The sequence below is a fragment of the Coenobita brevimanus genome, chromosome 117 (genome assembly GCF_032717465.1).
Source record: "Coenobita brevimanus isolate Jiangsu-jjx chromosome 117, ASM3271746v2, whole genome shotgun sequence".
Lineage (NCBI taxonomy): Eukaryota > Metazoa > Arthropoda > Malacostraca > Decapoda > Coenobitidae > Coenobita > Coenobita brevimanus.
The window spans coordinates 4,725,998-4,798,086 of record NC_137070.1 but is presented as its reverse complement, the minus strand read 5'-3'; positions in this window follow the sequence as shown (position 1 = coordinate 4,798,086).

The window sequence follows — 72,089 nt, the reverse complement described above, 5'->3', positions numbered from 1 at the left end:
AACCAAGGAGACTCATAGCATTTGTTCAGGACTAGCGTCAAATTTGAGTTGTAAATTGGAATAGTAACCAAGGAGACTCATTGCACTTGTTCAGGACTAGCGTCAAATTTGAGTTGTAAATTGGAATAGTAACCAAGGAGACTCATAGCACTTGTTCAGGACTAGCATCAAATTGGAGTTGTAAATTGGAATAGTAACCAAGGAGACTCACAGCACTTGTTCAGGACTAGCATCAAATTGGATGTACCCCTTAACTCTACCCTCAACACTCACACCTCTCACCCGCTGCATCCAGTTGCCATCCTTCATTCTCTCCACATGGCCAATGCAATGCACAGTTACTGTTCCAATTACCCCATCAGTACATAGCCCCAGAGCTGCAACAGAAGCCAGCCTTGCAACAGAAGCCATATAGCCATTATTACCCCATCAGTACATAGCCCCAGAGCTGCAACAGAAGCCAGCCTTGCAACAGAAGCCATATAGCCATTATTACCCCATCAGTACATAGCCCCAGAGCTGCAACAGAAGCCAGCCTTGCAACAGAAGCCATATAGCCATTATTACCCCATCAGTACATAGCCCCAGAGCTGCAACAGAAGCCAGCCTTGCAACAGAAGCCATATAGCCATTATTACCCCATCAGTACATAGCCCCAGAGCTGCAACAGAAGCCAGCCTTGCAACAGAAGCCATATAGCCATTATTACCCCATCAGTACATAGCCCCAGAGCTGCAACAGAAGCCAGCCTTGCAACAGAAGCCATATAGCCATTATTACCCCATCAGTACATAGCCCCAGAGCTGCAACAGAAGCCAGCCTTGCAACAGAAGCCATATAGCCATTATTACCCCATCAGTACATAGCCCCAGAGCTGCAACAGAAGCCAGCCTTGCAACAGAAGCCATATAGCCATTATTACCCCATCAGTACATAGCCCCAGAGCTGCAACAGAAGCCAGCCTTGCAACAGAAGCCATATAGCCATTATTACCCCATCAGTACATAGCCCCAGAGCTGCAACAGAAGCCAGACTTGCAACAGAAGCCATATAGCCATTATTACCCCATCAGTACATAGCCCCAGAGCTGATCAAACCATTGGCTGTGGCAGCAGTGAATTAACACACAACAGGAAGCTCCCTGACACCTCTCCTGTAGTGATTTATTTTAGCGGTTAAACCTAAGTCAGTTGCAGACCCCTGCAGTCAAAAGGAAGCTCCCTAACTCCTCTTCCTTAGCTATTTATCCAGGGAAATCAGTGGTGTGATAGTAAAGCCTTGTCATATATGCAGATTTCTTCCCTAACACCTCTTCCTTAGCTATTTATCCAGGGAAATCAGTGGTGTGATAGTAAAGCCTTGTCATATATGCAGATTTCTTCCCTAACACCTCTTCCTTAGCTATTTATCTCGAGAGTAACAGTTGGGTGTGGAAGGTGATAAGTGGCAAGGGTGAGGGTAGGGGTGAGAGGCAGACTGAGAATGACCTGGGAAGAGGCCATAGGGTGTGACCTCAGGGCTAGGACTGAATAGGGAGGCTGCCAGAGATTGAGCAGTGTGGAGAGCTGCTATTAAGCTATGAAAGCCGACGCATTCAAGCATGTTGGAGCATGTATAAACGATATGATAGCAATATTTCCAGTCTATATAAACGATATGATAGCAGTATTTCCAGTGTATATAAACGATATGATAGCTGTATTTCCAGTCTATATAAACGATATGATAGCAGTATTTCCAGTCTATATAAACGATATGATAGCTGTATTTCCAGTCTATATAAACGATATGATAGCAGTATTTCCAGTGTATATAAACGATATGATAGCTGTATTTCCAGTGTATATAAACGATATGATAGCTGTATTTCCAGTCTATATAAACGATATGATAGCAGTATTTCCAGAGTGTATATAAACGATACGATAGCTGTATTTCCAGTCTATATAAACGATATGATAGCTGTATTTCCAGTCTATATAAACGATATGATAGCTGTATTTCCAGTCTATTAATCCTGTATTATTTGAACTGAAGATGTAGCCTTATTAACCCCATCAGAGCTGTAAGTCCTCCCTGAGTTTTAAAATGCCTGGTGGTGGCAAGAATAAAACAATAAATCAACAAGGAAGAGGTGTTAGGGGAGGTGCTTCAAGAGTACCAGCCCCTGAGTTGTAAAAATTGCCAAGTAACAGCAAGAATAAAACCAAAAATAAATCACTAAGGAAGAGGTGTTGGGGGAGTCAGGGAATTGGAAGTACTGTGTAATCTGTCTTTCTCCTTCTGCCTGTGTCTTTCTCCTTCTGCCTGCGTCTTTCTCCTTCTGCCTGTGTCTTTCTCCTTCTGCCTGTGTCTTTCTCCTTCTGCCTGTGTCTTTCTCCTTCTGCCTGTGTCTTTCTCCTTCTGCCTGTGTCTTTCTCCTTCTGCCTGTGTCTTTCTCCTTCTGCCTGTGTCTTTCTCCTTCTGCCTGTGTCTTTCTCCTTCTGCCTGTGTCTTTCTCCTTCTGCCTGTGTCTTTCTCCTTCTGCCTGTGTCTTTCTCCTTCTGCCTGTGTCTTTCTCCTTCTGCCTGTGTCTTTCTCCTTCTGCCTGTGTCTTTCTCCTTCTGCCTGTGTCTTTCTCCTTCTGCCTGTGTCTTTCTCCTTCTGCCTGTGTCTTTCTCCTTCTGCCTGTGTCTTTCTCCTTCTGCCTGTGTCTTTCTCCTTCTGCCTGTGTCTTTCTCCTTCTGCCTGTGTCTTTCTCCTTCTGCCTGTGTCTTTCTCCTTCTGCCTGTGTCTTTCTCCTTCTGCCTGTGTCTTTCTCCTTCTGCCTGTGTCTTTCTCCTTCTGCCTGTGTCTTTCTCCTTCTGCCTGTGTCTTTCTCCTTCTGCCTGTGTCTTTCTCCTTCTGCCTGTGTCTTTCTCCTTCTGCCTGTGTCTTTCTCCTTCTGCCTGTGTCTTTCTCCTTCTGCCTGTGTCTTTCTCCTTCTGCCTGTGTCTTTCTCCTTCTGCCTGTGTCTTTCTCCTTCTGCCTGTGTCTTTCTCCTTCTGCCTGTGTCTTTCTCCTTCTGCCTGTGTCTTTCTCCTTCTGCCTGTGTCTTTCTCCTTCTGCCTGTGTCTTTCTCCTTCTGCCTGTGTCTTTCTCCTTCTGCCTGTGTCTTTCTCCTTCTGCCTGTGTCTTTCTCCTTCTGCCTGTGTCTTTCTCCTTCTGCCTGTGTCTTTCTCCTTCTGCCTGTGTCTTTCTCCTTCTGCCTGTGTCTTTCTCCTTCTGCCTGTGTCTTTCTCCTTCTGCCTGTGTCTTTCTCCTTCTGCCTGTGTCTTTCTCCTTCTGCCTGTGTCTTTCTCCTTCTGCCTGTGTCTTTCTCCTTCTGCCTGTGTCTTTCTCCTTCTGCCTGTGTCTTTCTCCTCCTGCCTGTGTCTTTCTCCTCCTGCCTGTGTCTTTGTCTTTCTCCTTCTGCCTGTGTCTTTGTCTTTCTCCTTCTGCCTGTGTCTTTCTCCTTCTGCCTGTGTCTTTCTCCTTCTGCCTGTGTCTTTCTCCTTCTGCCTGTGTCTTTCTCCTTCTGCCTGTGTCTTTCTCCTTCTGCCTGTGTCTTTCTCCTTCTGCCTGTGTCTTTCTCCTTCTGCCTGTGTCTTTCTCCTTCTGCCTGTGTCTTTCTCCTTCTGCCTGTGTCTTTCTCCTTCTGCCTGTGTCTTTCTCCTTCTGCCTGTGTCTTTCTCCTTCTGCCTGTGTCTTTCTCCTTCTGCCTGTGTCTTTCTCCTTCTGCCTGTGTCTTTCTCCTTCTGCCTGTGTCTTTCTCCTTCTGCCTGTGTCTTTCTCCTTCTGCCTGTGTCTTTCTCCTTCTGCCTGTGTCTTTCTCCTTCTGCCTGTGTCTTTCTCCTTCTGCCTGTGTCTTTCTCCTTCTGCCTGTGTCTTTCTCCTTCTGCCTGTGTCTTTCTCCTTCTGCCTGTGTCTTTCTCCTTCTGCCTGTGTCTTTCTCCTTCTGCCTGTGTCTTTCTCCTTCTGCCTGTGTCTTTCTCCTTCTGCCTGTGTCTTTCTCCTTCTGCCTGTGTCTTTCTCCTTCTGCCTGTGTCTTTCTCCTTCTGCCTGTGTCTTTCTCCTTCTGCCTGTGTCTTTCTCCTTCTGCCTGTGTCTTTCTCCTTCTGCCTGTGTCTTTCTCCTTCTGCCTGTGTCTTTCTCCTTCTGCCTGTGTCTTTCTCCTTCTGCCTGTGTCTTTCTCCTTCTGCCTGTGTCTTTCTCCTTCTGCCTGTGTCTTTCTCCTTCTGCCTGTGTCTTTCTCCTTCTGCCTGTGTCTTTCTCCTTCTGCCTGTGTCTTTCTCCTTCTGCCTGTGTCTTTCTCCTTCTGCCTGTGTCTTTCTCCTTCTGCCTGTGTCTTTCTCCTTCTGCCTGTGTCTTTCTCCTTCTGCCTGTGTCTTTCTCCTTCTGCCTGTGTCTTTCTCCTTCTGCCTGTGTCTTTCTCCTTCTGCCTGTGTCTTTCTCCTTCTGCCTGTGTCTTTCTCCTTCTGCCTGTGTCTTTCTCCTTCTGCCTGTGTCTTTCTCCTTCTGCCTGTGTCTTTCTCCTTCTGCCTGTTTCTTTCTCCTTCTGCCTGTTTCTTTCTCCTTCTGCCTGTGTCTTTCTCCTTCTGCCTGTGTCTTTCTCCTTCTGCCTGTGTCTTTCTCCTTCTGCCTGTGTCTTTCTCCTTCTGCCTGTGTCTTTCTCCTTCTGCCTGTGTCTTTCTCCTTCTGCCTGTGTCTTTCTCCTTCTGCCTGTGTCTTTCTCCTTCTGCCTGTGTCTTTCTCCTTCTGCCTGTGTCTTTCTCCTTCTGCCTGTGTCTTTCTCCTTCTGCCTGTGTCTTTCTCCTTCTGCCTGTGTCTTTCTCCTTCTGCCTGTGTCTTTCTCCTTCTGCCTGTGTCTTTCTCCTTCTGCCTGTGTCTTTCTCCTTCTGCCTGTGTCTTTCTCCTTCTGCCTGTGTCTTTCTCCTTCTGCCTGTGTCTTTCTCCTTCTGCCTGTGTCTTTCTCCTTCTGCCTGTGTCTTTCTCCTTCTGCCTGTGTCTTTCTCCTTCTGCCTGTGTCTTTCTCCTTCTGCCTGTGTCTTTCTCCTTCTGCCTGTGTCTTTCTCCTTCTGCCTGTGTCTTTCTCCTTCTGCCTGTGTCTTTCTCCTTCTGCCTGTGTCTTTCTCCTTCTGCCTGTGTCTTTCTCCTTCTGCCTGTGTCTTTCTCCTTCTGCCTGTGTCTTTCTCCTTCTGCCTGTGTCTTTCTCCTTCTGCCTGTGTCTTTCTCCTTCTGCCTGTGTCTTTCTCCTTCTGCCTGTGTCTTTCTCCTTCTGCCTGTGTCTTTCTCCTTCTGCCTGTGTCTTTCTCCTTCTGCCTGTGTCTTTCTCCTTCTGCCTGTGTCTTTCTCCTTCTGCCTGTGTCTTTCTCCTTCTGCCTGTGTCTTTCTCCTTCTGCCTGTGTCTTTCTCCTTCTGCCTGTGTCTTTCTCCTTCTGCCTGTGTCTTTCTCCTTCTGCCTGTGTCTTTCTCCTTCTGCCTGTGTCTTTCTCCTTCTGCCTGTGTCTTTCTCCTTCTGCCTGTGTCTTTCTCCTTCTGCCTGTGTCTTTCTCCTTCTGCCTGCGTCTTTCTCCTTCTGCCTGCGTCTTTCTCCTTCTGCCTGTGTCTTTCTCCTTCTGCCTGCGTCTTTCTCCTTCTGCCTGCGTCTTTCTCCTTCTGCCTGCGTCTTTCTCCTTCTGCCTGCGTCTTTCTCCTTCTGCCTGCGTCTTTCTCCTTCTGCCTGCGTCTTTCTCCTTCTGCCTGCGTCTTTCTCCTTCTGCCTGCGTCTTTCTCCTTCTGCCTGCGTCTTTCTCCTTCTGCCTGCGTCTTTCTCCTTCTGCCTGTGTCTTTCTCCTTCTGCCTGTGTCTTTCTCCTTCTGCCTGTGTCTTTCTCCTTCTGCCTGCGTCTTTCTCCTTCTGCCTGCGTCTTTCTCCTTCTGCCTGCGTCTTTCTCCTTCTGCCTGCGTCTTTCTCCTTCTGCCTGCGTCTTTCTCCTTCTGCCTGCGTCTTTCTCCTTCTGCCTGCGTCTTTCTCCTTCTGCCTGCGTCTTTCTCCTTCTGCCTGCGTCTTTCTCCTTCTGCCTGCGTCTTTCTCCTTCTGCCTGCGTCTTTCTCCTTCTGCCTGTGTCTTTCTCCTTCTGCCTGTGTCTTTCTCCTTCTGCCTGTGTCTTTCTCCTTCTGCCTGTGTCTTTCTCCTTCTGCCTGTGTCTTTCTCCTTCTGCCTGTGTCTTTCTCCTTCTGCCTGTGTCTTTCTCCTTCTGCCTGTGTCTTTCTCCTTCTGCCTGTGTCTTTCTCCTTCTGCCTGTGTCTTTCTCCTTCTGCCTGTGTCTTTCTCCTTCTGCCTGTGTCTTTCTCCTTCTGCCTGTGTCTTTCTCCTTCTGCCTGTGTCTTTCTCCTTCTGCCTGTGTCTTTCTCCTTCTGCCTGTGTCTTTCTCCTTCTGCCTGTGTCTTTCTCCTTCTGCCTGTGTCTTTCTCCTTCTGCCTGTGTCTTTCTCCTTCTGCCTGTGTCTTTCTCCTTCTGCCTGTGTCTTTCTCCTTCTGCCTGTGTCTTTCTCCTTCTGCCTGTGTCTTTCTCCTTCTGCCTGTGTCTTTCTCCTTCTGCCTGTGTCTTTCTCCTTCTGCCTGTGTCTTTCTCCTTCTGCCTGTGTCTTTCTCCTTCTGCCTGTGTCTTTCTCCTTCTGCCTGTGTCTTTCTCCTTCTGCCTGTGTCTTTCTCCTTCTGCCTGTGTCTTTCTCCTTCTGCCTGTGTCTTTCTCCTTCTGCCTGTGTCTTTCTCCTTCTGCCTGTGTCTTTCTCCTTCTGCCTGTGTCTTTCTCCTTCTGCCTGTGTCTTTCTCCTTCTGCCTGTGTCTTTCTCCTTCTGCCTGTGTCTTTCTCCTTCTGCCTGTGTCTTTCTCCTTCTGCCTGTGTCTTTCTCCTTCTGCCTGTGTCTTTCTCCTTCTGCCTGTGTCTTTCTCCTTCTGCCTGTGTCTTTCTCCTTCTGCCTGTGTCTTTCTCCTTCTGCCTGTGTCTTTCTCCTTCTGCCTGTGTCTTTCTCCTTCTGCCTGTGTCTTTCTCCTTCTGCCTGTGTCTTTCTCCTTCTGCCTGTGTCTTTCTCCTTCTGCCTGCGTCTTTCTCCTTCTGCCTGCGTCTTTCTCCTTCTGCCTGCGTCTTTCTCCTTCTGCCTGTCTCTTTCTCCTTCTGCCTGTCTCTTTCTCCTTCTGCCTGTCTCTTTCTCCTTCTGCCTGTGTCTTTCTCCTTCTGCCTGCGTCTTTCTCCTTCTGCCTGCGTCTTTCTCCTTCTGCCTGCGTCTTTCTCCTTCTGCCTGCGTCTTTCTCCTTCTGCCTGCGTCTTTCTCCTTCTGCCTGCGTCTTTCTCCTTCTGCCTGCGTCTTTCTCCTTCTGCCTGCGTCTTTCTCCTTCTGCCTGCGTCTTTCTCCTTCTGCCTGCGTCTTTCTCCTTCTGCCTGCGTCTTTCTCCTTCTGCCTGTGTCTTTCTCCTTCTGCCTGTGTCTTTCTCCTTCTGCCTGTGTCTTTCTCCTTCTGCCTGTGTCTTTCTCCTTCTGCCTGTGTCTTTCTCCTTCTGCCTGTGTCTTTCTCCTTCTGCCTGTGTCTTTCTCCTTCTGCCTGTGTCTTTCTCCTTCTGCCTGTGTCTTTCTCCTCCTGCCTGTGTCTTTCTCCTCCTGCCTGTGTCTTTCTCCTCCTGCCTGTGTCTTTCTCCTCCTGCCTGTGTCTTTCTCCTCCTGCCTGTGTCTTTCTCCTCCTGCCTGTGTCTTTCTCCTTCTGCCTGTGTCTTTCTCCTTCTGCCTGTGTCTTTCTCCTTCTGCCAGTGTCTTTCTCCTTCTGCCTGTGTCTTTCTCCTTCTGCCTGTGTCTTTCTCCTTCTGCCTGTGTCTTTCTCCTTCTGCCTGTGTCTTTCTCCTTCTGCCTGTGTCTTTCTCCTTCTGCCTGTGTCTTTCTCCTTCTGCCTGTGTCTTTCTCCTTCTGCCTGTGTCTTTCTCCTTCTGCCTGTGTCTTTCTCCTTCTGCCTGTGTCTTTCTCCTTCTGCCTGTGTCTTTCTCCTTCTGCCTGTGTCTTTCTCCTTCTGCCTGTGTCTTTCTCCTTCTGCCTGTGTCTTTCTCCTTCTGCCTGTGTCTTTCTCCTTCTGCCTGTGTCTTTCTCCTTCTGCCTGTGTCTTTCTCCTTCTGCCTGTGTCTTTCTCCTTCTGCCTGTGTCTTTCTCCTTCTGCCTGTGTCTTTCTCCTTCTGCCTGTGTCTTTCTCCTTCTGCCTGTGTCTTTCTCCCTCTGCCTGTGTCTTTCTCCTTCTGCCTGTGTCTTTCTCCTTCTGCCTGTGTCTTTCTCCTCCTGCCTGTGTCTTTCTCCTCCTGCCTGTGTCTTTCTCCTCCTGCCTGTGTCTTTCTCCTCCTGCCTGTGTCTTTCTCCTCCTGCCTGTGTCTTTCTCCTTCTGCCTGTGTCTTTCTCCTTCTGCCTGTGTCTTTCTCCTTCTGCCTGTGTCTTTCTCCTTCTGCCAGTGTCTTTCTCCTTCTGCCTGTGTCTTTCTCCTTCTGCCTGTGTCTTTCTCCTTCTGCCTGTGTCTTTCTCCTTCTGCCTGTGTCTTTCTCCTTCTGCCTGTGTCTTTCTCCTTCTGCCTGTGTCTTTCTCCTTCTGCCTGTGTCTTTCTCCTTCTGCCTGTGTCTTTCTCCTTCTGCCTGTGTCTTTCTCCTTCTGCCTGTGTCTTTCTCCTTCTGCCTGTGTCTTTCTCCTTCTGCCTGTGTCTTTCTCCTTCTGCCTGTGTCTTTCTCCTTCTGCCTGTGTCTTTCTCCTTCTGCCTGTGTCTTTCTCCTTCTGCCTGTGTCTTTCTCCTTCTGCCTGTGTCTTTCTCCTTCTGCCTGTGTCTTTCTCCTTCTGCCTGTGTCTTTCTCCTTCTGCCTGTGTCTTTCTCCTTCTGCCTGTGTCTTTCTCCTTCTGCCTGTGTCTTTCTCCTTCTGCCTGTGTCTTTCTCCTTCTGCCTGTGTCTTTCTCCTTCTGCCTGTGTCTTTCTCCTTCTGCCTGTGTCTTTCTCCTTCTGCCTGTGTCTTTCTCCTTCTGCCTGTGTCTTTCTCCTTCTGCCTGTGTCTTTCTCCTTCTGCCTGTGTCTTTCTCCTTCTGCCTGTGTCTTTCTCCTTCTGCCTGTGTCTTTCTCCTTCTGCCTGTGTCTTTCTCCTTCTGCCTGTGTCTTTCTCCTTCTGCCTGTGTCTTTCTCCTTCTGCCTGTGTCTTTCTCCTTCTGCCTGTGTCTTTCTCCTTCTGCCTGTGTCTTTCTCCTTCTGCCTGTGTCTTTCTCCTTCTGCCTGTGTCTTTCTCCTTCTGCCTGTGTCTTTCTCCTTCTGCCTGTGTCTTTCTCCTTCTGCCTGTGTCTTTCTCCTTCTGCCTGTGTCTTTCTCCTTCTGCCTGTGTCTTTCTCCTTCTGCCTGTGTCTTTCTCCTTCTGCCTGTGTCTTTCTCCTTCTGCCTGTGTCTTTCTCCTTCTGCCTGTGTCTTTCTCCTTCTGCCTGTGTCTTTCTCCTTCTGCCTGTGTCTTTCTCCTTCTGCCTGTGTCTTTCTCCTTCTGCCTGTGTCTTTCTCCTTCTGCCTGTGTCTTTCTCCTTCTGCCTGTGTCTTTCTCCTTCTGCCTGTGTCTTTCTCCTTCTGCCTGTGTCTTTCTCCTTCTGCCTGTGTCTTTCTCCTTCTGCCTGTGTCTTTCTCCTTCTGCCTGTGTCTTTCTCCTTCTGCCTGTGTCTTTCTCCTTCTGCCTGTGTCTTTCTCCTTCTGCCTGTGTCTTTCTCCTTCTGCCTGTGTCTTTCTCCTTCTGCCTGTGTCTTTCTCCTTCTGCCTGTGTCTTTCTCCTTCTGCCTGTGTCTTTCTCCTTCTGCCTGTGTCTTTCTGCTTCTGCCTGTCTTTCTCCTTCTGCCTGTGTCTTTCTCCTTCTGCCTGTGTCTTTCTCCTCCTGCCTGTGTCTTTCTCCTTCTGCCTGTGTCTTTCTCCTTCTGCCTGTGTCTTTCTCCTTCTGCCTGTGTCTTTCTCCTTCTGCCTGTGTCTTTCTCCTTCTGCCTGTGTCTTTCTCCTTCTGCCTGTGTCTTTCTCCTTCTGCCTGTGTCTTTCTCCTTCTGCCTGTGTCTTTCTCCTTCTGCCTGTGTCTTTCTGCCTGTGTCTTTCTGCCTGTGTCTTTCTCCTTCTGCCTGTGTCTTTCTCCTTCTGCCTGTGTCTTTCTCCTTCTGCCTGTGTCTTTCTCCTTCTGCCTGTGTCTTTCTCCTTCTGCCTGTGTCTTTCTCCTTCTGCCTGTGTCTTTCTCCTTCTGCCTGTGTCTTTCTCCTTCTGCCTGTGTCTTTCTCCTTCTGCCTGTGTCTTTCTGCCTGTGTCTTTCTCCTTCTGCCTGTGTCTTTCTCCTTCTGCCTGTCTTTCTCCTTCTGCCTGTGTTGTTTAGGTACAGAATTGAAACTTGTGATCTTGTGTTTAGGTGATCCAGTTGGCTGTGTGTGTGTGTGTGTGTGTGTGTGTGTGTGTGTGTGTGTGTGTGTGTGTGTGTGATTAGGTCAGTGGGTGTAGGTGTAGAGTCTGTTAGTGGGTGTTGTAGGTTAGGTCAGTGGGTGTAGGTGAAGAGTAGGTCAGTGGGTGTTGTAGGTTAGGTCAGTGGGTGTAGGTGTAGAGCAGGTTAGTGGGTGTTGTAGGTTAGGTCAGTGGGTGTAGGTGTAGAGCAGGTCAGTGGGTGTTGTAGGTTAGGTCAGTGGGTGTAGGTGTAGAGCAGGTTAGTGGGTGTTGTAGGTTAGGTCAGTGGGTGTAGGTGAAGAGTAGGTCAGTGGGTGTTGTAGGTTAGGTCAGTGGGTGTAGGTGTAGAGCAGGTTAGTGGGTGTTGTAGGTTAGGTCAGTGGGTGTAGGTGTAGAGTAGGTCAGTGGGTGTTGTAGGTTAGGTCAGTGGGTGTAGGTGTAGGTTAGGTCAGTGGGTGTTGTAGGTTAGGTCAGTGGGTGTAGGTGTAGGTTAGGTCAGTGGGTGTGGGTGTACATTAGGTCAGTGGGTGTAGGTGTAGAGTAGGTCAGTGGGTGTTGTAGGTTAGGTCAGTGGGTGTTGGTGTAGAGTAGGTCAGTGGGTGTTGTAGGTTAGGTCAGTGGGTGTAGGTGTAGGTTAGGTCAGTGGGTGTGGGTGTACATTAGGTTAGTGGGTGTTGTAGGTTAGGTCAGTGGGTGTGGGTGTACATTAGGTCAGTGGGTGTAGGTGTAGAGTAGGTCAGTGGGTGTTGTAGGTTAGGTCAGTGGGTGTAGGTGTAGAGTCAGTGGGTGTTGTAGGTTAGGTCAGTGGGTGTTGGTGTAGAGTCAGTGGGTGTTGTAGGTTAGGTCAGTGGGTGTAGGTGTAGAGTAGGTTAGTGGGTGTTGTAGGTTAGGTCAGTGGGTGTTGGTGTAGAGTCAGTGGGTGTTGTAGGTTAGGTCAGTGGGTGTAGGTGTAGAGTAGGTTAGTGGGTGTTGTAGGTTAGGTCAGTGGGTGTAGGTGTAGAGTCAGTGGGTGTTGTAGGTTAGGTCAGTGGGTGTAGGTGTAGAGTAGGTTAGTGGGTGTTGTAGGTTAGGTCAGTGGGTGTAGGTGTAGAGTAAGTTAGTGGGTGTTGTAGGTTAGGTCAGTGGGTGTAGGTGTAGAGTAGGTTAGTGGGTGTTGTAGGTTAGGTCAGTGGGTGTAGGTGTAGAGTAAGTTAGTGGGTGTTGTAGGTTAGGTCAGTGGGTGTAGGTGTAGAGTAAGTTAGTGGGTGTTGTAGGTTAGGTCAGTGGGTGTGGGTGTAGATAAAAGCACAGCTAATGTGTTGTTGTATTTGCAGGAAACAGATGGCGTCCAACAAGATCTATGAAGATATCCAGATGGCAAGATGAAGCCAGCTGGGTAAAGAGGCCAGCTGGGTAGTGGAATATGCTATTGGTAATGTGTTAATACTGCATCTCAATCATTTTACTTTAACTTGGCCTTAAAATACCTTGCTAGTCACGAAGAAGTGCTGTGGAAAGGTGTCAAAGACCTAAAATTACCATCTTTGAATCGTGTTTAGCTATACTGTATTAGATCAAAGTTAGTGATCTTAGTCATGCAGTGGTAGAACCAGGGATTGTGTCTTTGGTACTTAACTAAAGGTTGTACAGCCAGTCATTGTGTCTGCTACTTAACTAAAGGTTGTAGAACCAGGGATTGTGTCTTTGGTACTGAACTAAGTCATCCAAATTAGTGATGTTAGTCATGCAGTGGTAGAACCAGGGATTGTGTCGTTGCTACTGAACTAAGTTAAGTCAGCTGTCAGAGGATATGTCTTGGCCAAGTTGAAGTGAAAGAACTGTAGTTGTGTGTACAGCAAGTCCTCATTTATGCTAGTCATGAAGAAGTGCTGTTTTCCTGTACGTTAAATGCAAGTAAGTGTCATTGTGTTCCCTGGCTGGTGTATATGGTAGTGCTGAAGTGATGTATTTTGTGCCAGGCTTATGCTAGTCATGAAGAAGTGCTGTTGGTCTGCTGGCTGTATTGGCTGGTGTATATGGTAGTGCTGAAGTGATGTATTTTGTAGCCAGGCTTATGCTAGTCATGAAGAAGTGCTGTTGGTCTGCTGGCTGCATTGGCCCTAATCCTGTAGTTCACCATTTTCCTGTATGGGATGATAGGGAGGTATTAGAGTAGTAACCAAGGAGACTCGTGTACTCCACCATCCATGGAGGATATGGGAGGGCATTGGGGCATGTGTTGTTTGATGGCATTGTGAATTGAATATCAACCCCAGTCTGCCTGGCCAAGCAGACCCATCAACCACAGGCAAGCAACAGCCTTGCCACCTCATTTAGTGAATCAGTGTTCCCCTGTGGCAGACAGAGCCCTGCAACAGCAAGGTGCATTGAATAGTGTGGAGGTTTGGTTCCTGGATGGATGCTGCATTTGCATAATCCAGTTAACGTGAGCACCATAGCAGGCCCCACCTCACCCCATTATTTGGTGATATGGTTACCACCCAACATTGTAAATGGTTTCCTGGGCTGCAGGAAGAATAGGTAGTACTACAGTGACCCTCAAAAGTTGTCAAACCTCTAAAGTTCAATTACCATAATTTATGAAAAACGTCAGAAATAACCCGAGACTATTAAAAAAAATAATTCATACCTGATAGTTAAGGCCCATCAAACAATGCAACCCCTGTCCCGCCCCTCTCCAATTATCTTTATAAATCAGTGCAACCCATCTATCTATCTATTTATTTGTTCAAACAATGCAACCCCTGTCCCGCCCCTCTCCAATTATCTTTATAAATCAGTGCAACCCATCTATCTATTGATTCAATTTTTCAAACAATGCAACCCCTATCCCTCCCTATTTCTTCCATTCTGTCAGTTGATAAGTGTTTGTGTAAAGCTTAGTCCTGGTGCATAATATTCCCTTACCAGTTGTATGGTGGGAATACTGTTAGTTTAGGCCAGACCTGTGGCTGAACGAGGACATCTGTATATGCAGTGGACAGTATTTGTGGATGTGGGAGCATCTCTTGGCCACTCAGTCAGACCAGAGGATTTGTCAGCCGATCTTCACTCGTGTAGATGTTGATATATTGCAGCCCTTCCTGATCCCACATCCATTACTTATATATTTATATGTGTTGACCCTATTTCCTTTATTGCAATAAATGCATCTTTAATGTAAATGCTTCTTTATTATAAATGTTGTAATATTTTGTGTAGTGGAGTAGAGTTTATCGCCTTTTAAGACTAAGGAAAAACACCTGGATTTGGACAAGACAGTCTTATAATTTCCAATATTTGAGAGGTAGTCAAATTAATTGTGCTTTTTAAATCTAACGTCAGTTGCTTTGCCAATGAGTGAAATATTGCTGCAGCTTTTAAACCAAATATTAAACACACAACGAAAGAACTGCAGCTAAAAAATAAATCAATGCATGCTGCTGGTGTAGGCCCAAAATTATTTGAAACATCTGGACATATTGCATCAGTGGCACATAGTGATGCAGCGGCAGTTTGTATTCCCTCTGACTACAACTGTTGCATGTTTATCTCATTTGTACTGCTGTGTCAATGGTCACTGCCCCGCCCAAACGTCTGCTTGCATCCCTGCACCACCCTGGCGGGTGCGTAGCACCTGTCTAGCAGCAAACTCTCATCCCTTTTCTGTCCAGCTATCAAATGCAGGAGTTAACCTTCATGTATGCAATAGGTCAACTCTGGAACTGCTTTTCACTCTTCCTACTGCCTATGACCCTCCAGTCTTTTTAATGCTGTGTCCAGGCATCTCAAGATGAACGATCTTGAATTTGGCAATTAAGTTAGTTTTTTGTTGGAGGGAACAGTCGTTCAGGTTTTCTAGCCTTTGGTTCCTTCTTCCCTGCATAAAATAGATTTAAATTGTTGTGTGAAGAACATTGGCACAAAATTACCTGCTGTAGTGTTCATCTGTCATGTTGGACTAAAAGACCTGTTGCCTGGGTCTGAATGGCTTGGTAGGCCAGGAGCAGCAGTACTGATGTTATACATACAGTACTTTATTAGTTGCCTACTTGCACCAGACCATGAGCAATAGATTTAAACTTCAACCAGTCTTGGTTAAGATGTGTGTCTGTTTATGACCAAGAAATTAACAAGGGTTATATCAACTGTAGCAGCCAGTTCATAAGTAACCTTGTAATTTTTTAGAAGTGCTATTCCAAGGTTTTTTAAGGGAATGAAGTCTTAAAAGGCGAGAAATATTACTTCATTACCTTGAAAAATAAGGTGGCCATATCACTTTTTTTTTTTTTTTTTCAAAGATCTGTTATTGGTAGGTAGGTTATGGCAACATTCCACGAGTTTAGTAAGAAATCATATGTCATTTGGTTGTCTATGCTCCATGAATTAGATATGGGAGACTGAGGGATGGAGTGGAGTGGGAGAGAATTAACTAGGAGTGTATGTGAGTGAGGTAGGAGGGGAGACCAAGGATGAGATGGAGGGCTGGAGTGAGAGACTAACGGCCAATTCACACTATACGGTTCGTCTGCGTAGGGTTATGGTTCATTTGCTATGTCACTGTTCACACTATATGTCCATGATCTCGTCAGTCTGCGTGCAGCTGTGGCTCCGACAAGAAGCCTCGGAAATTAGTGTAAAGCAGCTGCTGGAACATTCATTTTTGCACAACTACTGAGGTGACAATGCCACTGATGTTACAACCATGAATGTCACGAACAATGCAAGGTCTTTAGTAGAGATAACTAGACAGGGAGGAAATGCTCCACAAGGTGCATTCCTTGTGAAAGAAATTTAAAAGATTCTTGAAGTGCCACTGGTTGTCTTCCATGGGCGTAAAGAAGGTCGAGAGAGAACCCGCCAGTGGTTATGAACAGGATGTTGGGAGAACCTGCGAATGGTAATGGATGGGGTGTTAAGAGATACCCTATGAATGTTAATGGATGGGGTGTTAAGAGATACCCTATGAATGGTAATGAATAGGGTGTTAAGAGATACCCTATGAATGGTAATGGATAGGGTGTTAAGAGATACCCTATGAATGGTAATGGATAGGGTGTTAAGAGATACCCTATGAATGGTAATGAATAGGATGTTGGCAGAACCTGTGAATGGTAATGGATAGGGTGTTAAGAGATACCCTATGAATGGTAATGGATAGGGTGTTAAGAGATACCCTATGAATGGTAATGGATAGGGTGTTAAGAGATACCCTATGAATGGTAATGGATAGGGTGTTAAGAGATACCCTATGAATGGTAATGAATAGGATGTTGGCAGAACCTGTGAATGGTAATGGATAGGGTGTTAAGAGATACCCTATGAATGGTAATGGATAGGGTGTTACGAGATACCCTATGAATGGTAATGGATGGGGTGTTAAGAGATACCCTATGAATGGTAATGAATAGGATGAAGGATAAAATGCTATTTGTCACACTGTTATAATAAAATAGTGAAATATTTAAATATCTTACCCAATATTTCCAATCCCTCTCCTATTAATTTCCATATTTTCTCTTTCATATGGTTATCGTTGTATTTTCTGTTGCCCCTGTCATATAGTTCCTCGTAGCCTCTGACCAGTTCTAATAACTTCTCGTCACTCATGACTGCTTATAGTACTGTTCACGGCCAAAAGCATTGACAGGCTAAAGTTGTCCTCTGTTGTCTGTAAACCCACCGTGACTGATACGTATTGATGTTCACACTGATCAGTGGAGGTACGGAGCGTTTCCATACATATACGTTTCGTTCGTTAGAGATTTCTTCCAAACGTAGGCGATCCGTACGATTGAAAGCCGCACGAAAGATGAACAATAAACAGAAAATATAGTGTGAACGGCCCCGTTGATTTCGATAAAATAATTAACGTACGAAAGCCGTACGGAGACGAACCATGTAGTGTGAATCGGCCCTAATGTGTGAGGGAAACAGGGATTGAGTAGAGGATGTTGTAAATTGAAATGGGAAGGAGAGGGAAACTAACTAGGAGTGTATGTGAGTAAGGTGGATGTGGGGTAAGAGCGAGGGGGAGACTGAGGATGAGATGGAGGGATGAGTGGAGGTATATAGGAGAGGAGGGTGTAAGTTGGGGGTGGAGTATGAGAGTGAGGTGGAAGGATGGAATAGAGGTATGAGAGGGAGGTGTAAGTGGGGGGGATGGAGAGAGAGACTAAGTAGGGGTTTGTGTGAGTGAGGTGGAGGTGGGGAAAGTGGCAGGGGGAGACTGAGGATGAGATGGAGGGATGGAGTGGAGAGGTGCATGAGAGAGGAGGGTGTAGGAAGATTCTGAGAGTGGATGTGAGTGAGGTGGAGACTGAGGATGAGATGGAGGGATGGAGTGGAGAGGTGCATGAGAGAGGAGGGTGTAGGAAGATTCTGAGAGTGGATGTGAGTGAGGTGGAGACTGAGGATGAGATGGAGTGGAGAGATATATGAGAGGGGGGTGTAAGTTGAGGGAGTGGAGAGTAGGAAACATAATCAGGAGGGTGTATGTGAGTGAGGTGGAGGGAGAGGCAGGGGGTGTAATCTGGGGGGAGGGCAGGTAGATGGCAGTGGACAGGGAGGAGATATGTACCCTCACAGGATCAAGGTGTCAGGCTATAGGTAGATATAGCATGTCCACACCTTCACATTGTTATAGTAATATGGCCATTATAGTTTGTTTTATTTGTTTGCTGGAGATTATACTCTGAACTTTAGCTTGGCCTAAAATGTTAAATCTTTCCAGCCTGAATTGAGTTGTAACTTTCTTAAAAGAGGATAGTAGGCACAGTGTGAAAAGGATTATGAGTAATAGCATTGCCTTTCTGTGCCTCGAGTTACTCTTATGTGACACAGCTGGAAAAGACTGAGAAATTGGGCCAAGTTAGTGAAGAGTAAATATTGTTCAGTGGAATGTGATTTTGTTGATATTTAACCTGCATCACAACCAGTCCATGTTGGTATTTTTGAACCTCTTCAGTACTGTTACATCTTTCCTCAGTGTATTGTTGCTGTGTCCCAGATGATTGTATTCTTGCTGCTGCCAGACGATTTTACTCAGCTTAGGAAGGGGGTCTGATACTGAAGGGAGGCTATGTCTCCTCCAGTATGAGATGGCACTCCAAGCTGAATAAAATCGTGTGGCATCAGCAGGAGTAAAATGTCCTCATACTGAAGGGGTTAATTGGCTTATGTCTTTGGTATGCTGTATGTCATGTTGATTAATGGTCCAATTGCTTCCGGTTTAACATGCCTTAGCAATCACAACGTTGCGTGGTGCACACCGTGTTTAGCAATGCATGTTAAGTAGCCCTTTTGATCACTGTGTTGTATGCCATGTGTTCTTGTAGAGCTCTGCCTGGCATTAGCTGGGCAGAGCAATACAAGACATGGCATCTACACAGTGATTTGAAGGGCACGCTCTTGGAAGCATCTTGGGGTAGGGCGCAGAACCTATCTCGATAAATCGGCCACGAAAATACGGACTGGCAACCCTCACCCCTTGGGGTTGCCAGTCCGTATTTCTCTGGCGGATTTATCGAGATAGTTTTTTTTTCACCTTCTTCACTTGAATGTATCTTAGTGGAAATAAAACCAATGTATTTACCTTGTCTTTATTATATACATAGACCTTTTTTGTATAGTACTTATATATGTATAGTACTTATATATGTATAGTACTTATATATGTATAGTACTTATATATGTATAGTACTTATATATGTATAGTACTTATATATGTATAGTACTTATATATGTATAGTACTTATATATGTATAGTACTTATATATGTATAGTACTTTGAAAAATATCAGAAAGAGAATACCAATAGACATGAATAGTATGAAGTGATGTCTCCTTCATACTATTTCATGTCTATTGGTATTCTCTCTCTGATATTTTTCAAAGTACTATACACATATAAGTACTATACATATATAAGTACTATACATATATAAGTAACTTATAACATATTCAAACTTTAGCACTTAGAACTGAAAAGGACAATATAAAAAGACATTAAAGAATTAAAAACATATATTAAAAACAAACAAAACAAGACACATGGAGCAGGACAGAGGAAGGACAGCAGGACATAGCAGATGACAGGGAAGGACACAGCAGGACATGGCAGATGACAGGGAAGGACACAGCAGGACATGGCAGATGACAGGGAAGGACACAGCATAGATGACAGGGCAAGAACAGCAGGACAGGGCAAGAACAGCAGGACATGACACACATGATGGAAGGACAGAGCATAGATGATGCAAGGGCAAGACAAGCAGGGCACAGCAAGAGATGGAAGAGAAGGGCAGGACACAGCAAGAGTGCAGATGACAGTGCATGGGTGTAGGGCAGGACAGGCCAAGGATGGCAGGACACAGCAAGAGTGCAGATGACAGTGCATGGGTGAAGGGCAGGACAGGGGTGGCAGGCCACAAAGCACGACATAAGCACAGATGATGGAAGGGCACAACAGAGCAGGTCATAGCAAGGTAAGACAAGCAGGATACAGCAAGAGATGGAAGGGCAGGACACACAAAGGAAAAAATAGCAGATATGGAAGGGCTGGACACCATAGGCAAGAACAGCAGGACACAGGGTAAGAATAGCAAGGAGGGGAGGACAGGCCAAGGATGACAGTGCATGGCAAGAGTGCAGATGACAGTGCATGGGTGTAGGGCAGGACAGGGGTGGCAAGGCAAGGCAAGGCAGGACAGGGGTGGCAAGGCAAGGCAAGGCAGGACAGGGGTGGCAAGGCAAGGCAAGGCAGGACAGGGGTGGCAAGGCAAGGCAGGGCAGGACAGGGGTGGCAAGGCAGGACAGGGGTGGCAAGGCAAGGCAGGGCATGGCTGCATATTGCAAGGGTGTAGGGGAGGGCATGGCTGCATATTACAAGGGTGTAGGGGAGGGAAGGAAAGTGCAAGGGTGCAGGGCAGGTAAGTGATGGCAAGGCAGGTAAGTGATGGCAGGACAGGACATGGTTGACAGAACAGGGATGGAAGGAAAGGACATGGCTGACAGAACAGGGATGGAACGACAGGACAAGGATGACAGGAACAGCAAGGGTGGGGGTGGTAGGGTGGGTTGCAGGGTGGTAAGGTTAGGAAGAGGAAGAAAGAGGGGAGGAAGAGGAAAGAAGAAAAGGGAGAGAAGAACGAGGAGAAGAGGAGGCCTAATACAATAAGAGGAGAAGAGGAGGCCTAATACAATAAGAGGAGGAGAGGAAGCCTAATACAAAAAGGGGAGGAGGAGGAAGGAAGAAAAGAATGAGGAGGAGGAGGAGGAAGGAAGAAAAGAATGAGGAGGAGGAGGAAGGAAGAAAAGAATGAGGGATGAGGAGGAGGAAGGAAGAAAAGAATGAGGGATGAGGAGGAGGAAGGAAGAAAAGAATGAGGAGGAGGAGGAGGAAGGAAGAAAAGAATGAGGAGGAGGAGGAAGGAAGAAAAGAATGAGGAGGAGGAGGAGGAAGGAAGAAAAGAATGAGGAGGAGGAGGAGGAAGGAAGAAAAGAATGAGGAGGAGGAGGAAGGAAGAAAAGAATGAGGGAGGAGGAGGAAGGAAGAAAAGAATGAGGAGGAGGAGGAGGAAGGAAGAAAAGAATGAGGAGGAGGAGGAGGAAGGAAGAAGAGGAGGGGAAGAAGAAGGAAGAAGAAGGAAGAAGAGGAAAAGACCAACGAGGAGGAGAAGAGGAAACCTAATCCAATACTTAACTATATGAAGTACTAAAACACACACAGAGAATAAACACTCAACTTTGTTTTCCTTTGTAATATTAATGCCAGCAACGGCTATCATTAGTTTAGCCTTCAAAAACTGCTGGTGGCTCAAATAATAATAATAATAATAATAATAATAATTTACTGGCAAACCCCTATCAGTAATTCCTCATTTAAGATACTTTCACTAAGCACAGTCTCTCTCTTAATGTCACTCAAAAATACACTTTTCACAAACTTCTTAATCTCAAAGGTGTGCTGGGAAAGATAAATGTTAATTCATCTAAAAATATAATTTCTTTAAATTTAACACAAATAAATCTTGCTACTTACTTCTGTCTTGCATATGATCCTTAAATACTGGAATAAAAGTCCCTCTTGCTGGGACCCGACCCTACCTTCACGCCATCAGCAATTTACGGGAATATATATCAATTATTAAATGAGGAATTACTTACTGCTGGCATTATACACAAACAAAACTCACAATTTACACATATTCTGTTTTAAACTGTGTGGAGAATGTGCCACTAGATCTCAGATGATGTGTTTATATATACAGTATTTCAAAGCTATGCCTCTATATACTGAGGTGTACATGATGGCTCTGTAGAAACAGTTCAGTATTTTTATAGCATTTGTATCGTACCATTCATGAAGGCTCCAACATGCATTCATTGGCCATAGTCACCTAATGATGGCTGTCTATGCTGCTCAATCTCTGGCAGCCACCCTATGACCCTGTCTCGTATTTTCTTTTCCAGTCTGCCTCACAACCCTACCCCCGAAATTCACACTTCTCACCTTACGCACCCAATTGTTATAAAATGGCGGTGCAGGGCAGACACCTTCAGGTGGTGGCACTGATATAACCAGGCCATGTCCAGTGAAAAGGGCCAGATGCTCACTCACTGACCATTTAAGCCCCTGGAATCCTGACTACCTTACATATTTCTCCCTACATAAGTGCTTCAAAATTATCAACTCCAGGACTTTCCTATTCCAGACCAACACCACTACAATACCAGCTGGTGTTCTCAGTGCCAAAAATCCCTCGTGGCTAAACACACAGACATAGGACAACAAGGGGACTCTCAATGCAGAAAAACACGAACACATAAACCACCACCACAACCCAACAAGACCTCCACACAGAGTTATAAGGCTGCCTCCTCCCCCCAGCCTCACTGTGTACCTCTTCATAATAACTAATCCCATGAAACAGTGAAATTTTTAGTACTGAGACAGGAATGAGTCTCCTTGATTACTAGTTCAACTGACCCTCCAGTCTGGCCCCACTTTGTCAGAGGAACATAAAAGCATTACAGCCATTCAACCCACCAAGGAAGTTGTACTAGACCTATTACTTGACCACTGACCCAAATTAATTATAAAGTGACCTTCATCCACATAAAACAAGCAGCCATTTTAGTTTAACTTCTCCTATTTATTCCTGTACACACCACCTAGCCATTACAACCATTCAAAGCCTATAACACTACATGCACTGCCTCAACAACATCCCTCTTCCTCCTCCACCCAGCACTACACTTCCCTCTTCCTCCTCTACCCAGCACTACACTTCCCTCTTCCTCCTCTACCCAGCACTACACTTCTCTCTTCTTCCTCTACCCAGCACTACACTTCCCTCTTCCTCCTCTACCCAGCACTACACTTCTCTCTTCTTCCTCTACCCAGCACTACACTTCTCTCTGCCTCCTCTACCCAGCACTACACTTCCCTCTTCCTCCTCTACCCAGCACTACACTTCCCTCTTCCCCCTCTACCCAGCACTACACTTCTCTCTTCTTCCTCTACCCAGCACTACACTTCCCTCTTCCTCCTCTACCCAGCACTACACTTCCCTCTTCCCCCTCTACCCAGCACTACACTTCTCTCTTCTTCCTCTACCCAGCACTACACTTCCCTCTTCCCCCTCTACCCAGCACTACACTTCTCTCTTCTTCCTCTACCCAGCACTACACTTCTCTCTTCTTCCTCTACCCAGCACTACACTTCTCTCTTCTTCCTCTACCCAGCACTACACTTCCCTCTTCTTCCTCTACCCAGCACTACACTTCCCTCTTCTTCCTCTACCCAGCACTACACTTCCCTCTTCTTCCTATACCCGGCACTACACTTCCCTCTTCTTCCTCTACCCAGCACTACACTTCCCTCTTCCTCCTATACCCAGCACTACACTTCCCTCTTCCTCCTATACCCAGCACTACACTTCCCTCTTCTTCCTATACCCAGCACTACACTTCCCTCTTCCTCCTCTACCCAGCACTACACTTCCCTCTTCCTCCTATACCCAGCACTACACTTCCCTCTTCTTCCTATACCCAGCACTACACTTCCCTCTTCTTCCTCTACCCAGCACTACACTTCCCTCTTCCTCCTCTACCCAGCACTACACTTCCCTCTTCCTCCTATACCCAGCACTACACTTCCCTCTTCTTCCTATACCCAGCACTACACTTCTCTCTTCTACCTATACCCAGGACTACACTTCCCTCTTCTTCCTCTACCCACCACTACACTTCTCTCTTCTTCCTCCACTTAACACCTCACACAATGTTCTTCCCCTACCTAAACGACCTCCATCCTGAAGGAACTGTTCTGAAAAGCTTAATTTTTCCATACTGCTGAGTGGCTAAAACAAGTAGCTTTGCATACTACATAAGGAATTTATTTTAAGTGCAAAGAAGAAGGAACAGAAGCCTGCATGACTGCTCCTTAAAAAAAACAAAAAAGATCTGTTCATTTTGAGTTGCTATGGTGATAATATCCAGGGTATAAAGCTTGTAAGAGTGTAAACAGCTTTATGACGTTATTCCCACTAATACATTTTAGGATGCAATAATCTCGTAAACGCCTGCCCTTCCATTTGTGTAGGAGCATATATCTTCGAGTAAATATTAGCCTCTCTCTCTAAACAGTATATAATTTCCCTCTGTATTGATAGGCATCTGACATGGCATCCTAAATTAAGTGTTATTACTGTGGAGGGTGAGAGACTGACGAAGAGTGTGTATGTGAGTGAGGTGGAGAGGGGCAGAGGGAGGGGGAGGCCAAGGATGAGATGGAGGGATGGGGTGGAGAGGTATATGAGAGAGGGGGGTGTGAGCTGGGAGCAGGGCAATGAATTTGCAGGGGACAGGGTGACAGGAAGGCGATTTGTTTGTGGCCACCCCTTACGGGATTAAGGCGTCTGGCGATAGATAGATAGATAGATAGATGGTCCTGGCAGAGCTATGGCAGTGGGATGTTTTATAAATCAGGTTCCTGAATAATAAACTTAATCTTATGGTTCAGTTATCATGTGACATTCAGTGTCAAGGCAGTTTGTATGCATTAACTCCAGGGCTATATAAATCCATTCTGTCACTTTTCATTACTTCTCTTTCTTTTCAGGTGGCTTTACACTGAGTGACAAGCCTAAAGGTTTCCTGTTAGCCAGGAAACTATTTACAACACTGAGTGGTAACCATATAACCCAACCATATGTGTTCCCTGCGTGTGGACAAGTTCTTGGCAGGGGGTTAGTGCCTCTCCCTGTAAAATAACCAACTCAAACACAAATGACCACCCCTTATGGGATCATGGTGCCTGATTACAGACAGATGGACTATGTACACCAAATATTATCTGTGATAAAAACTGTCTCCCTATACTGAGAGACAGTAATCAAATGTAATACGATTCTTGTACGGTAACACTAAAGAGAGGTGGGTGACATCATGTATATCAACCCTCCTGAGATATCACTTGTTACATTCAGATTTATGGGCACACTGACCCCCTCCTGCACAGATACTTGTTTTAGCTACTGTATACACTCACTACCCAGCAACTACACCCATTTAAAACCTACACTGGTGCTTCAAAAACATCTGTTCTCATCCAACACCCAGCACTACATTTTACAAAGATATAGTTGATACATTTCTTTTTCTTGCCCCTAAAATGGCCCCCATTCAGAAGGAACTGTGCTGTAACAATATATGCAATTTCCCAGCACAGGTCATCGGCTCCAACATATACTTTATTATTTCAGACTGTACATAGCTACTACCTACACACACAAGGCCACTACAGCCATCCAAAAGTCTTCAGCCAAACACGAACCTTCACAAACCATCACCAGACACCCACCCTTCAGACTCAACCATACCCTGAGAAACATAAACACACCTATTTTCTCTCCTTCTCTTTACTTTAACTTTGTCTAAAAATGCCTTGTGCTCTCTGACAGATGCTGAGTTGTAAGCATAGTATATATGTACTAAAATATGATGCTTGTAATGAAAAAATGCTACAGAAAGCATGTCATCAAACCTTACACTACACACAGTGCTTCAAAAACATCTGTTCTCATCCTATACCCAACACTATTTTTCAGAAGGATACATATTTTTTCCTACCCCCTTAAAACAGCCCCCATTCCAAAGGAACTGTGCTGTGAAAAGCATAGGGAATTTCACAGTACAGGTCACTGGCTCCGACCACCTGCAATACCAGTAGCCCAAGTGCAGTCCAGTAGCCCAAGTGCAGTCCAGTAGCCCAAGTGCAGTCCAGTAGCCCAAGTGCAGTCCAGTAGCCCAAGTGCAGTCCAGTAGCCCAAGTGCAGTCCAGTAGCCCAAGTGCAGTCCAGTAGCCCAAGTGCAGTCCAGTAGCCCAAGTGCAGTCCAGTAGCCCAAGTGCAGTCCAGTAGCCCAAGTGCAGTCCAGTAGCCCAAGTGCAGTCCAGTAGCCCAAGTGCAGTCCGCCAAGTGGCTGTGGCTGTCATCCACTTATTTCATTTCTTTTTACACTTTATTTCTACTAGTTCAGACGGTACAAAGCCACTACCTTCACAACAGAAGCCTTCACAAACCATCACCACACACCCACCCTTCACACTCAACCACACCCACAGAAAAACAATTACATCTATACTCTCTCTCTTTAACTTGGTCTAAAAATGGCCTATGCTCCCTCATGAATGCTGGGTTGTAAGAATACGGTAAACAGGCATTAGAATATGATGCCTGTCACAATGAAATGCTATGGAGTTAATGCAGGTCTAATGTTTTGTTTCTGCCAGTGGGACACGTTAAAAAAAGCTGCCGGAACATGAAAGTTTGTGCCAAGTTGGAGTGAAATGAGTATATGCAGACTTCAAGACAATGATCATCTTTCTCTCCTTCAATGCCAACACAATATACAACTCACACACAATGCACTATGCCCACAGTGTAATGCTTCCTGCCACACCACACCACACTCACATTTACCACAGTGTAAGGCCTCTCACCACAACACACTACCACAAAACACTCACCACATGTACCACAGTGTAAGGCCTCCTCCCACACACCACACCACACTACCACAACAGACAATCCTTCAACATATACCTTTGGCACTCCCAGGATATCTGTAGTCAATCAAGTGGAATTACAAGCCAAGATATACATAGTAAATATTCCTTAAAACAGCATAATTTTGACCTAATAGGTTTATCATGTATTGACAGAGGAATAAGATATAAGAATTAATTTTTACGTTAAGGGAGGGTGGGGGGAGACACTCTCACTACAGGTGATGGCAGGGGCAGAGGCTCGTAATGATTTCTAGCACCAGGGCAAGGTTTCTCTCCCAATTTCTCTCTCTCAATTTATTTCCAGTGAACAAGGAAGAAAGAATGAACAAGGTATAAAGTGAACTAAGCCTCCTCATCACCATCATCATCATCATCTTAGTAACTAATCATCATCGTAACCATTTCTTTCTCTTCTCAAGCAGTCTTTTTTTTTTTAACATATGGATGACATGTACACGCCCCACAAAGCAAGGAGGACCCCTATAAGAGGGAGAAACTAGCCACCTGCAATCCCACTGAAATGACTCGGACACTCATGCACTCACCAGTCAAATTCCAGTACTGTATCTTACACACACACACACACAACCATGGGGACATCACACATCCTTGCTCATTCCAACACCAATATTAAATCACTGTCATTGACGTATTTCTCTCTCTCGAATAAATTACCACCACAGCCTAATCCACGACACCACCACCACCACCACAAACACCCAAACGATAAACAGACCAAGAAAACGCAACAATGTAGGGGAAATATCAACAGCATAGCCTAAGAATAAGCATAATGATAGTAATTCTATCTATCTATCTATCTATAGCCCGACGCCCTAATCCCGCAAAGGGTGGCCGCATACAAAACGCCTCCAAGTCACTCTGTCACCCACCATTTGACTCCCCTCCACCCAACTCACCCCCCCCTCCCTCATATACCTCTCAACTCCATCCCTCCACCTCATCCTCGGTCTACCTCTCCCTCTCCCTCCCTCCACCTCATCCTCGGTCTACCTCTCCCTCTCCCTCCCTCCACCTCACCTACATACACCTTCTTAGTCAGTCTTTCATTCTCCATTCTCTTCACATGTCCAAACCACCTCAGTGTATTTCTCCTAATCTTCTCAACCACATCCACATCCACCCCACAACGTTCCTTCACTTCTTCATTCGTCAACCTGTCCCTCCACGTCACTCCACATGCTCCTCTCAAGTAACTCATTTCCACTGCTCTCACTCTTGACTTGTAATTCCTAAAATATATAAACAATTGCCTGTGACGTTAGAGAGCTTACTTTAAACAACATGGTCTGCCTAACTTAATACCGCATACTGCACCAAATAATCTGCTCATCACATAACATTGCTGATTTCTGAGATGCCAGGGGTCAATAGACGATAGGGACCTGACAGGCAAATGAGTTCTTGCACATGCTTAGGAAAATATGGCAAATGACTGTGTGATATGAAACAGTATATGAAAATAGTTAAGTCTATTAGGCACCTTAGGATCTTCTCATATGATATAGTGATGACATTTTAAACACCTAAAGATGACATGAAATGGGCACATGTTCCCACAGGTACAAATAACAATAGAAATATAAAGATAACATATTACCATTCAACACATACATAACTACAGCCAGTGTATTTTCATATGACAAAACGAGGCAATTCTTATCCCTTCAGTACTAAATCACTGGGGTATAAAATTCAATAGGCCTTGGTGATGAGGCAGGGATAAGTCTCCTTGGTTACTATTCAAATTAACTAAGTCTGACTACACTTGGCCATAATCCAAGGTAAAATGTTATGAATCTCTGAGGCTACATAAAATTTTATAAGCCTTAGTGAAGTAGTAGGTCTGAGACTCCTTGGTTACTATTCAAATTAACACTCCACTCTGACTACACTTGGCCATAATCCAAGCAAGGGGTTAAGAATGTACATCAGGTGAAAGTACTCTGGCTATAGAATACATCAACAGAAGTAAACACGCACAAAAAAATACCCACATTAATATATATAAACATACAGTCAGCCACAGGAGAAAAACATTCATTCATTCATTCATTGCCAGACGCCATGTATCCCAAACGGGGTGGCCAAGGGCTTAGAGTTAATTGTTTTACAGGGAGGGGCACTAATCCTCCACGAACCCCACAATTAAATCAATAAATAACTCAACCATATTAGCAACAAATGTTCGTATATATGCAGGGAGAAATCTTTTTAATCTCTGACATAAATGAAGGGAATCGACTCAATACGATTGTTATTCCTGGATATAAATAAGGCCATACAACTCAAGATGCTCATTAATCTCTGACATAAATGGCTGTTAACTAAGGAGGCTTGGTAGTTTTAAATTCTCAGTGCTATTTAGGGCAATACATTTCTCTTTTTAATGCAGAGGAGGAGAAACTGAAGAGTGCAAGAAATAATACACAAAAGAGAGCCAAATGCAAGATATCTTGCATCTGAAATTCCTGCACACATTGCATTGAAAAGACTGGAGGTCATAGGCAGAGGGAAATAGAGATTGAGGAAAATAAATTCAAGTTGACCTGTAGCCAATTACAATCAACCACAGAAGGACAAGAGTAAATATTTCTTCCAGGATATTCTTCCCTGTGGCTGACTGTGCACTGCATCACAATGACATGATAATAATAATAATAATAATAATAATAATAATGCAAAAGTAACACATCAATTATAACCCAAATCAATCCTTCAGGAAATATATATGAAACACCACTATTTATTGTTAGGTCAAAAAGCACTATGGCTTCTGTGCAGAGTCCTGTTATATGCCACAGGTATTTATGATCTGTTGGGCTGATAATACCTGCTGTTGTGGTGGTCCCTGGCTCATTTTAATTACTAAGAACCAGAGGCAATGCTGGAGAAACTATCTATCTATCTATCTATCTATTGCCAGACGCCTCAATCCCGTTTGGGGTGGCCACAAACAAATTTCCTCCATGTCGCCCTGTCCCCCGCCATTTCACTGCCCTGCTCCCAACTCACACCCCCCTCTCTCATATACCTCTCCACCCCATCCCTCCATCTCATCCTCAGCCTCCCCCTCCCTCTTCCCCCCTCCACCTCACTCACATACACTCTCCTTGTCAGTCTTTCACCCTCCATCCCCCCAGCTCACACCCCCCTCTCTCATATACCTCTCCACCCCATCCCTCCATCTCATCCTCAGCCTCCCCCTCCCTCCTCCCCCCTCCACCTCACTCACATACACTCTCCTTGTCAGTCTTTCACCCTCCATCCTAAATACTGGAATTTAATCAAGGAAAAGAGGCAATACGAGCTCTAGAATTCTTACAACCAAGATTATCCTCTAACATTCTTCAGACGTGTGTGCATCTTTCAGGAGTTTACTCTGGAAAATGACATGCATATATCCTTAGCAAAGTTTCATAGCTCATTTAGCCACATCTCATTCAAGAAGCTATATAACCAGCACACACAGGTACGCTACAAGCAACTGACACTGTTTGACTTAGGCAGGAAATACTGTACTGGCAGAAAGGCTGACATTGATGCCATTTTGGTTGAGAGAAGTGGCTTGATTTACTACTACTACAGGCATATCCAAACACCTGCCACTGTCCTACTTAGCCAGGACCACAGCAACAGCAGCCCACAATTTACTAAACCATAATACAAGGCTGCCCATATATATCTGGTGGTGTTGGCTCAGTCTGCAGGTATGGGGGATGCAGGTATTTTGAAGACTTTATTCAATTATGCTCTCTTTAACTGGGGATTATCATTTTTCTTGTGTAAATGCTAGTTGAAACAAGACTATAATATGTTGCTAGTCATGAAGAAGTGCTATGGAAAGGATGTTGGGCCACAGTACTATCTTATTCTGCCAATGAGGTATGGGAAATGAATCTGCATAAGGACAAGAATCTCATGCCTCCTTGTGTCATGTTTGTGTCATGCCTCTCTGTCATACCTTGTGCCATACTTCTGTGTCATGTCACCTTGTGTCATGTTTCTGCATGTCATGTCTCTGTGGTAGTTCAACTTGTATATGATGATGTTATAAAAGAGATACTAGGCAGGGATGTGAATATACTGGAGTGTCTAATAAGAGAGGGTAAGGAGTGGAAACTTCCTGAACTATTCCTTGATGATACTGTGTTGTGAGGATGAATGTGAACTGCAATGCTTGGTGAATGAGTCTGGGGAGGTATGTAGGAAACGGAATCTAAAAGAGAATGTATATATGAGTCAAGCTATGGTCTTGAGGAAACAAGAGAATGAGAGTGCATCCAAGTGCTTAAGTAGTGTGCTGAGTAAGGATGGAAGGAATTGCTGGAATGGGTACAGCAGGGTAGAAAGGCTGCTGAATCACTGAAAGCTGTGACAAGGAGTAGGGCAGCATGGAAGTGAGGCCTGGCTCCTGCTGGAAGGACACAAGAGTGAGAGCAGTGGAAATGAACTCAGGGATGTGTGGAGTTTTATGGACAGATAGATATACACATGAGGAAGTGGAAATGTACTGTGGTGCTATTGGGAGAAGTACTTTGAGATAATTTGGCCATGTACAGGATGGGGAATGAGAGAATGACTAGAAGGTATGTGTATGATGGGGAGAGACCTTGGCAGAGACGGAAGACTGGAGTGGAGAGATACAAGGGAGGGAGGTGTGAGTTGGAGAGAGGGCAGTCAAATAGCAGATAACAGAATGACATGGAGTTGATTTGTTTGTGGCCTCCCAGATGACAGAATGACATGGAGTTGATTTGTTTGTGGCCTCCGAGATGAACTTTAAGCAATTACTGAAGCAAATGCAAGAGGAGATATTAAATTACTTGATAAAAAAATGCAACCCATGTGTGCAAAGAATCAATCACTAGCAAGAAAGGGTTAAGGGAAACAGAATATGATGCAGGGTAGTGATGGTAATGCTGACTGAGCCAACACCACATCAATCATCAAATCATCAATAGAATAATCATCATTCATTATTATTCAAATCATCACTGCAATCATCATCATCATCATCATCCCAGCCTCTCTTCCCACCTAAGGATGGGGTACAGTATGGTTCAAAAGGCTACAACATATGGGATCAGACATATATGAACCACCCTGTATTTTTTAGCATCTGTGGCACATAACCAGGACTTAACTGCATCTGTTTGTGATGTACAGGCAGGTGCAAAAGTATGCCAACAATACCCTGCCAGCACTAACTTGTACTTCATATTTAACACTCTTCCCCAAATGACTACAAAGTAACATTCCTTCTGGTGTTCCTGAGGCCTGGAACAGACCCCTTATGATTAGATATTGACTGTCAGATTAAACTACCAGCCTTCAGTTCCTTTACTATCCCCATACAGGAGAATGGTGGACTAGGAAAGAATAGTAACGTTGATGTGCAGTCCTGACCTCATAAAATATTTCACACAACACCTTCCATTGCTACAGCTGGCAGAGAAGTGTCTACATACTTTTGCTCATGCACAGGACAGGATTTATGCAAAACATTTCATAGCCAATGCTTGTGTACGGCCGGCCAGTTGTCTATACCCTTAGTCGCCTTACTCGAATCTGGCGAAGACGTCTTCTTTCAGAGCTGACGGCTGCAGGTTGAGAAACTGGTTGTTTGATACGATTAGTAATCCAAGTGGACATCTGGTGACTATCAGGAGTGACAAGGCAAGTGGCTTCTGGCTACCCAGGATATAAGCTACTACACTTGGTGGTAATATATAACTAGACAGTCACGTGGTGGTGTCAAGAGTTACGGCGCTCCAGCTGGATGTGGCAACAGCCGGTATTAAATCAGTACGTTCTCCCTACGTGTCAAGTGGGGTTGGTGGAGGATTAGTGTCCCTCCCTGTAAAACAATTAACTCTAAGCCCTTGGCTTAGAGTTAATTGTTTTACAGGGAGGGGCACTGGCTTAGAGTTAATTGTTTTACAGGGAGGGGCACTGGCTTAGAGTTAATTGTTTTACAGGGAGGGGCACTGGCTTAGAGTTAATTGTTTTACAGGGAGGGGCACTGGCTTAGAGTTTATTGTTTTACAGGGAGGGGCACTGGCTTAGAGTTAATTGTTTTACAGGGAGGGGCACTGGCTTAGAGTTAATTGTTTTACAGGGAGGGGCACTGGCTTAGAGTTAATTGTTTTACAGGGAGGGGCACTGGCTTAGAGTTAATTGTTTTACAGGGAGGGGCACTGGCTTAGAGTTAATTGTTTTACAGGGAGGGGCACTGGCTTAGAGTTAATTGTTTTACAGGGAGGGGCACTAATCCTCCACCAACCCCACTTGACACGTAGGGATTATGGCAACTAATTCAGCACAAAATTTATAAAGTTTATCTTTACAAAACAAACCTTTCGTTTATTTACTGCCCTCGCAAAACTTTAATCTCCTCGGTCTGACATGGCTCATATCTTTACATCCGTACTCAGCGCTCTAACTTCCAGCATTAAACTTTAATAATTTATACACATTACTCTGCTGCCTTATGTATTATGGTAGTTATTCCCACATCATACTTGTTACTCATCTGACTCAACCTTATAGCATGCTTTTATATGTAGGTCCAATTTCCAGCTGACGTTAAGAATACAGTAATCGCTTTTCCTGCCACACATGCTTTCATGGAACAATAAGGTTAACTGCATACAAAGGGGAATCGACGGGCCGAGGTTCGTAAACATTGAGTAACGCCAGAACTGAAGGGTCGATTGGTGTGGGTGATTTAAACGGACAACATAGCGACAATATACACAAACAATTGGCCATAAATAATCTGTCCACTGTGCATCAATGACAATACAAACATCAACATAATAATCATGCAATAATCATATGCATAAATCACTGGGGTGTCTTCCAGGTGGCTCAGGAGGCTTGCTAAGACATCACGTTAGGAAATCACCCCCGCCACACAGAAGACAGGCATTTTGACTGAACTAACACCAGACACTGTTCAACTGAGAGGAACACTACTATAACAAAGGCATCATAAATAACATGAGGAACCTTTCCATCACAAAATTCTTGCAGTAAATCTATCTAGCGAACACTTACTGCAATATATCTACTATCTATGTGTACCTGTGTGGTGTTTATCTATCTGTGTACTTTATCTAGTAGTGAAATGGTGGGGGACAGGGCGACTTGGAGGCGATTTGTTTGTGGCCACCCCAAACGGGATTGAGGCGTCTGGCAATAGATAGATAGATAGATTGAAATATTGCTAATCATGAAGTGCAGGGGAAAGCTTTCAAAACAATCTGCTACTGGTAAACCTGGGGCATTTAATTACTATACTCTTGTTACTCTACCCTGGCATAAAATAAGCATCTTAAGCAATAGTTTATCAAGCAGAATGCTAGTCATGAAGAAGTGCAGTGGGATGGATGTAGACATGTAGTACTGTGTTAGTCTACCACAGAGATATATGAAGAAAGCTGGTGAATGGATAAATCCCAGGCCTCGTTACGGTGCAAGAAGTATGATAATTGAGCATAGACGAATATAAGTTAACAATCCATCCAATCAGCCATCATCCAATCCCACATCACCCCACAGAGGAGAGTAGGAACCCAGGGCTAGGCAAGTTGGTCCTAAGATGAAAATGTTAAAAATAAAGCTCATTATTATCCTTAGACCCTTAATGCATCACTCTCAGTTGAATAAAACCATCTGGTGTTGGTTGGAATAAAGACAGTTGCTCTCCCACTTACGAACAAGAGCTAAGAAGAATTGCTGTTGAGATTAAACACTTACCGGCTTGAGATTTCATTTGTGTGGTTGCCAGCCTGATAGTGCCAGGGATTGACTCCTGGCACTGAATCATCCTAGCTCATCATCAATCATCGTCGTCGTCATCAATAGGCAGGTAAAATCAGCACCTAGACTAAGTTAACTGGCCTTGTATATCCTAGTGGTGGAATGATCTAGTTATGCAGCCCAGCAATGCCACTGATCATAATTAAAATCATCATTAGGCATTATCATCATCATTCCTGACTCCTCTTCCCACCCAACGATGAGGTCAGGAGTTCTCTCTTAAAACATCGTAAGTAGGGGAGCAACTGTTATACTCTGTCCATCTCAACTTGGCTTAAGAGTGATCTGGAAAGGATGCACAGCCACAGTATTGCTAGCCTTGTCTTACTCTGCTTCTGGCCGATGAAATTAGGCTGCCAAGGACAATACTCTCCGCCAAGTCAAGGTGGACTAATCAAAAATGTTCTAACTCACATATCAGAGGGGTGGTTGCAGCTGTAGTTGTAGCAGAAGGAACTGAGATGTAGAAAGGTTTTCCGGATCAACGGTGCTGGGAACCTCTATAATTATCACAGGTATTTCCAGTGTTGAGGCCACTGAGTATTTTCCAACATTCACCACACAATCTTGTATCACTCTATGAGCAGCGAAGGAGCCCAGGGCTGGCCAAGTTGGTCCCGATATTCAAGATGAGAGAGACCAGCCACACTCATCCCTGAGTGGCATTACGTTAATGATAAACCCCAACCACCCTTGTATAGCCACTGCATCATGAGAAAAATTGAGCCAGCACCACCAGCTCCAGCAGGCAGCACCACCAGGATCAACACCAGCACGGCAGCACCACCTCCAGCACGGCAGCACCACCTCCAGCAGGGCAGCACCACCTCCAGCAGGGCAGCACCACCTCCAGCAGGGCAGCACCACCTCCAGCAGGCAGCACCACCTCCAGCAGGGCAGCACCACCTCCAGCACGGCAGCACCAACTCAGCAATCGCAGGAACAGCAGCCTGAGTAACACAGACGAACCTGAAAATAAGGCAAAGGTTTTAGGAGATAATCTCAAGTGTGTTCAAACTTAATCCTTTTGTCTGTGGAGGAGTTCAATATGGCTCTTAATTAACCCCTAGTGTATTGGTGCTGGATGGGAGGGAGGGATGCCTGACTACATTTACACTTCTCAATGCCACACCTACCCCGCAAGAGGAGAACGATGGCCTACAGAAGGGTCACTCAGCCTGCAGTCCACTGGGATAATGTTCTGCTGTGCCTGGGGTTGAACTACTACTAGTACACAAGACCTAAGATGAACAAATCCATTTTACATCATCTGTCTGGCTCAATTCCCTGGTTATACTCCCGCAAGTACTTCCTTATTCCCAGCAGAACAAGACATTCCGACGGCTCTGCATTATTTACCGAACGCTTCATTCATTCATTCATTGCCAGACGCCATGCATCCCAAACGGGGTGGCCAAGGGCTTAGAGTTAATTGTTTTACAGGGAGGGGCACCAATCCTCCACCAACCCCACTTGACACGTAGGGAGAACGTCCCTACGAACTCTTCATGACTGGCATCATTCCTGTGTTAATCTTTTCTTACAACTCAGCACTGAATAAGGATAGATGGCAGTTTAAACAGATAGATAGTGGCAAACTGGGTAGTAGATAGATTCCTTCACAATGATGGTCGTCTCCTAATATAAATGAAAGAGTCTGGTATAACAAGTACAGTAATCACTCCAATATCCGGATCAATAGAGCCATCGGTAGGTTCGGATATTGGTTTTGTCCGGATATTGGGCCCCAGCTTATGGACTTGTACTTACGGACCCTAACACAGAGAAACACCTATACAACTCCCTCCGGACATGCATAGCACCTATTTAACACCCAAATCACACCAATAAGGCACATAAATGACTGAAATAAATGCAATAGACACATAAAATGTGGGTTTAGAAGTATGTTCATACATTAATAAACATTCTGGTACTTATGGACTCTAACCGAACCTAACCTAACCGAACTCTGAAAAACACATTCCTACTGCACATGCATGAGGTAAGTTTAGTATGGAAAGAAGTACAGTATGACACTTTCTGGTAAGTATAGTATGGGAAAAAATACAATATGAAACATTCTGGTAAATATAGTATGGAAAATAGTACAACATGAAACATTTTGGCTACTTACAGCAAGTCCCTGGCCACCTCGATGAATAACCGCCTCCTCTCGGACTCTGACAGTAAGAACGATTTCCTGAAGCACTTGCACTACACTCTTCCTGAAGTCTTGCACTGAACTTAGTCACTAACACACAGAAGTCCGTTCTTTTCACAGTGTTCACTTTAGTCCAAATAATGTTCCATTAAATTTAAGTGTTGCACATTAACTTTTCCCAAGCCATGGCGAAGAGCGTAGGTCTTGTCGCGGTGAGAGACAGGCGGGAAGTGGGGAGGATGCAGCGGCGCTCTATCGGACGTCGGAGGAATGACGAACCAAAACAATGCTCTCACGCGGCGCGCGCGGCAAGTTCAAATTACGGACGGCAAAAAATCGATTTTTTTTCCATTTTTTTTGGATTTTCGGACCATTTTGGGAATGTTTGATCCCAGGACGATAAGGTTCGGTTAGTGGGGATGTTCGGTTATTGGGCGTCCGGATATTAGAGGGATTACTGTATATTAGAACAAGAGCAGAAGGCCCCATACTACAGGTCCCTTTGGTAATATTTTAAAATGTCACAATAGGACGCTTACCTGAGAGTGGCGGCAGATGGTTGGTATTATCGTGATTGGGCAGCTGGTTGGTATTAATTTGGCAGCTGGTTGTGGCTTTCTTCTCCCCTTTCTCCGTCTCTGTTGGCAGTTTCCACAGCTGGGTCAATTAACATACCTGAAAAAATAGTACACATTAGTTCCTTCCTTCCACACCTTGATTAACAAAAGTATCTGATTAGCAGCAAGAACAATATTACCTGGGAACAGTAAGGTTTAATCACATGGCAGTAAGAATTTGCGAAGTCTGTAGTAATAATAATAATAATAATAGTAGTAATAATAATAATTGTTTCATTTTTAAAGGCTCCAACCTGCTTGCCTGTGTCTGCCTTGGTCACCTCATGGCGGCTCTCCACCCTGCACGATCCATTGCAGCCTCCCTGTTCAGTCCCTTAACCCTGAGGTCACACTTAATGACCTCGTCCCATGTCTCTCTCGGTCTACCCCTCATAACCCCACCCCCAATATTAACACTTCTCACCTTCTTCACCCAATTATCATCCCCCATCCTCTCCACATGTCCAAACCATCTCAATCTACCTCTCCTCATCACAACACCAATACACTCCAGTCCCATCCTACCTCTCAACTCTTCCATCATAAACCCAGCCCCCCAAGACCTTGCACGCAGGGACACACTGCACATCCACCTGATCATTGTCATTTCTGTACGTCTAAGCCTGCGAATATCCTCCTCCTTTACTGCCCAGGTCTCACTGCCATACAGCATTACACTCCTAACACATGCTGCATACAAAGACCTCTTAGCATGTAGGGAGAGTCCTCTCAATGTCATGAGAGGCAAGAGCTCCCTGAACTTCTTCTAACCACTTCTCACCCCAGCCACAGAGCTGCTCCAGCCCCACCTCCAGCACACAACATGTTTCCCAAATAACTAAACTCCTCCACACACTCAAGAGATTCACCAGCAAGATCAATCCCTTCACGCCTGACAATCTCCATCTGCTCTCCCCAACACGCCGTACACATAAAATCAGCATTATCTTGCAGTCTACCTCTAATACCACTACATCTCTTATGCAGCCACTTATCACAAACACTGCATTATCTTGCAGTCTACCTCTAATACCACTACATCTCTTATGCACCCACTTATCACAAACACTGCATTATCTTGCAGTCTACCTCTAATACCACTACATCTCTTATGCAGCCACTTATCACACACACTGCATTATCTTGCAGTCTACCTCTAATACCACTACATCTCTTATGCAGCCACTTATCACAAACACCGCACAAGATGGAATTACTTCCCACGCCCTTGTGGCAAACTGCACATGGCCACTCTCCCTCGTCTTTGACAGTACCGCCACCAACCCTAGATATCATCACTTTTGTTTTATTTGCATTTACCCTTAAACCCTTGTGCCCCATACCATCCCTCCACTTCCTAAATCTTTCCTCCGCCTCCCTTTCATTCTCTGCAATCAACACCAAATCATCAGCATGCAACATCTCCCACAGGAATCCGCTTTTGAAATCATGTGAGAGGGCTTCAAGTACCATGATAAACAACATGAGACTCAAGACTGACCCCTGATGCACACCAACATTCACGGAAAACTCATCACTCAAATCTCCATTCACTCTTACCTGGGTGTGAGCACCCACATACATGGCCATAACCACCCTAACCAGCCATTCCTCCTAGTCAAACCTTCTCATTGCCCACTTCACCACCTCTCTAGGGACTCTGTCAAAGGCCTTTTCCAAATCAACAAAAACAAAATAAAGATCCCTTCTCCTACCAATATATTTTTCCTGAAGCTGTCGAACAATGAATATGGCATCAGTGGTCCCCCTACCTGGCATAAACCCAAACTGCATCTCATCAACATTCACTCTTTCTCTAATCATACCTTCTGAGACTCTCTCCATTACCTTCATTATCTGATCTAAACGCTTTATACCTCTATAATTTCCTCTTTCCAGGGCATCACCCTTCCCTTTATACACATTTACGATTACACTCTTCAGCCAATCATCTGGAACAACACCATCCATCCATCATCCAATCCTACATTGCCCCATGAGGAGCGTAGGAGCCCGGGGCTAGGCAGTTGGTCTCGACATTTAAGATGAGAGTGACCAGCCTCACTCATCCCTGAGTGGCATTCACTCATAAATAATCATATTTGTCAGGTCAGTGACTAACCGCACCCCTATATCTACTGAGGCCTTCAACATTTCGGCAGTCAACCCAGACACACCTGCTGCCTTCCCCACCCTCATCCTGTCTATTGCCTCACTCACAGTACCTTCATCCTGCCTATTGCCTCACTCACAGTACCTTCATCCTGCCTATTGCCTCACTCACAGTACCTTCATCCTGCCTATTGCCTCACTCACAGTACCTTCATCCTGCCTATTGCCTCACTCACAGTACCTTCATCCTGCCTATTGCCTCACTCACAGTACCTTCATCCTGCCTATTGCCTCACTCACAGTACCTTCATCCTGCCTATTGCCTCACTCACAGTACCTTCATCCTGCCTATTGCCTCACTCACAGTACCTTCATCCTGCCTATTGCCTCACTCACAGTAGCAGCATCAATCAAAGGCCAAGGGCCAGACACTGGATCTGCTGGCTCCAAACCTTCCCTGTCCCAGTCAAACTCCTCATTCAACAACCGGTTATAATGCTCTCTCCATGCATCTTTAATATCCCCACTGTTCACCACTACCCTTCCTTCATCATTCTTCACACACTGCTCACCTATAATATCCCGATTATCTCTTCATCTGATCACTTCATCACCTTAAATATCATATTTTCCTTTCCACACTATTTAGGTTATCAAACAATAGTCTCTTCTAGCCCTACGCTTGGCAGCCAAATATTCCTCCTTGCTATAATCATCATCATCATCATCGGGACCTCCTTTCCCATCCTAGGGCAGGGTGAGGAGGAGCAATGTCCAGACAGCCCAAATTTGCCCAATCCAAAGGGCCACACTTCCATTCGCTCACCATTCAAGCCCCCAGAATCCTGGCTCTGTATGATACGCCAAAAACATTGACCACGTTCTGTAGCTTCACATACACATATCCGAGAGTCAATAATAATAATAGTAATAATAATAATAATAATTCAGTACCCCAGGCTGCATAATACAGTATACGCTGGCTACAGTTTACATATTGAAGGGACAAAAGGAATGTCACCATATGCTGAATTAATCTGCCTTCCAATACAAAGAATTACAGAAATCTGCCTGTATCACACTTCAGTGGTTGTTGCTGTTGATCAACCCTTGTCTGTCTAGATGAGCAGACCCATCAACTGCAGGGAAGCAACTGCCCTTCCCATGCACTGAGTCTGTATTCCCTTGCGGCTGACAGCGGGGAATAGCGTACAAGTTTAGTTCCTGGATGGATGTCACATTTGGGTAATTCCACCAAGATGTCAACCTTTTGTGTCAAAATCAGAATTGCTTAAAAGTATATAAATTATACATCATTTTAAAGCTTAATCATTGAATTTTATGAATCTGAAGAGAAAGAGAGCCTAAACTGTCAACTTGGGGAGCTGCATAAAAAACTATCATGTTATGTCACCCAAGAAAAACCAGTGCTGAATATAGCAACTTTCCTAACATCACTGACCAGAGTATGTTATTGTTTGGAATGCTGACATTGTGTTTTACTGAAAATGTGTCTGTTTGAGTTGTGATTGACACTACAGTTGTTTACATATACTGTATGTTGTGGTCAGAATGTAGCAGGACCTTTAAATGGAAGTATTTCAGGAGTAACGTGTCTCATGTTTTTTCCCCATACACAACTAACAAACTGGAGAATACCAACATAACTTTATATTATACACAGGCATCCCAAGGCCTTAATAATGTAACGCTGGGATACATTGAAACAGATCCTGGTAAGCCATATGGTTTGTTTACATGCCCACTGTGAGGAACGTTACCAGAAAATGATGTCAAGTTTCTCACGCACACCTTTGAACAAAAAATCAAAGTACCTGCACTGAAGTCCAATGATAAAACCCCTGCGTTTGTAATTTAGTATGTTATCTTTAAGTTTTTATTCTTTCCAAACGGTAAATTGATTTTGCCTGGTACCTGGTGAGTGTGCTTTACCATCATGTCTCCAATGACTCCAGCTGATTATTTGAATTCTGCTGGTATTCATGTAAGCCATTTACAACGCTGGGTGGTAACCATATAACCAAACCATATGTGCTGCCTACGTGTCAACAAGTGGGTTGGTGGAGGGTTAGTGCCCCTCCCTGTAAAACAACTAACTCAGTGTCAAATGGCCACCCTTTACGGGATTAAGGTGTCTGGCAATAGATAGATAGATAGATCATTGTGGACTGATAGGGAAGCAGCCCACTTCAAGAATAGGTATTCTATGGCAGCTCTAACCTCTTACAAAGCCATCCATAACCGCACTGCTAAATGGAACTTTCAAGAAAGTTTTGCAAGGTCGCTGAACAGTAAGGTCTGCTGTAGAATTTATGAGGAGGCTGAACAAATAACAGATAAAACTGAACTAATGTATGTGTCTACTGAACATATAAACACTGAGAAGATATGTACAGATCTGGAAAAACTATAAGGCAGCAAAATCCATTCAACAGTGCAGGTCAGTAAAACCTCTTGGCCACTCTAAAGCAGCACTGTATCATTTGACTGCAGACCAATCACCTTTTAAGCAGTGCTAACTTCAGGAGACTGGCTATGACCCACAATCTGACTCCAGTACTAGCAGTGATAGGGAAGGTACACCATCTCTTGCAGAAATGTCAGTCATTCATGTCCCAGCCTGAGCCACAGAGTACTACTGATATTGAGGCAACACAAAAACCATCCCCAGGTAACTATGTACTAGTTCATTACACTACCATCCCCAGGTAACTATGTACTAGTTCATTACACTACCAAGAAGCTGTCGAAGCATTATGTTGCAGTGGTAGAATCAGTTCCGGAGCCAGGCATGTTTGGAGTTAATTATTTAAGAAAGAGAGGCACTGACAAAATGGGTGATAGTCAGTTTCAATTTCCTGACAACCTGGACAGAGACGAGATCTCAGAGGATATGGTTGTGCAGGTATTGCCAACTCCTCATGTGTTAAGAATGACACGCACATTCAAAGGGGTGAACTTTCCTTCCTCAATTAGTTAGTCTAAAAGGATGAATTTTCCATCTTCGACGAGCAAGTAGTTGATCTTTGTCTTGTTTATATCTATCTATCTATCTATAGCCCGACACCCTAATCCCGCAAAGGGTGGCCACAGACAAAACGCCTCCAAGTCGCTCTGTCACCCACCATTTGACTACCTTCCCCCCAACTCACCCCCCCCTCCCTCATATACCTCTCAACTCCATCCCTCCACCTCATCCTCGGTCTACCTCTCCCTCTCCCTCCCTCCACCTCACCTACATACACCCTCTTAGTCAGTCTTTCATTCTCCATTCTCTTCACATGTCCAAACCACCCCAGTGTATTTCTCCTAATCTTCTCAACCACATCCACATCCACCCCACAGCGTTCCTTCACTTCTTCATTCGTCAACCTGTCCCTCCACGTCACTCCACATGCTCCTCTCAAGTAACTCATTTCCACTGCCCTCACTCTTGACTTGTTCCCCTCTTGCAAGGTCCATGCCTCACTTCCACAAGTCAGGGTAGGGATCACAATACTATCATGCAGTGACTTCTTAACTTCCATACTCACCTCCCTATTTCTCATCATTGCTTTCAGTGTACCAACAACCTTACTTCCCTGCTGTACCCTTTCACGTACTTCATCCCCCAAAGTTCCATCCTTACTCATCACACTACCCAAGTACTTGAATGCACTCACATTCTCCATATCCTCACCATCCAACCTCACTGCACATTCTGTGACTTAATTCCTCTCAAACACCATAACTTTACTTTTGTTTACATTAACTTTCAGATTCCTCCTCCTACACACTGTCCCAAATTCATTCACCAAACCTTGCAACTCCCATTCATCTTCACTCAACAATACTGTATCATCAGCAAACAGCAACACCGGAAGCTTCCAAATCTCACCCTCATTCATTAGACCCACCCCCACATCCACTGCCCTACCTTGTACCTCCTTTACAACCCCATCCATGTATATATTAAACAGCCATGGAGACATTACACACCCCTGTTTCAGTCCCACATTGAGATCAAAGAACTCACTCAGCTCACCATCCACTCACACCATAGCCCTAGCTCCCTCATACATACTCTTCACAGCACTCAACAATTTCCCCTCCACTCCATATATTCTTAATACCTTCCACATACCTTGCCTATCTATTCTGTCATAAGCTTTCTCCAAGTCCATGAAGGCAGCACACACTTTCCTTCCCTGCCCTAGATACTTCTCCACTAAACACCTCAGAACAAATATCTGATCTACACACCCTTTTCCCTTCCTAAATCCCCCTTGTTCTTCTCCAACTAGCTCCTCTGTCATATGCCTAACCCTATCAATGAGTATTCTACCATATATTTTACCAGTCACACTAAGTAGGCAAATACCCCTATGGTTACCACATACTTCTCTCTGCCCTTTTCCTTTGTACAGAGGAACAATTATACCTGATTTCCAGTCCTCTGGAATCCTTCCCTCTTCCCAAGCCAATCTACACAACTTTCATATCCACTCCACAACAATCTCACCCCCATACCTCAGCATTTCACCACACACTCCATCAATCCCTGAGGCCTTTCCCAGCTTAATCTTCTTCATCGCTTCCAATACTTCCGCCCTACTGATCTCTTCCTCCCTCCTCTCATCTCTTCTTCTCCCAGCCATTCCCCAACCACTTATACTCACACTGCTCTCACTCTCTACATTCAACAAATCCTCAAAGTGCTCCTTCCATCTCCTCAATTTCTCTCTCTTCTCCACCAACAATCTATTATTCCTATCTTTCACTCCCCTACTATTTCCCCTTTCACACTGCCTTACTTTCTTTACCTCCTTCCAAAACAATTTCTTACTCTCCCTCCATTTCACACTCAGATTCCTCCCAAACTCTTCATCCACTTTCTTCTTACTCTCCTTCACCAGTCTCTTAACCTCCCTTCTCCTGCTCACATATACCTCTCTCTTCTCCCCTACCTCTACTCGCTAACCATTCACTACATGCCTTCTTCTTTTGTTCCACAGCTCGTTTCACCTCATCATTCCACCATGCTGTCCCTTGCATCTCCTCCTCACTCCACAAACCGCCTCACACGCTGCGCTTATCTCTTCCATGAATATCTTACATACGTCTTCCACCCCTTCCATCTGCTCTAGCTCATACCTTCCCAATCTTTCTTCCACTATGCTCTTATACTCTGTCATTTTCTCACTATCTTGCAAACTCTCCACTCTTCTCATACATGGATAATGATACCAATGACTGATAATTGCTACAGAACTGCAAACCAATACTAACCTTCATTCCACTGTGGCTTAACTTGATGTGTAGTACCAACTGCAGATATGTGGTTTAGTCCAGTCATGGATGGCGGTTAACTTGGTGATGAGGTAGAAATAGCCAGAGTTGAGTCACCAGCAATGGCAATCCTTACACTCCTGAAAATCATCCACATCACATTACTCACTAACTCAAGGATACTGTACTTGTCTATCTACCTATATATCTATTGCCAGACACCATAATCCCGTAACAGGTGGTCGTTTGGCTGCAAGTTAGTTATTTTATATGGAGGGAAACTAACCCACCACCAACCCACTTGCTGACACATAGGGAACATGTATGGGTTGGTTATAGAGTTACCACCCAATGTTGTAAATGGTTTCCTGGGATCTAGGAAACTTTTTGGCTTGTCAATCAATGTAAAGCCACTTGAAAAAGAAAAGAAGATTAACAGAAAGTGACAGGAAAGATGGCAGAAATAGGAAGAGATGAGGACAGACCCAGGAAAATGAGAGAAACTGTCGCAGTCAAGCTCACCTGGCAACACACGTTTATATACGGTACTGTGATCCCTTGGTTATCATGCATAACTGGTACAAGGCTTGGTGTGTGATAACCTGCACGATAACAAAAGCACACTACCTATGGGATTTACCCTACAGTACCGGGATCCCAAGTGCAATCCCAAATCTTACCTCTGACAATAACACAGACCAACTAAATACATACATTATGATATGCTGTGCATCAGAAACACACACAGGCATGGTTAGATTAATAGACAGTGAAGACACAATAAGGAACACACACCATAGAAAGACATGAGATGGGCTTGAGATAAGGGATTCTCATACTAAGGGGTGGAGAATTATCATTACTGGCAGTAGAATGGATTTGGAAGATGTGCAGACTGGCCTGGGAGGAAGGCAGAGTCCTGGAGGATTGGAAGTCAGGTATAATTATTCCCCTGTACAAAGGAAAAGGGGAAAAAGTGTATGGTAGGAGACTTACTGGCAGAGTTAGGGAAATAACAGAGGAATTAGTTGGAGAACAGGGAGGTTTTAGGAAGGGATGAGGTTGTGCAGATCAGATATTCATACTTAGGTCTTTAGTGGAGAAGTTTCTAGAGAACAGACAGAAGTTGTATGTGGCTTCATGGATTTGGAGAAAGCATGTGACAGGGTGGATAGACAAGGAATGTGGAAAGTATTAGGAATACATGGAGTAAATGAGAAGTTGTTGAATGCTGTGAAGAGTATGTATAAGGGTGCGAAGGCTGCAGTGTATGTGGATAGGGAACTGAGTGAATTGTTCTCTTTGAAGGTTGGGTTGAAACAGGGATGTGTCGTTCTCCATGGTTGTTCAATCTGTACATGGATGGGGTAATAAAAGAGGTACAAGGTAGGGTAGTGGATGTTGGAGTGGCCCTGGTGAGAGAGGATAGTGTTTGGAAACTCCCTGTACTGTTGTTTGCAGATGATACTGTGTTGTTGAGTGAAGACGAAGGGGAGCTGCAAGGCTTGGTGGATGAGTTTGGGGGAGCGTGTAAGAAACGGAATCTAAAGGTGAATGTAGGGAAGAGTAAAGTGATGGTCTTTGAGAGAGGTGAACTCAGGGAATGCAGAGTGAGATTGGATGAGGAAATGGAAAATGTGAGTACGTTTAAGTACCTGGGTAGTGTGATGAGTAAAGATGGAAGTTTGGAGGGTGAAGTGCTTGAAAGGGTACAACAAGGAAGAAAGGTTGCAGGTTCTTTGAGGGCAGTGATAAGAAACAGGGAAGTGAGCATGGAAGTGAAAAAGTTACTGCATGACAGTACTGTGATAACAACTCTAAAGTATGGAAGTGAAGCTTGGCCCTTGTTGGAAGGACACAAGTCAAGAGAGAGGGCAATGGAAATGAGTTATTTGAGAGGAGCATGTGGAGTCACATGGAGAGACAGACTGACAAATGAGGATGTGAAAAAGCGTTGTCGTGTAGATGGGATAGGAAGCGTTACGAGAAGCAATTTGAGGTGGTTTGGCGATGTAGAGAAGATGGAGAGTGACAGACTGACGAGGAGTGTGTGTGTGAGTGAGGTGGAGGGAGGGCAAGGCCAAGGATGAGATGGTGGGAAGGAATGGAGAGGTACACGAGAGCGGGGTGTGTAAGCTGGGAGCATGGCATTGGACAGGGCAACACAGAAGTAATTTGTTTGTGGCCATCCCTTATGGTAAATTATTTTTTTCAGTTTTATAGCCTTTATTATACCATATATTCTCACATTCATGCATCTTTTGAGTTTATATATCATACAAATACTGTGTGTTCTTCATTACTGTCTCATAGTTAATGCAATTATTATATGCATTCTGTGACCAGGATTTACAACACATTTCCTGTCACTATTGTACATGTCACTAATTATATTTGATTTCTGTATTTACAACAATGTTTCTATTACGTTTCCAGGTGTCAAAAACACAATAATTGTGTTATGATTTTTAAGGAACTTTATAATTAACATCTGTACCTCTGGCAAACTCTGAATACCATTTAAACTCCTGTTTGTCAAAAAATAATAATAATAATAATAATCACTAATATTTTCAGTATGAAATATTAAATTCTGAGCTCATTTACAGTTTCCAAGCATCTTTATTGTTAGATATTGAAACTTAATTGTCAGGTCAACTTAGGAAATATCAAGAAACAGGATCTCCTTTCCCACCCCAGGGCAGAGTGAGGAGTAGCAATGTCCAGACAGCCCAAATTTGCCCAATCCAATGGGTTATACTTCCATACATTCATCATTCAAGCCCCTGGAATCCTGGCTCTATCAGATACGCTAAAAACATTCACCATGTTCTGTAGCTTCACACAAATGTATCCAATAGAGTCAATCCAGACGCTGCCATGTTAAAAAGGGGTGCCAAATCCCTGATCATGCACTTCTCCTCACAACATTCATCCAGCCAGCTCGATCTCTTGTCAGTTCCCTAGCCTCACAGACTTCCAAACCTCTCTTCCTCACACACTCATCCACCAAATCTCTCCACCTTCTCCTTGGCCTACCTCACCTCCTCCCTCCTTCAAATTCACTCAGCTATACCTTTTTCACCACTCTGTTGTTATCCATTCTCTCCACTCAGTACACTCTCTTCGATTCTGGTGTCCACCGACTTCCTCACTCCACATCTTTCACGAATCACATTATTTCGTATCCTATCCACCTTCGGTGCTCCACATACATTTCTCAGCAGTCTCATCTTAGTTGCTCTCACTCTTGACTTTTCATTTTCATGCCACACTGCAGTCTCATGTTAAAATTGGCACTAACACTCCTTCATGTAAGCCTCATGCAGCTGCAACTCTCAAGCCTCTGTTTCTTATCAAGGCCTTCATTGCACCAGCTACTTTTCTTCCTTGTGTCACTCTACTTTCAACTTCTTTTGCACATTTCCCTCTCTTTTCTATCACTGTACCCAAGTAACTGAACTCTTTCACCAATTCCAGTCTCTCTCGATTCACCACAACATCACACTGGGAGTAACCTTCTCTCTCAATAAGCATCACTTTTCTCTTTTCTACACTTACTCTCAAGATGCAATGCTCACAGACATCAGCTAAACTCTGCACTAGACTAGCAAATTCTTGTCCGGTACAGGCATACCCCGGTTTAATGATGTAAATGGTTAGGGAAAGCCCCATCATTAGGCGGGGTATCGTAATATTAGGAGAAATACACTGAGGTGGTTTGGACATGTGAAGAGAATGGAGAAAGACTGACTAAGAGGGTGTATGTAAGTGAGGTGGAGGGAGGGGTAGACCGAGGATGAGGTGGAGGGTGAATTAGGAGAAATACACTGAGGTGGTTTGGACATGTGAAGAGAATGGAGAATGAAAGACTGACTAAGAGGGTGTATGTAGGTGAGGCGGAGGGAGGGAGAGGGAGAGGTAGACCGAGGATGAGGTGGAGGGATGGAGTTGAGAGGTATATGAGGGAGGGGGGGGGTGAGTTGGGGGGAGGGTAGTCAAATGGTGGGTGACAGAGCGACTTGGAGGCGTTTTGTCTGCGGCCACCCTTTGCGGGATTAGGGCATCGGGCTATAGATAGATAGATAGATAGATAGACTTTTAACACATACCTCAATGTGGACTGTTTACCAGACTTGGGGTTCCATCCAAACCAAGCCCCAAACCCAGCCACATGTGCCAAAAACAAGTTTAAACCCAATGTAAATGGCCTAACAGCTGTCAAGGAAGCTAAATGAAGCCTAACACCTGTAAACAGCTCACTAAAACCAACCTATCTATCTATCTATCTATTGCCAGACGCCTCAATCCCGTTTGGGGTGGCCACAAATAAATCGCCTCCATGTCACCCTGTCCCCTGCCATTTCACTGCCCTGCTCCCAACTCACACCCCCCTCTCTCATATACCTCTCCACCCCATCCCTCCATCTCATCCTCGGCCTCCCCCTCCCTCTTCCCCCCTCCACCTCACTCACATACACTCTCCTCGTCAGTCTCTCACCCTCCATCCTCTTATAATACAGTAAATAAATAAAGATCTGTTCATTGAGATGCCTGGACACTGCATTTAAAAGACTGGAGGTCATAGGCTGTAGGAAACACAGACAGAGGGAGACAGTTCCAGAGTTGACCTGTTGGGTATATGAAGGATGGGAGTAATAGTTAATTCCTGCATAAAAGGGTTGGAGAGAAAGGAGATGAGAGGTTGTTACTAGTCAGGTGCTGTGTACCTGATGTAGTGGTGGAGGGAGACAGGCAGACAGTTCAGGGGAGCAGTGACCATTGAAGTAGCAACAGAAAAGAGATAAAGATGCAACAGTGCGGCAAAGAGACAGAGATAAAGAGGCAACAGTGCGGCGAAGAGACAGAGGTTGAAGGGAGCCAGTAAGAGGAGCAGTGACCATTGAAGTAGCGATAGAAAAGAGATAAAGATGCAACAGTGTGGCAAAGAGACAGAGGTTGAAGGGAGTCAGTAAGAGGAGGAGAGGTAATGAAGTGAAGGCAAAGACTTTTCACCTCATTGACTCTCCTCCTCTTACCAAGTCCCTTCAGCCTCTGTCTCTGCCACATTGTCATATCTTTATCTCTTTTCTATCGCTACTTCAATGGTCACTGCTCCTCTTACTGGCTCCCTTCAACCTCTGTCTCTTTGCCGCACTGTTGCATCTTTATCTCTTTTCTATCGCTACTTCAATGGTCACTGCTCCTCTTACTGGCTCCCTTCAACCTCTGTCTCTTCGCCGCACTGTTGCATCTTTATCTCTGTCTCTTTGCCGCACTGTTGCATCTTTATCTCTTTTCTATCGCTACTTCAATGGTCACTGCTCCTCTGAACAGTCTGCCTGCATCCCTCCACCACTACAGCAGGGGACAGGACTCATCTACTAGCAAATTCTCATCTCTCTTCTGCCCAACTCTTTACTGCAGAATTAACTGTTACTTCCAGTCCTTCATATATGCAACAGGTCAACTCCAGAACTGTCTTCCTTTGTCTGAATTTCCTACAGCCTATGACATACAGTCTTTCAAGTGTAGTGTGCATCTTGAAATGACTAGATCTAAAATTGGGCTTAGATATCTTGTTTTTGTTTAGTCTTGGAGGGAACAATCTTGCAGGCTTTTGCACTCTGCTTCCTTCCTGAACAGAATTTCATGAACTGGCCACATAAACTGTTTTTAGACTTAGATTAATGTGTTTTAGCCATAGGTGGGGTGAACATTGTCATTTTGGTGTTTAGGTGGATTTATAAACTGTTTTTAGACTTAGGTTAATGTGTTTTAGCCATAGGTGGGGTGAACATTGTCATTTTGGTGTTTAGGTGGATTTATAAACTGTTTTTAGACTTAGATTAATGTGTTTTAGCCATAGGTGGGGTGAACATTGTCATTTTGGTGTTTAGGTTGATTTATAAACTGTTTTTAGACTTAGATTAATGTGTTTTAGCCATAGGTGGGGTGAACATTGTCATTTTGGTGTTTAGGTGGATTTATAAACTGTTTTTAGACTTAGATTAATGTGTTTTAGCCATAGGTGGGGTGAACATTGTCATTTTGGTGTTTAGGTGGATTTATAAACTGTTTTTAGGCTTAGGTTAATGTGTTTTAGCCATAGGTGGGGTGAACATTGTCATTTTGGTGTTTTGGTGGATTTATAAACTGTTTTTAGGCTTAGAATAATGTGTTTTAGCCATAGGTGGGGTGAACATTGTCATTTTGGTGTTTAGGTGGATTTATAAACTGTTTTTAGGCTTAGATTAATGTGTTTTAGCCATAGGTGGGGTGAACATTGTCATTTTGGTGTTTAGGTGGATTTATAAACTGTTTTTAGACTTAGATTAATGTGTTTTAGCCATAGGTGGGGTGAACATTGTCATTTTGGTGTTTAGGTGAATTTATAAACTGTTTTTAGACTTAGATTAATGTGTTTTAGCCATAGGTGGGGTGAACATTGTCATTTTGGTGTTTAGGTGGATTTATAAACTGTTTTTAGACTTAGATTAATGTGTTTTAGCCATAGGTGGGGTGAACATTGTCATTTGGGGTACAGTTTACTAAGCTTGATTTTATATGGCACTGTGACCCCTTGAATATCATGCATAACTGGCACCAAGCATGGTGTGTGATGAAACTGCACGATAACAAAAGCACAGACCCTAAGGGATTTATCTTAACTGTCACTGGGCACCCCAAGTGCTATCTATCTATCCATCTATCTATAGCCTGACGCCCTAATCCCGCAAAGGGTGGCCGCAGACAAAACACCTCCAAGTCGCTCTGTCACCCCAAGTGCAATTACAATTATTGCTCTTTAAAATAATTTAGACCAACTAAATACACACATGCTGTTATGTCAGGTACCATATCAGAAACACACACAGGCATGGTTAGGTTAATAGAAAGTAATGAAGAAGACACAATAATCATATGAGTGAAACAATCATTGCATTTCATAATAAGACTGTCTTTATATGTGGTAAAACAAGGGACATTGTCAAGTAAGGGACATTGTCAAGTAAGGGACACTGTCAAGTAAGGGACACTGTCAAGTAAGGGACACTGTCAAGTAAGGGACACTGTCAAGTAAGGGACACTGTCAAGTAAGGGACATTGTCAAGTAAGGGACATTGTCAAGTAAGGGACATTGTCAAGTAAGGGACATTGTCAAGTAAGGGACATTGTCAAGTAAGGGACACTGTCAAGTAAGGGACACTGTCAAGTAAGGGACATTGTCAAGTAAGGGACATTGTCAAGTAAGGGACACTGTCAAGTAAGGGACAAGTTGATTCCCCATTTAATTCCTTAAATCGAGGTTTGAGTGTAACTCACTAAAACCAACAAATGAAATCTGAAAATCATCAAATATGTCTGGAAAAAATCAAGCTTAGTAAACTGTACCCCAAATGACAATGTTCACCCCACCTATGATTAAAACACATTAATCTAAGGCTAAAAACAGTTTATAAATCCACCTAAACACCAAAATGACAATGTTCACCCCACCTATGATTAAAACACATTAATCTAAGGCTAAAAACAGTTTATAAATCCACCTAAACACCAAAATGACAATGTTCACCCCACCTATGATTAAAACACATTAATCTAAGGCTAAAAACAGTTTATAAATCCACCTAAACACCAAAATGACAATGTTCACCCCACCTATGATTAAAACACATTAATCTAAGTCTAAAAACAGTTTATAAATCCACCTAAACACCAAAATGACAATGTTCACCCCACCTATGGCTAAAACACATTAATCTAAGTCTAAAAACAGTTTATAAATCCACCTAAACACCAAAATGACAATGTTCACCCCACCTATGATTAAAACACATTAATCTAAGTCTAAAAACAGTTTATAAATCCACCTAAACACCAAAATGACAATGTTCACCCCACCTATGGCTAAAACACATTAATCTAAGTCTAAAAACAGTTTATAAATCCACCTAAACACCAAAATGACAATGTTCACCCCACCTATGGCTAAAACACATTAATCTAAGTCTAAAAACAGTTTATAAATCCACCTAAACACCAAAATGACAATGTTCACCCCACCTATGGCTAAAACACATTAATCTAAGTCTAAAAACAGTTTATAAATCCACCTAAACACCAAAATGACAATGTTCACCCCACCTATGGCTAAAACACATTAATCTAAGTCTAAAAACAGTTTATAAATCCACCTAAACACCAAAATGACAATGTTCACCCCACCTATGGCTAAAACACATTAATCTAAGTCTAAAAACAGTTTATAAATCAACCTAAACACCAAAATGACAATGTTCACCCCACCTATGGCTAAAACACATTAATCTAAGTCTAAAAACAGTTTATAAATCCACCTAAACACCAAAATGACAATGTTCACCCCACCTATGGCTAAAACACATTAACCCAAGTCTAAAAACAGTTTATAAATCCACCTAAACACCAAAATGACAATGTTCACCCCACCTATGGCTAAAACACATTAATCTAAGTCTAAAAACAGTTTATAAATCCACCTAAACACCAAAATGACAATGTTCACCCCACCTATGGCTAAAACACATTAATCTAAGTCTAAAAACAGTTTATAAATCCACCTAAACACCAAAATGACAATGTTCACCCCACCTATGGCTAAAACACATTAATCTAAGTCTAAAAACAGTTTATAAATCCACCTAAACACCAAAATGACAATGTTCACCCCACCTATGGCTAAAACACATTAATCTAAGTCTAAAAACAGTTTATAAATCCACCTAAACACCAAAATGACAATGTTCACCCCACCTATGGCTAAAACACATTAATCTAAGTCTAAAAACAGTTTATAAATCCACCTAAACACCAAAATGACAATGTTCACCCCACCTATGGCTAAAACACATTAATCTAAGTCTAAAAACAGTTTATAAATCCACCTAAACACCAAAATGACAATGTTCACCCCACCTATGGCTAAAACACATTAATCTAAGTCTAAAAACAGTTTATAAATCCACCTAAACACACAATTTTAGTCTAAAATATTATCAAAAATAGGTAAAAGAAATAATAAGCCATCGTTGAACTGGAGTTTGGCCATCGTTAGGCAGGGTATGGTGGTATTTCTATCCCAATTGTTAATCCAGGGTACTGCATCTAGGGGTATTGTATATTGATGTATTACTGTAATGAAAACCATTTACCATGTAAAGATAAACTATTACTCACACCAACAGATGGATAGATAGACATGTGGCTCATCAGGGCAGTTGACGTACACGACTGCACACAGTGTTGGTAGAGTGTGTTGGCATTGTAAACCCAACCACGTACTTTGATGGCACCCTTCAGCACCCTTGACGAGCCCTCACCATCGTATAATCTGAAAGAAAAAGCCATTGCAGCTACAAATAAAAGCCATTACATCATAAAACCCATCAGCAAGGGCAAAGTGCAATGTTATGCTGTGATATAAAGGGGATAGCAATAGATAGAGACAGATAGCTTCATTGTGGATAAATCAATTCATTCATCCATCCACCCATACATTAACAAATCACCAGAGCTTGCTTGCAAATATTTAATTAATAGCCTTACCATCACAACACGTTTGCAAATACCATTATCTCTGTTTTCACACTGTTATTCAGCCCACAATGACCTAACCTCACCAAAGCCACAAAAATTACCCCAGCAGGCTCACGTATCATGATTTTTTACAGTATTGTGCAGTTGCCTCTTCCTATTTCTCACATCTTTCCTGTCACTTCTTATTGCTTTTCTTTCCTTTACAGGTGGCTTTACATTGAGTGACAAGCCAAATGGTTTCCTGTAAGCCAAGAAACCATTTACAACGCTGGGTGGTAACCATATAACCAAACAATTACATGCTCCCTACATGTCAGCAAGTGGGTTGGTGGAGGGTTAGTGCCCCTCCCTGTAAAACAAATAACTCAGAGTCAAATGGCCACCCCTTACAGGATTATGGCGTCAGGCAATAAATAGTGGTCGCATTGTGCAAAATCATCAACATTTTTAATTATTCTAACACTCTCTGCAATTACCCTAAAAAAGGTAGAAAGAATTGGGTCAGTAACTATTACTGTTCTCAGAGATGAAACAAAGCAATGATGTTCACGTTTATGAGTTGCAATTACCAACAATTTCTGGTACATTGCACACAATCACCAAAATTATTGTTTGGTATTTGTTTGACAATCCCTGGTCTTACCCTCACCCAAACAGAAAAATAATTGGGTTGACATCTATTATACAACCATACGGACACAGCCTAACTTTTATTTTGATTCACTGCCCCATTAGACAATCCCTGGTCTTACCCTCACCCAAACAGAAAAATAATTGGGTTGACATCTATTATACGACCATACGGACACAGCCTAACTTTTATTATTTTGATTAATGCCCCATTAGACAATCCCTGGTCTTACCCATTAGCAGTGTACAGGCTTGGGGCCACATTATTCTCTTGGCATTATACGATAACCATTCACTAGCCAAGGAACACCATCATTTGTTTTTTGTTTTTTAAGAACCATAGGCCACAAAATTCAACTTCAATCACCAGCTTTCAACCCCTAAATCACTGCAAAATCACCCCCAAGATGTCACTCTTCCTCTCCAATGATTTATTTCTTATTTTTGTCTTGAAACTAATTATTGGCAGATTACTAACGTACCGGTATCATAAAATATTGAGATGATCTGCCGGTCACAGCGTCCTTGTGCCGTACACCAGCCTACATTTAGGGGTCATGGAGGGGATTGTGGCATGTCTTCATAACCAGGGACATATTTTTCACGGATATATCAGCGTCAAATCATGATGGCGTCCCTCTCCATCGCCAAGTAATATACGTACGGCCCAAATGGTAGCAAGGTAACCAGCCCTGGGAGACGCCTGAATTTCTATCACTCAGTTCTCGACACATCTCACAGTATTACACAAATTAAAAGCCATACATTTACTCACCAGGACGTCCGTAATAGGTACAGGTGCTAATATCAGCTTTAAAAGGTGAAAATCACGGAGAACGAGGCTGTAAATAACTGCGCCACTAGCTCGCTAAAATGGCGCCGATGACGTAGGGCGACAAGAGATTTGAAAACAACCGGTGCAGTTCAACAATATCTCCAATCGTTTAACTATACCTAAAAAACTATTCAGAAAAATTATGTCATCTTTCCTGCTAAGTCTTTATGCAATATATAAGTTGTATAATGTACGGGTAGATTTGAAATTAGCGCGAGACTGACCCACTGCCTGCCACGGGAAAGCCACCAAATGGTAGCGAGAATATGTGCCTTACGGTCGCCATATTTAAACACCAGCACTCCTTGCCTCCACGATTATTCTTGCTTTCTCTGTCATCGCTGCTTCTATGTATATATACATACATATATATATAAATCATAATACAAAAATATATATAGATTATGATTTTTTTCTGCCTAGATCTACGAATTATATGGGGTACATTTAGCCAAGAGTAAGAATAAACATCGTTTAATTTGCTTCACTGAAGAACGTAGCTTTTTCAATTTTTTAACGATCTTAACCAGTGTTACAATCTCTCTTAAATCACCTTGTCAGTTTGCCCTCTCCCCACCACATACCCTGTTCTCCATTCCATCCCTCCATCTCATGATTCTCATCACTCATTCCCGGTCCAGGAGCGGTAGCAGCAACATCTCCTGCCTAGCCATGCCATGCCTTCTTCAATTCACTCGGCCTACGACCCGTTGAGGGGGGCCTCCTTGGGCAGTGAGGAGCCTAGCAGTGGGCGTCGTGAAGTGGTACAACGTGAAGGCGGGGTACAGATTCATCAGGCGCCAGGACACCGGCGCCGATGTTTTTGTGCACAGTCTGGCGATCGCTCTTCACACTTCACGACGTCTACGGCGCTCACTAGGCGAGGGTGAGACGGTCGAATTCTACCTCCACCAAACGCCGAAGGGTCCCGTGGCCAGGGACGTCACCGGGCCAGGGGGTACTGCTGTGCAAGGGTCTGCCTATGCACAGCAGCGCCCCACGTCCCGGAGGCGCCGGAAACTGGATCCTAGTCGTTCTGGTGAAGTGGAAACGATTGTCACCATGTGCATCGCGACGGCGAAGGCTTTCTGTGGTGGTGACAAGGAGGCGCTGCTCGTTCTTCTCCCCCTTATTTTTGAGAAGAACGGGCTGCCGCACCTTGCTATCCCACAGAGTTTCGTCCGTGGTGCACGTTCTGCCCTTCGTCAGGAGCGTCGCGTCCCTACGCTGCAGCCTCTCTGTCCCCGCCGAACACCGCGGAAAAGGCTGCAGCTTAGTGCTCCTCTAAACAGGAGAACTGCCTCCTCTGCCACCGCGCCTACTAACACTCACGGATCAAGTAAATGAGCAAACAACCGCCACTACTCACCACCCACCGTCAGCAGCTGAGGAGGAGAGGGTCCCCTCTCCCGTCTCTTCCATCCAGGACGTGGAAGTCCCTCCCCCTCAGCCCCCTACGCCTCCTGCTGATGTTTTATCGACCGCCGAAGATGACATCCCATCAGAGCCTACGAAAAAGAAGAAGAGGAAGGGGAAGAAACGACGATCTCCACCTGTCGCCATGGAGACTGAACACCCCACGTCTCCACCCCCCGCCTCTTCCTCCTCCACGGTTCCTCAGAGCGTCCCGGACCAGCTTCCTCCTCTGCCTGGCAGCGTTCGTGCCTACCTTGAGTCGCTGTCGCATGACGAGTTGCTCCAACAACAGGACCGCTACGTGGAGGACAGCTTCGCGGATGTTGTCGATTCAGTCTTCCGACTTCACGCTGGGATATTCCGAGACGAACATCGCGATTGTCTCCTCACAACCAGCCAGACACACCCTGACGACCTAGCTGCTATCGCCTTTATCGTGACGGCGTTAATGCAGGGTACTGCCTCGCGCTAGCTGCCCCTTACACCCTTTATTCAGCAGCTGCCTTACGATCTTTCTCCTGCCCTCACCGCTCTTCCTCGTCCGCCACTGTCGCCCGTGTTTTGCTCTCATTCGGGAGCTTAGTTTTCCTGCCTATTTCTCTGACGGGCTCTGGGGGGCGCGGTAGCACAGTGGTAGCGCGCCGGACTCGTAATCGAGGTATTGCGAGTTCGAGCCTCGCCCGGGCTGCCGTGCCGGGAGTGGTAGCTCGCTTCTGTAACCCTAGCGGGGCTATATAGTCCAATACAGGGCTTAGCTCGGGGGAACTCCATTTCTCCCATTTTTTTCTGACGGGCTCTCATGTTTGCCCGTGTCCCCACCTCTGTTGTGGGGCAAATATTACAATCTCATCCCTGGTCTCCCCCTCCACCACATTCACATACACTCCTAGTTAGTCTCTCACTCTCCATTCTCGCCACTCATTCCCTCCATCTCATTCTTTGTCTCCCCGTCCACCTCGCTCACATACATTCGTATTTGCTGTTGTCAAAGAAAATTAAACGATTTTAAAGTTTTATAAAACGATGAGTGATGTTTGAATCAAAATATCTACCCACGGCCTACACCCACGTCCGAAGTTGCACTGCATCCAACCACGGTGTACGCCTACGTCCGCATGTTGCACTATAATATCCCCCCCCAAGGGGTACACCTACGTCCGCATGTTGCACTATAATATCCCCCCCCAAGGGGTACACCTACGTCCGCATGTTGCACTATAATATCCCCCCCCAAAGGGTACACCTACGTCCGCATGTTGCACTATAATATCCACCAAAGGTGTACACCCACGTCCGCATGTTGTTGTTGATGGCGCCTACTCCCATCCGGGAATTCTTGTCTTTAAACAAGATGGCTTATTTATTTATTTATTTTTTATTTTTATTTATTTATTTTTTTTGTCTATTGTTCATTTCTCTGTTGCTCCTTATATTCATAAATACTTCTCTTCGTTTCATTATTCTGCCCACTGTATTTGCTACAACCTGTAATTCATTTTGTTTTAGTATTTCTGTTATTGATTCTTTTCCTTTAATGTCGCTTGTTAAATCTTCGTATGCTTCACATATAAATAAATGATGCTGATTTTCATTCTCTTCTTGGCACATGTCACATATAAGGTTAGGCTCATACTTTTTCTTATAATTTTCCTTCACTTCTAGCATTCTGGTCACTCGCAGTCCACCTCTCGCCGAGGCAACACCTCCACCGCTGTTCCCGGCGGGACCAGCTCTCCACAGCAGCCGTTTCAGCTGAGGGACGGGCCTGTCCTTTCTACCTACGGGAGTGCCCTGGTCAGCCCACCAGGAGATGTAGGCCGTCCGCCCTTTCCATGGCCGACCGCCATTCCTCCGCCACTACCTTGACCGGGGTTGTGCCCTTGTGTCCACCTGGACTGGGCCTTCCCTCTACGCTTCCACCTGCTGCTGTGGAGAGCTGGAGCGAGTCAGATGGGGGTTGAGGGCAGAGTTCGAGACTTCGACCTGAGCTTCGGCGCCCTCACCATCGGCGCCGGTTTGTCTACCAAGCTCTCGTCCCTCTCTGCCCTCTACGAACATCCGAGCAGCAGGCCGCCTACCACCGCCGAGTCGTTTGGGTTCCACCTGAGCTTGCCGGCGCCCCTTCCATCGGCGCCGTGCTGTCTATCGCTCTCTCCCCCTCGCCTTGTTCATCATCGGGCTGTTCCATCATAGCCATCGCCTCGTTCCCTTCCTCTGCCGCCCTTGCCCTGTCTGCCAGTCTTCGTCCCTGCTATGCTCCTTTATAGGAGCTTTTTTCGCATTTTCCCCTGACGGGCTCTTTGTTTGCCTGTTCCCCACCTTTGCTGTGGGGAGAATATCTCAAAAATAAGCCATTCTGGTTCGAATAAAAAATATAATCTTTGCGCTTTCAAACTCTATTTCCTCTAGGTATCTCTGTTGGCCTATTTCTTGTTCCACTGATTCCTTTGTCTTACTCCTTTTTCTCATGTCTTCACAAAAATCCTTTATTTTTTGTCATTATTTTTTCTTCTATTACCCTTTTTGCCACTCTCTCTTCTAATGTTTCTAAGTCTTCAGGTATGCTGTACTTCTCTTTAATGTCTTTTATTTCTCTCACGTACTCTCTTTCAAAATCTTCACACTGTTTTATCATCTTTACTTCAACAGCGTCTTCTTCCCTATTCTTGAGTTCAATGTAATATTCAAGTTTTCTTTGATTAATTCTGTGTTCTATTTTTACTTCCTGTGTTTCATTTAATAAAGCACATTTCGGTGTTGTCCTTGGTACATTGATTGGGGGGGCGCGGTAGCACAGTGGTAGCGCGCCGGATTCGTAATCGGGGGATTGCGAGTTCAAGCCTCGCCCGGGCTGCCGTGCCGGGAGTGGTAGCTCGCTCCTGTAACCCTAGGGGGGCTATATAGTCCAATACAGGGCTTAGCTCGGGGGAACTCCATTTCTCCCATTTTTTGGTACTTTGATTAATTTGTTAAGTACTGAGGTTGAACATTATTTAGAGCTTTCTTATCTTTTTCTCTTAATGTTTTCCCACTTTCCCCTCCAAACAACATTATCGTTGCACTACAATAGCCACCCAAGGTGTACATCCACGTCCGCATGTTGCAATATAATATCCACAAGGTGTACACCCACGTCCGCATGTTGCACTATAATATCCACCCCAAGGTGTACATCCACGTCCGCATGTTGCACTATAATATCCACCCCAAGGTGTACATCTACGTCCGCATGTTGCACTACAATACATGAATGCATTTACTTCGGTGACATCATCTGCTGCCAATCTGCAGGCGCGAAACAAAAACACCCTACTTGCCCCATACATCTGAAGTGAACAGGTCAATCAAATAGACTATAGTAATCAAGGACAGTCACCCGTCCCTCATAACCACTACTCATCGTATATCCTGCAACCACCACTTAGTATTAAAGGTGTGGCGGTTTACCCAGTCCCGTCAGATGAAAACACAAGTTATACGTATAAATAGGTTAAGTGCATCAATTCCATGACATATTTCTTATTGTATCGTTCGTACCGTATCGTTTATAAAAGCTCCAGTATGCTTGCATGTGTCGGCCTTGGTCACCCACGCTCTTCACGTTGCTCGATCTCTGGCAGCCTCTATGACCTCGTCCCAGGTCTTTTCCGGTGTGCCTGCCCCCGACCTTTACACTTTTCACTTTCCGCACCCAGCTGTCATCCTCCAGCCTCTCCACATGCCCAAACCATCTCAATCTACCGCTCCTCATCGCAACACCAGTACACTCCAGCCCCATCCTTCCTCCCAAACCATCTCAATCTGCTTCTCTTCATCACAGCACCAATACACTCCAACCCCCATCCTTCCTCCCAAACCATCTCAAACTACCTCTCTTCATCACAGCACCAATACACTCCAGTCCCATCCTTCGTCCCAATCCATCTCAAACTACCTCTCTGCATCACAACACCAATACACTCCAGTCCCATCCTTCCTCCCAAACCATCTCAAACTACCTCTCTGCATCACAGCACCAATACACTCCAGCCCCATCCTTCCTCCCAAACCATCTCAATCTACCTCTCGTCCTTACAACAGTACTCTCCACTCCCATCCTTCCTTTCAACTCTTCCTTCATAAACCTAGCCCCCTCAGGCCTGGCATTCAAGAACACACTACACATCCACCAAATCATTGTCATTTCTGTTAGTCTGAGTCTACGAATATCCTCTGCCTTTACTGCCAGGCCTCATTACCATACAGTATTACCCTCCTAACACCGCAAACTAGCGCCAAACGTTTGTAACAATGCTTTATATTTATGGGTGCCACCTGTCTATCGTCGTGTGTACCACAAGGCTATTTATCATATTTTAGCTTCTGGAAGCTGGTCTGAAGCGGGAGAGATGACAGTATTTGTGTATGATATCGTGTGCTGGGTGTTGTTTTTATATTCCTTGATGTGTGTGTGGATGTGCTGCCATATCGTGTAGTGGATGGCGTGGGTTTGTGAAGGCTGCGGCAAGAATTTGTGTGCCTCTCATGTCTAGATGATCCTCGACTTTGAAGACTTTGGTTTCTTGATGTGCAGTAGGTGGTCTGTGGGTGTAGTAGCTGTGCAGCCTGTGATTATTTTTAGGGCCTTGTTCTTAAAGACAACACACAGCTGCATGCACGGCCTCCTGATATCCACCCTTCTGAATCCTATTTCCCTCGTGAGGACAGAGTCCACCTGGCCAGGCTGAGATGTGGGCATCATCCAGCCCTCTTGAGTTACCAGAAAAGGCTGGATGACTCCGTCGTTGATGCCTGTCCAGGATGCAACGCAGCACCCCATACCATTAAGCACATTATGCAAGACTGCATTGCACACAATCTGCAACAAAGCACCCCATACCATTAAGCACATTATGCAAGACTGCATTGCACACAATCTGCAACACAGCACCCCATACTATTAAGCACATTATGCAAGACTGCACTGCACACAATCTGCAACACAGCACCCCATACCATTAAGCACATTATGCAAGACTGCATTGCACACAATCTGCAACACAGCACCCCATACCATTAAGCACATTATGCAAGACTGCATTGCACACAATCTGCAACACAGCAGCCCATACTATTAAGCACATTATGCAAGACTGCATTGCACACAATCTGCAACACAGCACCCCATACTATTTAGCACATTATGCAAGACTGCACTGCACACAATCTGCAACACAGCACCCCATACTATTAAGCACATTATGCAAGACTGCACTGCACACAATCTGCAACACAGCACCCCATACTATTAAGCACATTATGCAAGACTGCATTGCAAACAATCACCTACGCCAACAACACAACATACTGTACACTCCTTGAGAGCTCTGTGGGAAAGCCCGGTCTCAGCCGTGGCCTTCCTTAGGGACTCGGGGCTGTTCGACCAGACTGCCTAGGCAACAACTACTACTACTAGTAGTAGTACTACTACTACCACCACATTTTAGCGTGGCACACGAGCGAATGTGATGAATTGTTTAGCTGAATTACGTGATACAGTTCTAGGCTAAACACAAGCTATTACCTTTAGCGTGAGCAGGCTGGCAGGCAGTATGGCGGCGGTATTCTGGTACGGTCATGAAGCTTACCAACACCTCTTTTTTACCGGTTTATTTCTGATTCTGTTCCGTTACTACATTCTTCTGTGATCAGGGAAAAGGGGAAAAAGAAGTGTGTGGTAATCACAGGGGCATTTGTCTTAGCGTAACAAGAAAAGTATGTGGTAAGATATTGACAGAGTTAGGGAAATAAGAACAGGGAGGTTTTAGGAAGGAAAGAGGTTGTGTAGATCAGATATTCTTAGGTCTTTAGTGGAAAAATTTCTAGAGAAGGGAAAGAAATTGTATACAGCCTTCGTGGATTTGGAGAAAGCATATGACAGGGTGGCTAGACAAGGATTGTGGAAAGTATTAAGAATATATGGAGAAAATGGGAAGTTGCTGAAGGCCGTGAAGGGTATTTATGAGGGTGCTAAGGATGCGGTGCCACTCCTCTCCCATAGCTTGGCCTGGCCAGTCGTCACTATGCCCGAGCTCCGTGAGACTTCCAGCGACTCTGCTCGTGCCTGCGACCCGTTGAGGGGGGCACCCAACAGCAGATCCGTGCCGCCAGGAGCCACTACCATCCAGGGAACCGTGAATTGGTTCAACGTGGGATCGTGTTACGGTTTCATCAAGCGCCGCGACACTGGCGCTGATGTTTTCGTACACGTTTCTGAGATCGTTGCACCAAATCCACGGCATTTCCAGCGCTCACTTGGCGAGGGAGAGACGGTGGAGTTTCGTGTTGTACAGGCTTCCATGGGTCCCGAGGCTAAGGACGTCACTGGGCCGGGTGGTGTTGCTGTGCAGGGCTCTGCCCGTGCACGGCGACGTCCCCCTGCCCAGAGACGCCAGCCAAGGGATCCTGGAAGTTCTGGCAACACAAACACACTCGTTGCGATGTGTATCGCGACGGCTGAAGCTTTCAGTGGGGGTAGCAAGACGGTTCTGGCTGTTCTCCTTCCTCAAATCTTTGAGGAGAACGGCCTTCCATGCCTTGCCATTCCCCGAAGCTTCACCCGCGATCCTCGTCTCTCCCCTCGTCAGGAGCGTCAGGCCCGGCGACAGCAGCCACCACCACCTCGCACGACACCGGGAAAACGGCTGTGTTTGGATGCCCCTCTCAACCGGACGACTGGGGCCACCACCATCGAAACTACGATCACCGACCCGGAACCGTCACAGGCCATGGACACCGAGCATGGGGAGACTGTTGTGGAGGTTCACCTCCCCTCGTCAGGAGCTGAGGGGGAGCGTGTCTCGTCTCCCGTCCCTTCAGTACATCTGGACGTAGTAGAGCCCTCCTCCTTGCCTTCTCCATCTGCTCCTGACGAAGTGGAGGAGCCTCTTTCACCTTCACCACCGCCTGCCGCCATCGCTCGCTCTTCTTCTCCTCCTCCACCTAAGGAGAAGAAGAAGAAACCAAAGAAGAAAGGGGGAAAAACCAAGAGCGACCCTTCCACCGTTGCTCGCCGGATCGAGGCCCTCCTTCCACCACTCTCAGGCACTTGTGATCTCGATGCCCGCACGGATGCGGACCTAGAAGAGCTACTCTTCTGCCTCACGGATCCGATCAACGACGACGATACACTGCCTATCATCTACCAGACTCTGTATCAGAAGATCCGTGAGGCATACATCTCCAACTCCCTCTCTCCATCTGAGGAAGCCGCCATCCGTGAGGGCATCGAGTTCGACCCACCACATGCTGCCCTGGTCAGCTATATAGCCACCAGACTCCTCTCGTAACTGCCGATCCACGCTTGATCTTGTCCTGCCTTTGCTGCCTCGTCTTGCAGTCTTGTCACCGCTATGCTCTCGTTTTGAGAGCAACTTTTTGCTACATCCCTGACGGGCTCTATGTTTGCCCGTGACCTCACCACGTTGTGAGGCAAATATCACAACAACAACAACAACAACTGGACTGACAAGGATTGTGGAAAGTATTAAGAATATATGGAGAAAATGGGAAGTTGCTGAAGGCCGTGAAGGGTATTTATGAGGGTGCTAAGGATGCGGTGCGTGTGGATAGTGAACCGAGTGAATTTTTCTATTTGAATGTTGGACTGAAACAGGGATGTGTCATGTCCTCATGGTTGTTCAATCTGTATATGGATGGGGTTATAGAAGAGATACAAGGTAGGGTAGTGGATGTTGGAGCAGCCCTAATGAGAGAGAGCAGCGTTTGGAAACTCCCTGAATAGTAAGATCTCGCATCTAACGTGTAATAGGTACCAAAAACCACTCGTTACATGCGACTTCATTAGATGCCGATACATAAACATATGGGGAAAATTATAATAGGTAAAAACTGGATCTAACCCCTATTTTGACCCTATTTTCACTCATTAGTTAAGTTATTGTCGTTAATTTGTCATATAATCATACATAGTGACATAAAATATAAAATAAAGAAGAAATAATATCGATAACTCACCTGTGAGTGATAAATGAGGTGCTTAAGGTGGTATCCGAGGCGGCAAGGAAGGCTACTGGGCCGCTCCCTCTCACCTACGCCACCAGCACAACCACCCTCCTCCCACCTCTCGCTCTCCATTGCCTCTCGCGCACTCGCAGTTCACCTCTCGCCGAGGCAACACCTCCACCGCTGTTCCCGGCGGGACCAGCTCTCCACAGCAGCCGTTTCGGCTGGGGGTCGGGCCTGTCCTATCCACCTTCGGGAGTGCCCTGGTCAGTCCACCAGGAGACGTAGGCCGTCCGCCCTTTCCATGGCCGACCGCCATTCCTCCGCCACTACCTTGACCGGGGTTGTGCCCTTCGTGTCCACCAGGACCGGGCCTACCCTCCACGCTTCCACCTGCTGCTGTGGAGAGCTGGAGCGAGTCAGATGGGGGTTGAGGGCAGAGTTCGGGACTTCCACCTGAGCTTCGGCGCCCTTACCATCGGCGCCGTTTTGTCCATCGCTCTCTCGTCCCTCTCTGCCCTCTGTTAACATCTGAGCAGCCGGCCGCATACCATCACCGAGTCGTTTGGGGCTACTACCTGAGCATGCCGGCGCCCTCTCCATCGGCGCCGTCCTGTCTACCGCTCTCCCCCTCGTCTCGTCGATCATCGGGCTGCTACTACCATCGCCTCGTTCCCTTCCTCTGCCGCCCTTGCCCTGTCTGCAAGTCTTCGTCCCTGCTTTGCTCCTTTATAGGAGTTTTTTTTTCCGCATTTTCGCCTGACGGGCTCTTTGTTTGCCCGTTCCCCACCATGCTGTGGGGAGAATATCCCACAAACAAACAAAACAAGCCTCTCGCGATGCCTCCCCGAGTTTTGTTATGTTTTTGTCTGCATTCTTTTCCTTCCCAACAAATCCAGAAAAGTCATCATGAATGTCACCACGAAGATTCTGTTTTCATCGACATCACTCACAGTCTTATCCTTCATTTCCATCATCACTCACAGTCTTATCCTTCATTTCCATCATCACTCACACTCTTATCCTTCATTTCCATCATCACTCAGTCTCTTATCCTTCATTTCCATCATCACTCACAGTCTTATCCTTCATTTCCATCATCACTCACACTCTTATCCTTCATTTCCATCATCACTCACAGTCTTATCCTTCATTTCCAACATCACTCACAGTCTTATCCTTCATTTCCATCATCACTCACAGTCTTATCCTTCATTTCCATCATCACTCACACTCTTATCCTTCATTTCCATCATCACTCACACTCTTATCCTTCATTTCCATCATCACTCACACTCTTATCCTTCATTTCCATCATCACTCACACTCTTATCCTTCATTTCCATCATCACTCACACTCTTATCCTTCATTTCCATCATCACTCACACTCTTATCCTTCATTTCCATCATCACTCACAGTCTTATCCTTCATTTCCATCATCACTCACACTCTTATCCTTCATTTCCATCATCACTCACACTCTTATCCTTCATTTCCATCATCACTCAGTCTCTTATCCTTCATTTCCATCATCACTCAGTCTTATCCTTCATTTCCATCATCACTCACACTCTTATCCTTCATTTCCATCGAGATTTGCCACAACTTCCCCAAGCTCATGGCGTTTGTTTAAATATTCGGTGATACCGGTAACTGTTTATCTTCTTTCATTCACTTTCTTGGCATAGGTTTCACTGAGCTGGTTTAGTTTCTGTAGCAAAGGGTAACATCTTTCCCGTCCACGCACTAGACCAAGGTGGCGACAGATTTGAACCGCTCGCCCGGGATTTTTTTCGTTAGACGGAAACTTCCACGTTAGATACGAATATAGGTAGAGGTCCAATGGTGTTATTAGATGTGAACTCCTTAGATGCGAGATCACACTGTAAATTCCTCACTTATCATAACGAGGCTGATGTGGCACTGGTATGTTGTGGCCATGCAGCCAGGCACCGCGGAGTTGGGTATCACACGTCTGCCTCCCCCCTCTGACATGCGGTAACTGAACCTGGTGCCTGGTGTATGGGACAGTGATGCGTCCAGGTAGACAGTTGGGCGCCACGGATCTAACCGACTTACATGTACACCCCTCCCCTGCAAGAGCGATACTGAGGGGCACCGCCTCATTATTTATTTATTTATTTTTTTAAAGGAAGGTGAGTGAAGGAAGTGGGAGAAGGGGAAGGGGATAGAGGGAAGAAAGAAGGAAGGAGGAGTGAAAAGATGGTGGGCTGGCCACCTTGCTTTTTTTTTGGGGGGGGGGGGCATTAAATGTTTGTTTAATCGATTAATTAGTTGTTTGAGTAATACTGTTGGGTATTACTGTTGTCATTCTTATTATTGTTATCATTGTTGTTTTTGTTGTTTCTGGCTAACTAGCTAGCTAGTTTGGTGTTTGTGGTGTTGTTTCGGCAGGAGGATCGTGGTGTGAATTCTTTAGTAGATGGGATTGGGGATAGTTGTAATGGTTTTTAAGCTGTTGGGAACCATTTATGGATGGACAGGTTTCCCTCGTCGATGGTGTTTTTAAGGTTGGTGTATAAATCTGGGTTTTGTTCTTCAATTTTTTGCCATATCTTTCTTGCTTGTAAGTATAGCTTGATGTTTAAGGCTTAGTTTTGGTGATGTCGTGTATTTGTTCGGTGTTTAATGTGTAGGGATTGTGTTGGTTCGTGGCGAATCTGAGTGCTTTGTTTTGCATTATCTGGAGTTTCTTAAGTTGGGTGTTGCTGAAGGCATGTGTAGGTATGGGGGGATATTCTAATATGGGGAGGACCAAGGCTTTCACCAGGTGTGTTTTTATTTTATGTGGAGGGAGGGAGAGGGAGGGGTAGACCGAGGATGAGGTGGAGGGATGGAGTTGAGAGGATTATGAGGGAGGGGGGGGTGAGTTGGGGGGAGGGGAGTCAAATGGTGGGTGACAGAGTGACTTGGAGGCGTTTTGTCTGTGGCCACCCTTTGCGGGATTAGGGCGTCGGGCTATAGATAGATAGATTGATAGTTTTTATTTTGATGGGCATGTTTTTAAATTTGTAAAGCCTGCACAGTGCTCCTGTTGCCTTTTGTATACGGTCTTTTATGCTTCCACGGTAGCCTTTGGAATTAATCTTGAATCCAAGCATCTTACCTTCTTCCATAAACTCTACGTTTTCATCGTTGATGACTAATGGCTCTTTACGTGTGTTGGAGAGTTGCATTACCGAAAATGTGTTTATATTAGTTTGCATTTTCCATTTTGATTCGTAGGATTCTTTCGACATCGAGTTTAGTTTTGTTGTTCATGATGTTTCTTGAGGGGTCAGGGTATTGTATGATTTGGGTTATGTCATCGGCGAAGCTGATGTTAATGCCGTGTAAAACAAGAGGGGTGTCGTTAGTTAAGATTGTGAAGAGGGTTGGGGATAGCACACTACCCTGAGGGACACCACAGCCCAAGACAAAGCTAGCGCCTGTGTAGTTTTTTATCTTTATTTTAGCTCTTCTGTCGTCTAGGAAGTCGCACAGAAGTTTTTCGGTGATGGTGGGGAGGTTGAGGTTGAGAAGTTTATATTTTAGGCCTAGGTGCCATATTTTGTCGAAGGCCTTAGTGATGTCGCTAAGGACTACATGACACTGGCCTTTGTTTGACTTGTTAATAGCTATTTGCTCTGTTGCAAGGGCGATTGCATGGGTGGTGCCCCTAGAGAATCTGAATCCATATTGGTTTGCATTATAAAGGTTGTGGCTTTCGAGATGATAAAGTTGGAGTCTTTTGTTAATGAGCCTCTCTAGGATTTTGCCAGGAACTTCTAATAGGGAAATTGGTCTATAATTTTCCACTAAATGAGTGTTTTTGTTCTATTTGGGGATTAATTTTATAGTAGCTTCCTTGAATCGGTCCGGGAAATAACCTGCGGAGATGGATGCGTTAAATATTTGTACTAGTGATTTTATGGCCGTGTTAGGGAGGTTAGCTAGGATGGTTTTATTGAAGCCACTTTCCCCAGGGCAGGTCTTTTTCATTTTTTTAATGATGGAAGTGATTTCCTCGTCCACGATGGGGGAGGTGAAGATAGTATTAGAGTCTAGTCTAGAGGGGTCTGCTGTGTGGTATGGGATGATTCTATTGAGGTTGTCGTTTAAATATGTTCTGATGTTTTCATGCATTTGGTTGTTTGGATTGTTGTCATTTTCTTGAAAGATGGTTTCCCAATGATTCTTGTGTGCGGTTTCTTTTTCTCTAGGGGTGTATTGTCTGGTGCCTTTTTTTTTTTTGGAATATTTGCCCCACTAGGTGAGGACACGGGCAAACAAGAGCCCGTCACGGAAATAGCGTGAAAAAAAAAGAAAAAAAAAGAAATAAAGTAAATAAATAAACAGGCGGCTCTTAAGAGAGCAAACGAGTGACGATGTACTCCAGTACAGCAGAACGAGGCGGATCGTGAGCCAGGGAAGCAAACAAACGAGATTCCAGGTCGGCAGAGATGGACTGATCAAGGTATGCCTCCCTAAGGTCGACATACAGCTGGCGGAATATTGGAGCTGAAGGATCATCAGGATCAGCAGGGGTAAAGAGATCAAGGAGCATCTCCTGAAGATCAGAGTCAGTAGCTGAGGCCAGGTGGGCGGCCGTCGAGGCATCGATGGGCGGAAGGGCGTCAGCAATACGCTGGGCAACAGATGGAAGGTCGCCCTTGCTCCTACGCTTGCCCTTGCCCTTCCGTTTCTTCTTCGTAGGTGGAAGAGATGGGGAAGAAGAACGTAAGGCAACAGGAGATGCAGATGCAGCACGTACAGGAAGATCCACCAAACTCCCAGCAGCAGATGGAGGCACCGAGGAAGGAGGGCCCTCAACGTCCAGGTGGACTGAAGGGACGGGAGAAACGGCCAGTTCTCCCTCGGCTGCTGACGGTGGGGGGTGGACCTCGGCGATGGTAGATCCAGTTTCCATGTCCATTGTCGGTTCCGGGTCGGTGATCAGGGTAGAGCCAGTTGCCCTGTTGAGAGGGGCATCAAGCTGCAGCCGTTTCCGCGGTGTACTGCGGGGTCGTGGTGGCTGCAGCTGCCGGGCCTGACGCTTCTGACGAGGGGCCGATACTGCATCGCCAGCAAAGCTCCGAGGGATGGCAAGGCGTGGCAGCCCGTTCTCCTCAAAAATCTGAGGGAGGAGAACGCGCAAAGCCACCTTGTCACCCCCACAAAAAGCTTCTGCAGTAGCGATACACATCGCAACAATGGTGTTTATCTCCCCAGAGCTTCCAGGACCCTTAGGCCGGCGCCTGCAAGCCGTGGGGCGTCACCGTGCATAGGCAGAGCCCTGCACAGCAACACCTCCCGGCCCAGAGACATCCTTAGCCACAGGACCTCTGGAAGACTGAGAGAGACGAAACTCCACCGTCTCACCCTCGGCTAGAGAGCGTTGGAGGTGCCGTGAATTTGGTGCAACGATCCCAAAACTGTGCACGAAAACATCAGCACCGGTGTCCTGGCGCTTGATGAATCCGTACCTAGCTTTCACGTTGAACCAATTCACGGTCCCCACGATCTTTTCGGCTCCCGGCGACTGTGATCTGCTAGTAGGTGCCCCCCTCAACGGGTCGTAGGCGTGAGCAGAGGTTGACGAAGTCGCTCTCGAGTCAGGCAAGGTGAGGACTGGCCTGGCCAAGCAACAGACTGGAAGTGAGAATGTCTGGTGCCTCGAGGGTCCAATATATAGTGTGGGTCGGGATCAGGGTAACATGTAAGGTGTTTAATTTTTCTCCAGAAGGTGGGGGGGTCTCTGTATGTGTTGGCAATGTCTGTAATGGTGTTGGACCAGTGTGTGTTGTGTTCTGTCAGGAGAGATGTGTGTAGTTGGGCCTGGAGTGTTTTGTAGTGTCTGAAGTGTGCACGAGTCCAGCCATGTAATTGGGAGTGAGTTCTGAGAGCGTTGTATTGACTAATCAAGATCTGTGTGTGTTTGTTGTGTCTGGGGTGTGTAATTGTTCTGTGTGGTTGTGGGGATGTTACTGATGGCGGATTGAATGAAGGAGTACCAGTGCTCTAGGGATTGGTCGATGTCTTCCAGGGTTCCGTTTTCTGGGTTGGGAAAGTCGGTGAAAGATCTGTTTAGGTCGAGTTTGAAATTCTCCCAGTTAGCCATTGAGAAGTTGGGTCTTGGTGGGCTGGGAACGTATACTGTGGCAGTGGAGATGGAAGGTATTATGGGTGTGTGGTCACTGGCGGAGAGGTCCTGGGGTGAATAGGATGTTATGGTATGCTGCAGGATTACATAAGGCTGTCAGGGGTGGTGGTGGAGTTGTGTGCGTAGTATGTGGGGAAGTGGGGGCCTATGAATCTTAATGTGGTGTCGGTGATTAATCTTGCGAGTTGCGTTCCTACAGTGTTTGAGTTTCTCTTCTCTAAGAGGTGGTGTTTAGCACTGAGGTCTCCAATAAAATATACGGGGGTATTTCTTCTGAAGAGGCTGACGAAATCCGGGGTTGGTAAGTATGGTCGACTGGGGGGGAGGTATGCTGTTGTAATAATAATTTTTCCTGTGTGTGTGTGTGTGTGTGTGTGTATTTCGGTGGCAATCATGTCGGATATGAAATGGTCTAGTATTTTGAATTGGATGTTACTTTTTAATGCTATTGCTGTTCCGCCCATGGGACGGTTGAGGTAATTTCTTTGTGGGTTGAGTAACCTGGGATATGTAGGGGGGTTTGTGTAGTGGTGCCATGGCTGTTAATTAGGATGATATCTGGGTCTATGTTTTTGTAGGTGTTACTAAGGCCGATCCTCCTTCCGGGCCAGTTAAGTACATTGTGTTGTAGTATTTTCATTTTAGTGTCTCTTGGGTCTAGTGTGGGTGGTTTGGGATGTTAGGGCATGTGGGTCCAGACCTTCTAATAGATATCTTTCCTCTGTGGTGTTTGTGTGTCTGATCAGAGGTTGGAAGTTTTCGTATTTCTCTGTGATAATTCTTATTTCATTCAGTGCTGCATCCTGGTTCATTATTGTGTTCTGTTTTTTGACCATTGCTTTTTTTTCCTTGACAGCTTTGATTAATTCTCGCGATTTAAATTCTTTGTTGGGTCTCCAGATTGAGGGGAGAACTGCCACCTCTACATCAAGGTGGGAATCTTGGTCATCTTCCTCGTTATCCTCATCAGAGGGTTCGTTGTCGTCATCGACTTTTGGTGATGGGTTGGTGGATTCGGGTTCACTTTCCTTTTCTGTTTCTTCGGGGCGTGTGTCAGGTGTGGGAGGGGAGATGGGGATGCTGATGTGCCTTCAGATACTTCAGTGGGGGTGGGGGTTATAAGGTTTGGTTTTGAGGGCTTCATGTTATAGTTTGTGGTAGGAGAGAGCAGGTTTTTAGTTGCTGGTGGGAGAATGGCCTGAATTATTTTGTCTGAAGGGGGGTTGGGGGGCGGCTTCAGGATGGGAAGGCCGTTTAGAGAGCAGCTCTCTTCAAGGGTCGAGTTGAAGCTGCCAGGGACAGCAAGTTCATGCATGTGGGCATTTATGATAAGTACCATGTAATTGGAAAATTTGTCTGTGGCTGCTGTGTTGTTGGGGGGTGTTGAGTGGCTGAGGGTGTTTGGTTGATTTGCAGCTTGTGCAAAACTCATTCCAGGGCGGACGGTAAAGGAGGTGGACTTTTTCAGGTTGATGTTGTTTTTGAGAATCTCTTTTCTTTTTGGACATCTCATGGCAGTCGTGCGGTGGCCACCTTGGCAGTTAAGGCATTTTTTTTGTGGTTGCTCTGCAGTCCTTCCATGAGTGCTCAGTGGATGAGCACTCTGAGCAAATGGTGTATTCTGAGGGCTTGAGGCAGTTATTTGTTGTGTGATTGTCTAGTGCATAGCATCTCATGCAGATGTCAATATTTATGAACTCTCCTTTTTCTATCTGTTGTTTGCTAATGCACAGGTGGAATAATTTTAGCCCTTCCAGTGCCTTTTGTGCCATTTTGGCTTCCTCAAATTCTATTTTGAGGTTGTTTCTCTTTCCAAATTTGGTAATGTTGGTGACTTTTGCCCAGCTGTTGTGTGTTGAAAGTTCTTGTTGAATATCATCTCTGAGTGGCAGTAGATAATGTCGTCAGCCCTTGAGCATATAATGTTTCTGTTTGCTTTCATT